The sequence below is a fragment of the Podarcis pityusensis genome (assembly GCF_964106645.2).
Source record: "Podarcis pityusensis genome assembly, chromosome: Z".
In the NCBI taxonomy this organism is placed as follows: domain Eukaryota; kingdom Metazoa; phylum Chordata; class Lepidosauria; order Squamata; family Lacertidae; genus Podarcis; species Podarcis pityusensis.
Genome location: NC_138044.1, coordinates 19063836 through 19123821, shown reverse-complemented (window position 1 = coordinate 19123821; position 59986 = coordinate 19063836). Strand labels below are relative to the sequence as shown.

General features: G+C 46.3%; 1 protein-coding gene and 1 pseudogene across 3 annotated transcripts; one reads left to right on the top strand and one right to left on the bottom strand.

Moving 5' to 3' along the window:
- The first annotated feature begins 5210 nt into the window (after positions 1 to 5210).
- Positions 5211 to 5641, top strand: LOC308467874 (elongin-B pseudogene; annotated as a pseudogene). The gene has a single exon. The product of its transcript is annotated as an elongin-B pseudogene (transcript).
- Positions 5642 to 20718: 15077 nt separating this feature from the next.
- On the bottom strand, positions 20719 to 59475 carry LOC308468221 (gamma-aminobutyric acid receptor subunit gamma-4). Of its 2 annotated transcripts, XM_080990223.1 has the most exons (9): positions 58240 to 58967; positions 44972 to 45123; positions 42935 to 43002; positions 34379 to 34599; positions 33861 to 33943; positions 27595 to 27732; positions 25878 to 26030; positions 22724 to 22926; positions 20719 to 21973 (listed from the first exon to the last, which is right to left on the bottom strand). In XM_080990223.1, exons 1-9 carry the CDS (start codon positions 58452 to 58454, stop codon positions 21665 to 21667), a joined length of 1542 nt encoding a protein of 513 aa, XP_080846349.1. In that variant the 5' UTR covers positions 58455 to 58967; the 3' UTR covers positions 20719 to 21664. The 2 variants fall into 2 exon arrangements, with proteins under 2 accessions (XP_080846349.1, XP_080846350.1); XM_080990224.1 differs by lacking the exon at positions 25878 to 26030 and having other exon boundaries at positions 58240 to 59475.
- Between the last annotated feature and the right edge of the window lie 511 nt (positions 59476 to 59986).

The following is a 59986-nucleotide window of genomic DNA, read 5'->3' as shown; positions in this document are numbered from 1 at the left end:
TAGGGAGGCAGAGGAAGTGGAGGGGGATAGCACGGGGGAATCCAGCATAGACATCAATAAGTCATGCTGAATTTTAGATGTATCCCTCTCATGTGCTCTATCTAAACTCATTTATTTTAAAAAGACCAGGCTCTGCAGCTCTAGCCTGTGCCTATTAATTCCTAATCGCCTTCTTCATGCCACGGGATTTGTGACGGTCTGAATTATTTAATGTAACAGGGATGAACATGGTTGAGAACAGCGGAGAGGAGGCCATTCTGACCCTGATAGCAGTTGTGGAATGGGATGCCCAATGAAACCCAAAGGAGGGGGGAACATAGAGAGGCTATGGCAAGGCTGGGGGAAGCAAGATGGGAGTGATTGGTTCTCCCATTGGCCTATGGGGAGCCCTGCAGGAAGCAGAAATTATTTCCTTACACATAAGCACACATGGTTGTAGTGTGCTTTTGGGCTCAGATCCTGCTTGTGGACTTCCCAATAGACGCACCTGATTGGTCACTGTGAGAACACGTTACCAGATTTTTTTTTTAATGAATCTGAGGACACACTTTATTTTTTTTTTATTTTTTTTTGAAGCTGAGTAGCAACAGAGAGTCAGTAGTGGGGATGGTGAGGGAAAAGACCTTGGGACCAAGCACATATGCATATTGTACAAAGGTGCAAAGCACTTCTTTCGCACCCTGTGAAACATAAATGTGCAGAGTTTTTTTAAAAACTGAGCAACGGTGCACCACCCGCCACGTGACTCCCGAGTCTTCCCCAATCTCCTCCCCCTTCCCCCTTTGTTTTGACAGATCAGGGGAGGCTTGGGAGTCACAGGTGGGCGTCCGTTGCCCAGGAGGGGCCAGCCTGGTAGTGCAGTTGGCTCTGGCTGGCTTCAGGAGCTGCCCGCTGCCGTGGCGCAGGAAAAATGGCAGGTGCCACGGCTGCTGAGGCCGCCACTGCCATGTTTCCCGGGGACAGATTTGCAATTCTGGGGACATTCTGGGGATGGAATTTGTCCGGGGACAGATTTGCAAATCCAGGGACTGACCCCGGGAACCAGGGAGATCTGGTCACCCTAGCTTAGACAAGATGGGTCACTGGTCTGATTTAGCAGGGCTATTATTGTGGTCTGGTGCTCTGGCAAGAGAAAACACAGTGGCTATGCTCTGGAAACCTTTTTGAACATTAACTCATGGAATGAAGTGTTGGGCTCATAATAGCACATGTAGCTGTAAACAGGTTTATAGAAATTCACGAAGGATAGCTCTATTGCTGCCTACTATGGATAATAAACAGGACTAAACCCTCCATAGTTAGTGGCAGTATACCCTGGGTTTCTCAGTGCTGGGGACAAGCAATTGGTGATCAAAGCTTCCCTGGGGTTTCTGGTTCGACTTCCCCAGATGCCAATTGCTTAGCTGGGTGGACACACTCTCTCTCTGTCTCTCTACTGATTCTTTCTCTGTGCTTATATGCAACTGAACACCTAGCAACACACTTAAATTGTGGCATATTTGCTTAGCGGTCTCCTCCAGAACAGGCTGAGGTGAGGCTACTAGTTGTCCAATTTGACCGCATTTGTGTGACTCCTGACCATGTGCATGGCCCCAGAATCCTTTGAGCTGATGAGAGCTGTTAATTAATTGCACCAAATTGGGCAAATAAGCAAGCGAGATTGGCATATTTCAAAGCAATGGTCATGCATGTTAATTTAAACATCTGACTTGGGAAGTTTGGAAGGATGCTTTTTCCAAATGCATGAAAACTATTTTGTGGAGCAATTGGTGCTCTCATTTCCAGTTGCAGCCCCAACTCTCCATGCTGGAAGGGAATGGAGCTTATTGTCTGTATAGCAGGGAAGGGGTGGGTGGGAGGAGATTTCAAGGAAAACATCCCCTCTGTGCCATGCGTTGGTGGTGCTTTGTATCATTCCAAAGCAGTGCACATCTCAGAGCTGGCATCACAGGTTCTGCCTGACGTGCAAGTAGGGAGGGCAGCAGCAGCTTCAGGTGCCTTTGCCAAATTCTGCATTCAGGGACTCAGGATTCAGATGCCAAGCGACTCCTGATTCCATGAGAGAAGAGCAGCCCAGGCAGCTCCTCAGTAGTGCATGGAGCATGCATTTATCCAAATGCTCCTCAGGCTCAGTGGCTGGATAAACGTCACCATCCCTCCCACTCACTCATGATGAGATTTGCTCCCATTTTGACTGCTTACAAAAAAAAATTTAAAAAAATCAGATGTGTGTTTCTTTAATGCACTGCTTAAGGCCTTGCCAAAGGGATTAATTATAGCCTTGGAAAAAGCAGGAGTGGAAGCTGCAGCCCCTCATTAATCCCAAGACAGCATCCTGGAGGGAGGGTTCACTATTGGCAGGATATTATGCCAGTCACTGATGTGACTTGGTTTGTTATAGTGGTCAATGCTCTCTGGGAAATACAGACTGTAGTACAGAGGAAGGGGAGGAGAGGATGATACTACCAGATGTGCTTGAGTCACCCTGTGGTAGAGGCCTCAGGTTATGCCATGACTGGTGTGTGTTTTATGATGCTGGTAAAAGGCTCTCCTAGCTACAGGGGATACTGGGGCCATTAGTGACAAAAATGTATACAAGAGAACCCTCAAACATTGCACATGGTCCTCTGGAGGAGAACAACCCCATCCAGAACAGGTTACTTGCTTACCTATATACCAAACAGGTTACTTGCTTATATCCCAAACAAGGGAACCACCCGCCCAAGGAGCCTCCATCTTCCAAGGATTAAAGCAAATTTTATTGGCCCTCCTCCAGTCCACCACTGCATCCAGACACTGATCCAAAACTTTCACAGCCTCTCCTGATTTGGATATTATGAAGAAGTAGAGCCAAGTGTCAGCAGCATACTGGCAACACCTTGCACCCAAACTCCTGCTGTCCACAATATAAATGGCTTCATATAGATATTAAATAAGCACTAAGGAGAGAATAATGTCCTGTGGAACCCCATAGCACGTGCCAGATGGCCGAGGAACAACCATATGGCATAAGGACACCACAGTCTCTGCTGTGCCTCATTTCCAAATGGAAACACGAAGCCTGATGGAGTGTCTGGAACCTGTGGAACATTGCACTGCTCAGAGATTGGGGTGGGGTGTAACAATATGAACAGAACCATCCCTAGCCTTATCTCTTTGGCCTAACAGCAGATGCAGGCCCTCCAACCCCTCTCCAAGTCAGAACTTAAGAAGAGCCTACTGGATCAGACCAATGGCCCATTTAGCCCACCTTCCTGTTCTTACAGTGACCAGCCAGATGCCTCCATAGGAAATCCACAAGTAGGACTTGATTACAAGAGCAGCACTCCCCCCCCCCCAAGGTTTCCAGCAGCTGGCATTTGGAAGCATTATTTACAGCTCCTCACTGTAGCGGCAGAACATTATCATTATGGCCAGTAGCAACTGATAGCCTCCTCCACCATGAATTTGTCCAATTCTTTTTTAAAGTCATCCAAGTTAGTTGCCATCACTACCTCCTGCAGGAGTGAGTTCCACAGTTTGATTCTGCACTGCATGAAGAAGGACTTTCTTTTATCTGTCCTGAATCTTCCAATACTCAAGTTCATTGGATGTCCTTGAATTTTAGTGTTATGAGAGAGGGAGAAGAACTTTCCCCTCTCCACTTTCTCCAGGCCATACATGGAGGGGTTCACTGATGGTGGGATGGGAACAGCAGCACTTCTTTCTTGCAAACAGTTTAAAAAACAACAACAACAACAACAACAACCCTCTAATACAGAGGTTTTCAACCTTTTTGAGTCCATGGCTCCCTTGACCAACTACATTCTTTCTGCGGCACCCCTGTGAGGCTCAGGAGCCCTGTTATGTCACCGCTTGCCTGCAGAGCTGGCAGCCTCTCACCCTTTTCCCAATACCCTCCCTTGTGGAGTGTTCCCTCAGCCTCCTCTCCTCTCCCCTCTACTTGGGAGTCCTCTGGGCAGCTGCTGCTATTGCCCTGGTCTCTGCACTGCCCCCTCCCCACCCCAGTGAGAGGTGCGTCCCGGAGGCCAGTGGCGGAAGAAGGGTGCAGGGGGTGCGGGCTACCTCAGGTGTCATCACTGAGGGGTGTGACAAAATGACAAAAATATGAGTTTTATATAATAATAATAAAATTAGGCTCATGAAACTTTTTAGTTCAGTCAACAAATGTAACAGAATGCGGCTGGCACTGGGCACTGGGCACTACACCATGGGGGCCAGCACTTACTGCAGAGCCTGCAATGTGCCCGAGCCATGCGTCTCTCCTGGGAGTGACGTGGTAGCTTGGGTGCCTGCAGGCTCTGCGCTGCCTGAAACAGCAGCGGGGGGCTTGCATCTGCCCACCGCCTCTCCCTCAGCCACCCTACAGCTGAGGGGGAGGTGGTGGAGAGGCTCCGTGGGCGGCTCACCCTACCCCTGGCTGCAGGACGCATGTGCCGCACCGGGCACCCAAGCAACTAGCTATGCCACTGCCGGAGGTACCATTCGCCTTCAGAGTTTGTAGCCAGGGCTACTGCAACAAACAGCTGTGGGAAGCAGAGACTTGAGAGGGCAACAAAGGAGGGAGGGAATGAAGGAAAGAAAGAGGGACAGAGGCCAGTGTTTCCTGTGGCACCCCAACTATCATTCAAGGCACCACATGGTGCCACAGCACACTGGCTGAAAACCACTGCTCTATCCAACAGCGAGCAGCATCTTTTCCTGCTTCTCACTCTTCTGTATTATGTTATCTACATGACTCCACTACTAATGCTCAAAGAAAGCCCTGCCCATTTCCAGAGGGATGAAGGATCCAGAACGCTTTTATGTCACCTGCTGGAATTCTATTTTCTATGGTTTGGATGCTCAACATTCCCCATCCATCTCACACGGGAAATGTGGATGTCTGAATTTATATTGGTGTGTCGCTATTCCTTTCTCTCATTGTTTATTGTTTGTTTGTTTTGTATATGGTATTATGTAATACCCTGCTATTGCACAGGTTGTTAATAATGGCAATAAAGTTGTTGTTTTTTAAACCCTTCAGACACCCCCTTTTGTTACACTGATTTGCACTATCAGGGCGGTTTCACCCTATCCCATGTTCAATGTTGTTTGTGCCTGCAAAGTATTCCCTATCTTCTTGTTGAAATTCTGTAATGGTTTTATCCCTCAAATATTCTGGTTTGTTTTCCCCTTGCTTTTCCTTAACTATAGCACCTCTGGGTGCAAGTTGGGATACTGGGGGTTCTGCTGCTACTTCCTCTCTGGGGGGTCTGGGCTGAGGTTGCAGCTGCAGAGATGGATGTCTTTCTAATGATCCTACGTCACAAGACGACCATCTTCACAGATGCCAAGGAGTTCAGTATGGCATATGAGCTTAAAAGAATTGTTGACGGGATTCTTAAGAGACCCCCCAGAAGAACAAAAACTATACTAGGATGACCAGCTATTGGATAACAGCAAAACCCTCGGAGACTGTGGCTTCACCAGCCAGACAGCATGACCTCAGACCCCAGCAACAGTTGGCTTGGCCTTCAGAGCCAGTGAAGATGCCTTTGAGCCCCTCCACACTGATCCCTTCTCCAGACTCCTGGAGCTCCCAGAAGTGATGAAGCCCCAGGACTCTGGCAGCAGCTCCAACAAGCAAGTGATGCAGTGAGAGCTAGAGGGCAATGGAGCGAGCTGCAAAATCCGTGGTGCCCCTTTCCCACCACCCACTCCCTTCCTCAACCCTCCAGTGTGGAGAGAGACATGGCACTGCCCCACCCCTCAAATCCAGGTCTCCCTTCTACTCTGCCCCTCTCTAAACAAGACCACACCTCCTTCCTATCCCCTTCCCACTCATCAAACAGAGCAATGTTTTCATTTTTGGTTTTGGATAAAATAAAAGATCAGCTGTTTAAAAAATAAAATAGAAATAGAAATAGCCCCTTTGGAGAGCAATAATGTGGCAGCGTTAGGGAAGCATTGCAGAGCAACTGATAAGGCAGAATAAATCCACAACTAATGCACTATTATTGTGTAAAGAGCATATGGCAGAGGCACGCTCACTGCAACAAAACACCAGCTTGGAGGGTCCCTTGGACTAAACAAACTTTTGGATTCAAGGGAAGGCTCCAGGCTGAGCAAACTTAGAATTCAGAGTCTGAACCCCAAAATCCCACAAGTATATATTTAAATAATGAGATTGTTCCTCCTTATAGTCACTGCAATTGTGATAAGAATTTAAAACAACAAGTCCAGCATTAGCAACCTCTGCACTGATCCTGGAAGGTTCTGGCAGTCACACTGGCATGGGGCCATTTTAACAGGGAAGACAAAACAGCAGAAGATGCAGCCATCACCATTAAGAGGGTATGTGTGAGAACTGCTTCTGGCACACCACAGACTGGCCAAGTCTTGCATCAAGTAGCACATCAGCCATGGGATTGTCCTGAGGAGGTGTCTTTTGCTTTCCTTGCACCATATACCAGAGCTGCCTTTGGTCTTCCACTGGGATACAGTTTGCTCTCCCTCCTTTATTTTCTCCAGGTCCAGAACCACAGGAGGAAGGCCACAGAATGGTTAGCAAATGTCACCACCACACTGTGATTTGTCTGCTGCAACCCTTGTGGGCACCTGTTGCAATTTAGGACCAAGCCCAGTGATGCTTTCCTGATGGGCAAAGGATGCCCCTTCTACCATCCCAATCACCACCACCACCCAACTCATGCTGAGGTGGAATTATAGAATAGAATTGTAGAGCTGGAAGGAACATCTGGAGGGTCACCTAGTCCAACCCCCTACAATGCTAGAATCTCAGCTAAAGCAGCCATGGCAGATGGCTATACAACTTCTGCTTAACAACCTCCAAGGAAGGAGAGTTCACTACCTTCTGAGGGATTCTGTTCCACTTGTAACCTGATTCTGTTGGTTCGAGGGAGAAAAGCTTGCTCTATCTTCCTTGTGACAGTCCTTCCAATATTTGTAAACAGCTGTCATGTTTTCTCTCAGTCTCCTCTTATGCAGGTGCTGCAAGGGGCATAGTGATGGGCCATGGGATGGTGTGGATTGGAAGCAAGATGCACAGGCAGGATCTGAACAGCAGATGTGACTTTGCTTCCAGCATGTGGACATCATAGAGGTGGTTTGCAAAATGGTTTGCAAAATGCGTCTCCTCCTCCCACATAAGGCATTGGCATGTTCAATGAGCCTAGGAAGAAGAGGGTGGTAAGCAGTGAAAGGAGGCCTTACTCCCTTGGAGTGGTGGTGGTTGGGAAATAATCAGTTCCAGTGTAAGAGCAGGATGCAGCGCAGAGTCTCTGCTCCACACCCAGAAGCAAGCCAGGAAAAGCTCTGTCTGGACAATAAAACCATCACCACAGACGGCAATTAATTATTCATGTGTAGAACATATTGCTGATGTAATAAATCACTACTTGGTAGCAATGAGATTTTGTCTATTCAGATGCAAATGAAACACACACACACACACACCTCCTCTCTCATGTATTCTCCCCAACATCTTCTGTTTTCTCACTAGGACCTGGGGGCTAGTGCTTCAGTTTTATTTCTTACACAGCGGGCTTAGACCAGTTAAAGTTAATCTAACAGCTTTATTTCAGCAATTAAAATTAGATGGTGAAGGGCACAGAGAGGGTCCTCTCTCCTGAAATAACTACTGCCCCCACTTAGACTGTAACCATAAGTGAAGGAGGGATGACAAAGGGCAGCTGAATGATCTAAAATCCAAATCCCTCCTGTACTTTCACCAATGGGATGGAGATTGGGGCAAAGACTTGTCACCCATTTGTTAGAAATAGAAATCAGAAGAGCATGCTTGATCCAAATACCTACCCAGTCTGGGAGCATATCAGGTGGCTGCTTTGTGGTGCTCCAGATCCAAGCTGCTCCCTGTTCCTCCCCAGCCCTCCCCTGGATAACTCCCCCACCCCAACAAAGTCCCTTTAGGTCCTTGGCCAGGTTGTCATCAGCTATTGTGGAGTGGGGAAAAGGGGAGATCCATTTGCCCACCCCACCTCTAGGAAGAACCAGTGCCTTTCTTTCCCAATGCTGAGTGTAAGTGGCCTCCAGAACAACCATTGCTAACTCAATCTCTTTTGATATGGATGGCTGGTTTCCATGTCTGGTTTTATGGGAGCTAATTGCTAGGAAGTTGCTTCTCAAGCCATGTTGAATAGAAAACAATAGTAGCGCTCCATTCTGCTTTGGTCAGACCCCACATAGGGTCCTGTGTCCAGTTCTGGGCACCCCAGTTTGAGGAGGAGATTGGGAATCCAGAAGGTGTGAAGAGCAGAGGAGGGCAGCCAAGATGATGGTCTGGAAACCCAGCCTTATGAAGAACAGTGGAAGGAGTTGGCAATGTTTGCCTGGAGAAGAGAAGACAGAGAGGTTAGATGAGAGCCACCTTCAACTACCTGAAGGTTTGTCACATGAAAGATGGAGAAGGCTGCTGCTCCAGAAGGGAATGCTGGATGGATTTTGATGAGCAGGAGAGGATATTTTATTTAGTATTCATGCTTCCTCTTCCTTACAAATATCTATTATAGCAGAGTGAAAAGAAGCCATGTGCAAGTTATCTCTAGAAGCTATGAACATTACAGATATCCACTGTCCAGTTCAAAATGGAGATTGCTCTCTGAAGGAGAGCAAATAAACACCCTCCCCCACTGCAGGTAGGAAAAAGAGTGTGGAGTGGACAGAAAGAAGTAGATTTAGTTTATATGGTTCCCTTTCCCACCACAAAAGTTTAGATAATACATCATAGAGTCCCCTGACTGTTATGAAATCTGTGATTTGGTTGCAGATCCTCCCACAGAGAGCACCCAAATCAACAGATTCAAATGACAAGGAGATTCCGCCTAAACTCTAGGAAGAACTTTCTTCCTAAAGAGCTGTTCAGCAGTGGACTGGACTCCTTTGGAAGGTGGTGAATTATCCTCTACAGGAGGTTTTCAAACAGAGGTAGGATGGCTTCCTGTCAAAGGATTCTTTAACTATAAATCCTGCATTAAAGGGGTTGGACTAGATGATCCTTGGAATTCCTTCTAACTCTGCAATTCTATTATTCTAATTTCATGAGGTGCCTCCTCAACTTTCTCAACTCCCTATTCGTGAATCCTCTGCTCTCTGTGACCCACTAAGGTTAGTGCCCTGCAGATTTATTTATTTTATGATATTTATTTGGCAAGATTTATATCCTATTTTATTGAGAAAGACCTCTAAGTGGTTCAGATAAAATATTCATTGAACGGTCCCTAGAGGCCAAATCATTGAGCTGGAGTGCTCAGAGTGACACAGACTCTGGGGCGTCCCTCTACATGCTAGGCTGCATTTTCCTTCTGCAGGATGAGGATTCTGCTAATGCCCAAACCTGCCCAACACTTAGCAAGGACAAGGGACAAGTCATGTGCCCCTTTGCAACCACCTGGTACCAGGTCTGATAAAGGCGGCATGAGGAAAGGGGGTTGCCAGCTGCAGCAAGGAAAAACCTCCTCTTGGGCTCTGCTCCTCTTGCTTTCTGGCATTTGCTTCCTCTCTCCCTTCCTCCCCATGAGCCTTCAGTAATTTCTAGGCCAGCTGTCCACAAACGTTAGCCTCATCTCACTCCCCTTTCCTTTTCCTCCCCCCTCCAACCTCTTTCACCACATCCTGGTCTGCTGCTGAGATCTTTCTTCGCCTTTGGAAAAACAGTGAGGAGGTGGCTGCCAACTGTGCCAGAGAGACACCAGCCAGCCTGCACCAGACCATAGCTCCTGGGCCTTGATCCATCAGCCACATATTTTTTGTAGGGGGCAGTGTGCATGTTTGTGTGTAAGACAAATGACTTTAAAAAATGTAATTCTAGGCCTGATCCAGCCCCAGTGGTGTAATGTCTAACCCTAAGCAGATAAGAATATAGGAAGAGACCTGCTGGATCAGGCCCAATAGAGCTCATCTGGTCCAGCATCATGTTCTTGTGGTGGCCATCCAGATGCCTGTATGGAAGCCCACAAACAAGACCAGAGCACAACAACAATACTCTCCCCTCTTGCGGTTTCCTGAAGCTTGTGTACATAAGCATTAATGCTTGCAACCATGGAGGCAGAGCATAGTCACTATCACAGCTAGTAGCCATGGGTGTAATGCACAGATGGTTGGTGGCGGTGGCAGTCTTTCAGTAGGGATGTAACTGGTTCACCAGTTTCCACAGAGTCTTGCAAGTGATTCCTCTCTACCAAGACCTTATTACTTACTCAGATGGTAGCCTAGTTAGAGTAGAGTGATAGATCTTTCTGGAGTTGATCTGTCTGGAGTTGCCATGTTTGTACTTCTTCTTCTTCTTCTTCTTCTTCTTCTTCTTCTTCTTCTTCTTCTTCTTCTTCTTCTTCTTCCTCAGTAGCTTTCCCTGCGAAAACCCACTACCACTGAATCAGAAGAAATGGCAAATAGATATTTCTAGATTTGTCTGGCAGGGCAAGAAGCCTCAAATAAAATTTAAGATATTAACCGATGCTAAAGAAAGAGGTGGATTTGCCCTGCCAGACCTTAAACTTTATTATGAATTGGCCGCGTTTTGCTGGCTGAGAGAATGGCTGCTTCTTGAAAATACTGTTAACAACGTATTTGGGTGGCATGCATATTTGTGGTATGATAAGATTAAAGCACATAAAGCGTTTAAAAACCATATTGTCAGAAAAGCACTGTTTAATGTCTGGATAAGATATAAGGACTTGCTTGAAAATAAAACCCCAAGGTGGCTGTCACCAATGGAAGCGAAGGCTCAGAAAAAGCTCAATATGGAGGCCAATTGGCCTAAATATTGGGAAATTTTGGAACAAGAGGGAGACAGATTAAAATTGCAGAGTTTTGAAAAACTAAAAAATAGAGTGCGAGATTGGCTCCATTATTACCAAATAATGGAGGCGTACAATTTGGACAAAAAAATTGGCTTCCAGGTGGAAAAATCAAAATTGGAAACAGAACTGTTAGATCCCAAAACTAAGAACTTGTCAAGAATGTATAACTTGCTGTTGAAATGGAATACTCAGGATGAAACGATGAAATCAACTATGATTAAATGGGCACAAGATGTAGGACATAATATTATGATGGCTGACTGGGAACAGTTATGGACCACAGGTTTGAAGTTTACGGCATGTAATGCCCTAAGAGAGAATATAATGAAAATGATCTACAGGTGGTACATGACACCAGTCAAGCTTGCAAAAATATATCATTTGCCCGATAATAAATGTTGGAAATGTAAAGAGACTGAAGGCACATTTTTTCACCTTTGGTGGATGTGCCCAAGGATTAAGACATTCTGGGAGATGATTTACAATGAAATGAAAAAGGTATTTAAATATACCTTTCTGAAGAAACCAGAGGCCTTTCTCTTGGGCATGGTCGGCCAATTGGTGCCAAAAAAGGATAGAACTTTTTTTATGTATGCCACAACAGCAGCAAGAATACTCATCGCGAAGTATTGGAAGACACAAGATCTACCCACCCGGGAAGAATGTCAGATGAAGGTGATGGACTACATGGAACTGGCAGAAATGACTGGCAGAATCCGAGACCAGGGAGAAGAGTTGGTGGAAGAAGATTGGAAGAAATTTAAAGTTTATTTACAGAAACACTGTAAAATTAAGGAATGTTAGAAGGATGTTGGAATGAAATAATGCGGTTTTAGCAGCAATGCTATAAAGGATTAAGAAAAAATAGATTGCTAAATGGTGAAGGAGGGAAAGTAAAGTTACATTATATTAAGATAAAATAGAGGACAAAAACTGGAAAAGATGGAAAGGATTTGCTGAAATAGCTAATTGAACTAGAATACAAAAAAAGGGAGGTGTGAGGAGGTCAAGGAAATAAGCAAATGAAAGATAAGTTATGGGAAGATTCATTGCATTTTTTTTCTTTCCCCCCCTTTCTTTTCTTGTTTCTTTTTTTTATTATTGTGATGTGATGTTTTGTATTTCTTAAATATGCTGTTTTTTAATTTTTTCTTTTTGTAACCCTTTAAAATTCAATAAATATTATTTAAAAAAAAAAAGAAATGGCACTCCAAGGAAAACCTGAATTGCTATTTGTTACAAGTCAGCATTAAAGAGCAGGTTTTCCAGGGGAAAGTGAGGGTGGGGGAGGACTCAGACACAGAGCTTTAAAGCACAGACCTGTGCCAATAGCATGGGGCAAAAGCTAAGTGTGGATGAGCCCAAGTCTCGGAGCTCATTGTTTCTGAGCAGGGAATCTGTCCCAGAGGCTTGAGGCTGATGAGTGACAGGGTGGGGGTTCTGGAAAGTGCTTTTAACAAAAGCAGAGGTCCTGAAATCCACTTAGCTGATCAGAACCATCTTGCTTTTTTGAAGCATCAGCATCACACTTTCTGCTCAGGAAAGGTGATGCTGCACAAAGAGGAGAAGGTAAATGCATTTGCAAGATGCATCAGCAGTTCCAGCCTATGGAAGAAGACAGAAGGGGTGCAATTATTCTGCCCCACTTGGCACTCATCAGGTGCCTGGTGTCCCCAGATCACATCCAGATTTAGATAATACACTCAGTGGCACTCAGAAGAAGTTGGGTATCCACAGTGGCCTTGGCCAACAAGCCTGCCCCCCCCCCCCCGCATCATTTCTAGTTTCCTTGGGTGAGGACAGCAGTGTACCCAGGAAATTGTAGACCCTGGACTCAATGGACTCACAGCCCTCTCTCCTTTGAATTATCTCCTATATTATTATTCCAGCTGCAAAGCACAGAATTCTGTCTAATCCATTGGTCCATTCGTCATGTGTAGCAATGACTGACCAGCATCTATAAGAATAAGGAAGCCCCAGCGGGCCCAAGAATGCCCACATTGGGTGGGTGCTGATACAGACCCTGATACAGGTCCTGTTTCCTACCATCCTCCAATGCTCTGTGGGGGTGGGGGGTGGTATGGGGACCATCTGGGGCAGGGGACTCCAAATGTTGGCTCCAAGGTCCAGCCCTCACTACACCACTGTGTGGTACAACTGCGGCTAATTTCCCAGAGCTGCTGTAAGAGTAAAACTAATCTGGGCCTCTGATATTCTTTGGCACCACAATGTTGACAGCGCCATCAAACAGACTTATGAATAAATCAATGTGAAGGGCTCTGATCTGGCACCAACAGAGCCAGTTCAGACTGGGCTGCATCCGTTTCACAACAACTTCAAAGCCTCCAACAGAGCTTTGATTTGGCTTTTGTGAATTAAACACGCAAGTACCCCCCAGACAAATTGGGGAGGAGGAAGGGACAGAGCAGCAACTGCCACATGTGTCTTCCTGTGCAGAAAAGAAGGTCTGGATCTGGCACAAGCAATTGCCAAAGTTCAGAGCTGGGACAAGGCACTCACAACTTCATCTTTTATTCATCATTTATGCCTGAATCATCTTCATTGTCTTTTTCATATATTATAGAATCATAGAACTGTAGAGTTGGAAGGCATCCTGAGGGTCATCTGGTCCAACCCCCTGCAATGCAGGAATCTCCACTAAAGCATGCGTGACAGATGGCCACCCAACATCTCCAAGGGTGGAGAGTCCACCAAGGGAGTTTGTTCCACTGCCACACAGCTCTTGTTGTCAGAAAGTTCTTCCTGAAGTTTAGTTGGAATCTCCTTGCTTTTTGTTTTGTTTGTCTGTTTTGAATTTTTAAAAAAGATTTCCCCATAATACAGTAAAATTACAACTAGAAAAAATACAAATTGAGTAAGTAAAATGCAGAGTCCTCTCTTAAAACTAATTCTTGGCTCTTATCACCAAAGAGGACAGTAGCTCCTCCCAGCTGTCACCTGGAACTTTTCCTTTCTTCTCCCAGCCTCTGGCCCTGGGAAACCAACCTTTTCCTGTCTCTCATCCAGGGTACTGCATCAACCATCAACCACCCCCATGACCATACAATCTCTGGACTTATTAAAGGCCCTTAACATCGGACAAGAAAGAAAGAAAGAAAGAAAGAAAGAAAGAAAGAAAGAAAGAAAGGAAGGAAGGAAGGAAGGAAGGAAGGAAGGAAGGAGAGAGAATAATAAAATAAAAAAGATAAAAGGGGGAAAAGCATTAGAAAAAGAAAACTTCCAGTTTTCCAACTACCAATTACATAAAAAAGAAAATATAATTATTTAAAACATTCAGTCCATGTTAACATCCATCTTCTCCACTTTCTGTTAAACAATATTTCTTTTAAGTCAAGGTGTCTCAGAATCATTTATTTCTTTTTCACATGAAAACTCCAAGAAAGTTTCCCTATTATTACTGATAAATCTTAACTTTTCCCCCCTTGTAACTTTCCCTCCATTAATTCCCACCACCCTTACTCCATATTGAATGATAATAAATTCTTCCATCCATATCCATCTTAAAGTCTCACCACTTTGATCACACATTGAACTAATATTCAATATTTTTACATCATTATATATCCATTAGTTCATGTCCTGTTCAATGTTCAATTCCATTTCCTGTTGAATTTCCATCTCTTGTGTTTACGATAGTATCCTGACCTCCTTCTCTAGGACCTTCCATTTTCTTTTCCCCCAGTTTTTTTTCCAGGCAAAGTACCATAATCTTAATAGTATCATTCTCTGAATTTGTCCCAGATCATATGCAGAATACTTCCTCTTTGCTAGAACTGAAGAAAAGCCAAGACTGAAGTTTCCCCCAAGCATTCTTCCCTCTCAATTCCATCGGTACCACATCCAGTTAATATTCCATCTCACCATTTGTGACTTTATAATCTCTTTTCCCTCCAAATACTTGTCTGGAAGTCATTTCCATTTCAGCAGGTTCGAAAGCGTATCTGCTCAAGTAGATAAATAGGTAGGTAAGGTAAATGGCGTTTCTGTCACGGTGTCCCATTGTGCCAGAAGCAGTTTAGTCATGCTGGCCACATGACCCAGAAAGCTCTCTGTGGACAAACACCAGCTCCCTTGGCCTGAAGAGAAATGAACGCCACACCCCATAGTCTCCTTTGACTGGACTTAACCATCCTGGGGTCCTTTACCTTTACCGTTTTACACAGATATTTCAATGTCACAAATTACTTGGAGCAGCCCTAGAGCCACACTGAGAGCTTGTACACACTTCTGCTTTTTCCTGCTAGAAAGCATGGGCTTGAGTGGTTTTGCCTCTTCCCTGCCTTTGAAAACCACACTTTAGTGCTAAATTGGAGCAAAAGTCAATCTGGAGAAAACATTTGCTTTGATTCAGAGGTAAACAGTAGGTCTTCCCAGGGGCAAGTTGCAGGGCTAGTGGAAATGTGGATGAGCCCTGAGTCACACACACAAAGCAAGTGGCTCCACATGAAGCTGAAGGATGGAAGGTTCAGGACAGACAAAAGACAGTCATTCTTCATGCATGCCTATGGAGCTCACTAACACAGGAGGCAATGATGGCTTCAAAAGAGGATTTGATCTATCAGGAGACCTTGCCAACAAAGGTCCGTATAGTTAAAGCTATGGTTTTCGCAGTAGTGATGCATGGAAGTGAGAGCTAGACCATAAAGAAGGCTGATCACCGAAGAATTATTATTTTTTTATATAAGATATTTATTGAGATTTTCCAAATGTTACAATGTAAAAATGAAAAGAAGAGAAAAAAAGGGGAAAAAAGAAAAAATACAAAATACAAAATAAAAATGATTTAAAAATGATTAAAAACCACTCAATGATTTAAAAATGATTAAAAACCACTCAATTTTTCCATTACTTATTTTTCCTTAGCTTGTTTCCCGGACCTCCTCATACCTCCCTTTTTTGTATTCCAGTTCAATTTGTTGGTTCAGCAAATCCTTACCCTCTTTGTTTATCCTAATCTTTGGTCTTAAAATAGTAACGTTAGATTTTTACCTATTAACAACCCATTTTTCATATTCCCTTAAAGCATTACAGCTGGAAACCACTTGATTTCTATCCAACATCATTCTAACATTCATTAATTTTACAATATATCTGTAGATAGTCTTTGAATTTCTTCCAATCTTCTTCCACTGACTCTTCTCCCTGGTCTTGGATTCTGCCAGTCATTTCTGCCAGTTCCATATAGTCCATCAGCTTCATCGCCGAAGAATTGATGCTTTTGAATTATGGTGCTGGAGGAGACTCTTGAGAGTCCCATGGACTGCAAGAAGATCAAACGTATCCATTCTTAAGGAAACGGATGTGCTCACTGAAGTGCTCACTGGAGTGCTCACTGGAAGGACAGATCCTGAAGCTGAGACTCCAATACTTTGGCCACCTCATGAGAAGAGAAGACTCCCTGGAAAAGACCCTGATGTTGGTGTTACCGGAAAAATCCGAGGGCTCCCTTGGAGAAAAACAAAGACACCAACCAGGATAACTTGGAGCAAAACAGCAGCCTGTAGGCTTGGCCTTTATTGAACTGTTACAACAGGGTGCTCCCCTCACTTGCAGGAGAGAGGAAGGACCCAGAAAAATGGTGTGCAAGACCTTATAAAGACTTTTGAAATTGCCACCCTGTAGATCAAGACCACCCCCAGAAACATCATACATACATCACAGAAGGGGTGTAACCTAAGACCACCCCTCAGATACATACATCACAGAAAGGAGGGGTTGAGTTGTGGTGGTAACCTGAGGTCCTGTCACCTGGCTGGTTCCCCCTTTCCCCCTTCCCATGAGTACTTTCCAGGTGACAGAGGGGAGTTTGCAGTTTCCTGCCCCCAGAGGGAAGAGCTGATTATTGTCCTTTGTTCCAGTCCGAGCTGAATCCACTCCCATATGCAAGTTCTTTGTGATCTTGATGGTCTTCTGACTAGGACCATCAGGGTTGGCATAGCAACTGGGCAGGGCTCCTGTGTATGTACTGGTATGCTCAAGGATTATGGCTGCCCTGTATCAAACCTTCCCCATTTTGTAGTCCTTCCTTCATGGAGTAAAATAAAAGTGGAACAGTGCAAATCCGATGTACAGTTATTTTCTATGAATTTATAACAGAAGCGTAGCGTATGTAGTGTGTGAGTGTGAGTGAAGTTTGTACAAACTGAATGATTGGGGGGGGTTTCCTGCTACATTGGGAAAGATGGGGGGCACAAGGAGAAGGGGACGAGAGAGGACGAGATGGTTGGACAGTGTTCTTGAAGCTACCAGCAAGAGTTTGACCAAACTGCGGGAGGCAGTGGAAGACAGGAGTGCCTGGCGTGCTCTGGTCCATGGGGTCACGAAGAGTCAGACACGACTAAACAACTAAACAACAACACTAGCCATGTAGGCAGTGCTTTGCCTCCACATTCAGAGGCAGCAATGCTACTTAATATCAGTTGTTGGAAACTGTAGGAAGGGAGAGGGCTCTTGTGCCCAGGTCCCGCTTGCTGGTTTCCTCTCATGGGCAACTGGATGGTCACTGTGAGAGCAGGACCAGTTGAACCATTGGCCTGATCGAGCAGGCTCTGTATTTGTTCTTATGGCCAATCATTAATTTACATTGGCTTACTTCCTTCCGCAGTTGATTTCCTCTCAGATCAAAACCATGCATCCTCTCTTGTGGAGCATCAGGAGGATCAAATCCCAGAATAGCAGGAATGGGACACCCCCCACCCCAGGTTTCCCAACATTGCAGAGCTGCCTGGTCTGTGAGTCCCCAACATTCACACCTCATGCTAATGATGTTCTCTTTTCCTTAAATGCAACAAAGACATTGCAAAGAACATCTCCAGCTGAGTGCTCACGAAGGTGCTGGCAGCAACTGAACCAACCCCTAATTTAGGTCACCTTGTGTATCAACCACAGCTAGTTCAGAATATTCCTAAATTTAATTATCAGAGGATAAAAAAGACAGACACAATTTGACATGATTTCCTCTCCCTTACATTCTGCCTCAACGTCTCTGCCCCCACCCTCCCACTCTACACATTGAGCTGCATTTTATTCTACTGGGAACATTGAGGGTCCTCCTAGCAGCCCCACCTTGAAATAAAGCACAAATGCTTATTCTGCTCACATCACTTCATGTTTGCATCACATTTCCCTTTAGTTATTCAATTTACTTTGGTTGCCTCCCCTTGCATTACCCTCCCCCATTTTGGATTCAAGTTGGCCTTTTCATTCTGTGTTTAAACAGCTCTCTTTCACATACACACACCTCAAAGCACAGACAGTCCCAGGCCCATGCCAGGGAGTTCTTGTAGGTCCTTTCCAAGGCTTGCAAGACCTGCTGCTCTGCACTTTAGCAGGGATTTTGTGTTCAACGTGCTAAAAGATTAAAAAGCTGATGGAACCATCTTCAGGCTCATCCCCCTTGTCCTATGCCTAGAAACCACAGGTCTGAGCAGTATCTGTGCTTTCTATGCACGAGTCTGAGTGGTTTCTCCCTTGCCCCACTCCTTTGCCGGGGGAACCCCACTCTTTAGTGCTACATCAGAGCAAAAGTCAATATAGAGACAACCCGTTTGTTCTAATTGAGTGCTAAAGAGACATTTTCCTCGGGGAAAGCAGTGGGGAGAGAGGAAGTATGGATAAGCCCTTATTGAAATATTGCAGTTGGGTGCATGTTTGTGCATGTAGGAAGACAGGGACAAGTTACAAAAAAACAACTTGCTGCTGTCCTCCAACCCTAACCATGGCCATTTCCCCATGACTATTGAGCATGGGCAAATGTTCACAGGCAGGTGTGTGAGAGAGAATGCGCTTCCACCAGAAAGAGGGCTGAAAAGTGAGATGAGCGCCACACCCCAAAGACTTAGCCGTCCAGGGGTCCTTTACCTTTTACCTTTGCTGGAGGGAGGGCCTTCCTTAATCCATCTTCAAGCAGAGCCCTGCTGAGCTGCACACTGTGGGAGCTGAACTATATGACCTCTGAGAATCCTTCCAACTCAGCAGTGCTGTGAAAAGCAGTATCAACACAGTGCTGCCCACCTGCAGCCCACCTGTGACACAGAAACATTCCCTAGCAACAACTTCATGGCTCAAGCACCACCACTGATGGGTTTAGGAAAGCCTTCTGAGCCTCCCTGTGACCACAACAGGCAATACTGGGCTCAGTGAAAAAACTGTTCTGACCTGCATGGAGGTAGCTTTCCATCATAGGAAAGCCAGGGGGTCCACCTCCCCCTTCCCTAATACCTCCTATGGCAACACCTATCCGTCACCGTGCTCTTTATGTCAATCATCTACATGGCAACAGGCCTGTGAATCAATCCTCAATCCTTTGCACAGGAAGCCTTGGTTTGTTTGCAAAGAGAGATTGAGAGGGAGGCAGTTTGCACCTGAAACCCACCCTCCCCAGGCCAGGAGATCCTGGCTTGGCCTACATGGGCAGCAGGTGCCTGTGGGTAACCTCAGAGCCAGCAGTACCTGTCCAGGGGGCAGCACTATGTATGTGGCAGGGGAGGGGAAACCCCCATGCAGGGCCATTGACCCATCCTCCCTTCCCAAAGCCAGAGGCCAAGGACAGGTGTCTCTCCCCATCCCCATCCTGCTAGTCCTCAATGCAGCCACTCAGGCCAAGTAGCTCCTGCCTTGCAGCCTAATCCTGGCTTGGTCTCACCAGGAGCTCCTTCTCCAAATGTTGGGCCTGCTGCAAGGTAGTGAGGTTCACCCTCCCGCTTCCCCAGAGTCCCTGTGAAGCTCGTTTTGTGACTGAATTGAACATGACACATCATTATTCGGATCATATTCCACAGTGTCAGAGCCCATCTCCCAGTCTGCCTGGATTTTCTCTCTGAGAAGAGGGCCTGGCTATCCCTGTCAGCGTCTTTTCCACATCCCACATGATCGCTCCCAGAGACAGCCCTTTAATGTAGCACTCACTCGTAAAGTATGTTCTCTTTAAAACATTTATTTGCAATTTACATCATGAGTAAATATTAATGGGATGAGGCTTTGAGCAAATGGAAACAGATTGTGAGGCTGACAGCAGGGGCAACTGCCTTCCCTGTGGCTTACACCAGTTCAGGATCCTGTTCTTCAGGGAGGTGCTCTGTGCTTTTCACTGAGCTGTGCATTTTCCAGCTCTGGTGAGGACTGCATTGACTGCCCCAATGTCCATTTATTCGACCTGAAAGGGGGGGGGGGATGAAGTAGAAAGGTCCCCTCCGACCACCTCCCCTCATTCTGTTTAGCAGATTTGTGTGAAATGGCCAATGCTGAAAGCACCAACTTTGATGGGAAAGCTGGCTGCTTGCATCCAGCACATTACATTTCCAGCTACCTATAAGAACATAATATTGGGATGTGAATAGATGCTAGGAGAGGATATAAAGGTAAAGGTAAAGGGAACCCTGACCATTAGGTTCAGTCGTGACCGACTCTGGGGTTGCGGCGCTCATCTCGCTTTATTGGCCAAGGGAGCCGGCGTACAGCTTCCAGGTCATGTGGCCAGCATGACCAAGCTGCTTCTGGCGAACCAGAGCACCGCACAGAAACGCCGTTTACCTTCCCACTGGAGCGGTACCTATTTATCTACTTGCACTTTGACGTGCTTTCAAACTGCTAGGTTGGCAGGAGCAGGGACCGAGCAACGGGAGCTCACACTGTCATGGGGATTCGAACTGCTGACCTTCTGATCGGCAAGTCCTAGGAGAGGATATATTTATTAGTTATTATCCCTCCTCCCTCATGTTTGTGAGTTCAGCAGTGCTATCCCATTGCAGCTTAAAAGGGTATCTTAGGCTAATTTTAGCCTTTTCATTCAACTAATTCAGGATGCTTTAAGGCAGACTGGATTTTCCTGGAGTTTCCCCCTTTACTCCCCCTTAAAACAATAACCACACAAACAGTCTTGTAAAAGGTAAAAATAACATTTACTCACTCAGAATACTTTTTGAAGAGTAACAGATACAGCAGCTTTGTTCAGGCAGGCTTAAAATGGTAATTCAGTTACAAAGACATACTTAAGTCTAGCTTAAAATGGCGTCTGAGCTGGAGCTCAGACTTGGCAGGTGTTCTCACATTGCTGGCACAGCAGAAAGAGATGAAAAAGAATAAGGAGAGTCTGCCAAGGCAGGCAGGAGAATATATACATCTACACCCTCCCCCCTGTCAGGGCACAGTGGGAGCATCTCTCGCAAAGTTCTCTAGCAAGTTTACAGGAAAACTCTGTGAGCTTCAGCTCCTATTATGTGCCTATCTAGCAAAACATGAATTGTTGATTTGACAGCCTTTTAAACATCCCACACATAAGATGAGCCCTGCGGAATCAGGCCAATGGCCCATCTTTGTGTAGTATCCTGTTCTCACAGTAGCCAGCCAGATGCCCCAAAAGGGAAGGAGCAGGACCTGAGCACAAGAGCCCTCTCCCCTTTGTGATTTTCAGCAACTGGAATTTAGAGCTGTTTGGTCTCTGGCCATGGAGACAGAGAACAGACATTGTAATAAACTACAAGGGTGGGAGTGGTGATGGAATTCGGAGGATATGCAGTGGGGTGAGTGAGGGGACAGCAATGGCTTTTTCTCAACTGAATATTACAGACAAAAGCATTTTAAATGTGTCAAGCCTACATACTTGATCATAGAAAGCCTCCCTGGCCACGGCAGCAACCCCAAACCACTATATGTCCTAGCCAACATGGGTCAAGAGGGAAGCCTCACAGTCTCCAGGGGCAGCAACTCTTTAGACTGGAGGGGGCTGGTAGCTGCACCCTGCAATCCCAGCTTTGGCAAGTGAGGAGGAGAGGAGAGGCAAACTTCAAAGTCCTCCTTTTGTGCAGACCTTTACTGGAGGAAACTCAGAGATAGAGATAAGCAATCCAGTACACAATGTTGAACAGCAGGAAGGCTGTGGGGAAGAAAACCCGGGAGTAGGAGTCCAGGCGGGAAATGTGGATGCGGATTCTGCCCTCTCGCCAGGTGCCCGTCTGACAGTCCTCAATGCAGCAGAAGAACCGCTGACACTCCTTCCCTTCCAAGCAGGAGGGCTCCAAATCTTCGCTCTCCACCTCTTCACTGTTGCCCTCGACTTCAGGGGGCCAGTGCACCAGGCTGTTGATGTTGATGGCAGTGTAGGAGGGCATCATCAGGTGGGCATGGCTGGCTGCCTGGAGAAGGACAAGGAGCAAATGAGAGAAGCAGAGAAGGGGCACAGGGGCTCCCCCCCTAACCTTGTGGAACTGGCAATCAAGTGCTGGCTTGGAAGGTGGTAGCAGCTCAGGGGTGTCCTTTTCTCCATCCCTCTGGCACAACTTTCAGAGGGGGAATAGACCAGCTTGACCCCCTCCCTAACCAATTAGCCCAACTGCTTTCTGGGACAAGATTTGGGGCCCCCAAAGGATCATCTGGAGTGAGGAGCCCCCCACCTCGCCCCACATCCTTTTTAATGCAAATTCCTGATGAACTTTGCGCTGTTGACGCTTTTGGGGTGGTTGCACACTCCAAAAGCATCAAGAGCACAAAAGAATACTATTTGCAGCTGCAAAAAGCTTCAGGGCTTCACTACCAGTCATCACATCTCCCGTAATTTGCTGCTTGAAACCTCATAACTTTGTTATACTGCAAAACGCTCTGGTTTATTTTTCTCTGGCTTTTCCCTCTGGACAGCAATAATGTGGTAGCATCAGGGTAATACCACAGAGCTACTGATAAGGCAGAATAAATCTACCACTAATGTGCTATTTATTGCATCAAGAGCATGTTGCAGAAAACATACCGGCTACAGCAAAATGCCAGCCTGGATTGGTCCCTCATCACTTTCCTCCCTCTGATGGCTCCTTCCTTTACCTGGATCCTTTGGAGGGTGAGGCATCAAGCTCTGCCAGGCAGTGTCCCCCCCGCCCCGCCATCCCACTCACCAGTCTGGGTTTCCTGCTGCTATGCTGTGTTGGCTTCTTGTTTCCTGCCAGGTAATTGAGGGTGGCATACTCCATGAGGGCTGCAAAGACGAAGATGAAGCACACTGAGACAAAGAGGTCCATGGCAGTGATGTATGAGACCCGGGGCAGGTGCTTGCGGGAGATGGTGCTCAGGGTAGTCATGGTGAGCACGGTGGTGATTCCTGGGAATAGGAGAACACCTGGGTGAAACTGCTGGACGTCTTGTTGAAGGTACAAGTTTAATTGTATATAAAATGTATTTAATTGCATTGTATTCAAGTTGTTGTAAAAGAAGCTCTACGCATATAGCTAGTAATTTTTCCACTTGGTGTGGTAGGCTACCTAGTGACTAAGCCTTGTGACTAGATCAGGAATACAGTGGTACGTCCAGTTACGAACTTAATTCGTTCCGGAGGTCCATTCTTAACCCAAAACTGTTCTTAACCTGAGGTCCGCTTTCACTAATGGGGCCTCCCGCTGCTGCCGCACCCCGGCGCGCGACTTCCGCTCGCATCCCAGGGCAAAGTTTGCAACAAGGGACATCTACTCCCGGGTTAGCGGAACTCGTTACTCGAAGCATTTGTAAGGAGGATGGTACGTAACACGAGGTTTCACTGTATTAGATTTGCTACTCAACAGACAAGCTGTAATTTGAGTGCTTTCATGTATGTGTACAAGTGGTGGCCATTTTAGGCACATTCAACTGACGTGCAATTGCCAATGTGCAGGTCCTTTTGGACCTGGAAGAGGGCAGAATGGAGGAGGAACAGGGTGTAATGCTTATAAGCACTCCACCAATGTGCGTGGGGGCCAGGAACAGAACACCCCCCCCACACACAAAATGGTTGCCACCTGTATATATGTAAATGAGACTGTTTGCAACACAAAGATGCAGGTAGGCTGTTGCCAGCAAGCAGGAGAAGGACAAAAACACAGTATGCTGACTTTAGCAGAAAGCTACATTTTAGTAAAGACATTTAAAACCTTGCCCTAGGATTAGCGTGAGCAAGGTTTGTAAGAATGAAACTCAGTGCTTGGTTTTTTTTTGCAATGTATCTTTTTGTTACTTTGTAATATTTAAAACCATGCTCTGCAAGTAAAGCTTTAAAAGTTTATTTCTTGAGCAGAAGAAAATTTATTTCTACACAAGGGTCAGATCAGATCTTCCTCTAGCACTATATCTAACATGCCTATGGCCACCAAGTGGAGTGAGTGAGCCATGGGAGACCATGGACATTGGGGCTTGGCTTCACAGGCTTCAGGGATGGGGCTGAAAGGGGTCAGCACAGTTGCTGTGGAGGTGTATGAAATCCACGTGGATTGGTTTTTCAATGCTGCTACTAATAAAATCAAATATATATTCTTCCTAATTCTCCTCCCCCCCATCCACACCCATTTTAGATGATGTTTCATTTAGACCCCCACCCCCACCCACCCACCCACCCAAAATATTTGCCATTAAAATACCATGTTTGAAAAGCATCCTTAATTGTCTTAAAAGCCAAACAAGATTCAGGATGCAGAGAATTCTAATGAGATTGAGACAAGGAGTTGCTTTAGGCCGTGGTTGAAATTGATGATGGAGATGGGTTTGTTCCTCCCAAGAAACAAGAAACTTGGCATCCCCCCCCCCCCGTGGGCAAAGAGGGGTTGGTCCAGAGATCCTATCATGCACAATAATTTGGCATGTTGCAGGGCAGGAGGAAGTGCAGAGAGACAGGGGTGCAGAGACAGAGGAAGAACCAACTCTCTGGTAGGAAAAATAGCCTGCCTGGAGCCATGAGCTCTGCGTTTGTTCAAAGAGCCCACACCTCCAGCTCCAGAACTTGTCCTCTGGTCTTCTCCAGCTGTGAGTACCAGTTGCACAGATGCCATGACAGGACTTGGGGCTGGGCCAAAAAGATCCCCATGTACCCTAAACCTGCCCCACAAAAGAGGCTGTGCATGGAACTGGAACATCACCCGCAATCACCAAGTACTGCGGTGCTTATTGTTGCAAAGGTTGCACACAACCCCAATTCTGCCAAGCAGTGCATGAGATCCCAGGGGGTTCCAGATGCTCACCCAGAGATGTGTTTCTGTTGAGAATCAAGACACAGTGGAGGTTCAAGTGTCTTTAAAAAATATGGTTTAATTACACATATTTACACCTGAGTTTATGGAATGTGTGGGGCTTTAGGGGAGGGGTAGTACTTCTGGTTATGCTCCTTCTGGGGATGTTTGTCTACCTTTGGTTCCCACCCTGCACTCAGCTCTCAACTGTGGCTCCTAGAAGCTGTCAGAATGTGACAATGGGGACACCGTGGGAAATGGTTTCAACTGACTGGCTAAACCAGGTGATGGTAGCCAATGGGTCTCAAACCCTTAGTGAGTTAGGGACTTCTCACTGCATGCACTCTATGTTGGATTGAGCGGATGAGACCAATAGTCAGTCCAACGGTCAAGAAGGCAGTTTCTGCACATGCTGTAGAGGGAAGTGAGGAGCAGATTAGGCTCATCAACCTGGGAAGGTAGCCCATCTAAGAAAAGGTAAACTTTGATTCTATACCTCCACTGCCTTGCAGCTTTGCTCATTCATCAGAAAGGCTTCAAGAGTAAACCCTGATGAACAATCCATACCCCCTGCCTTGTGGGTCATATTTGGGAGAAGAAAAGGCTAAGGAGTAAAACCTACACAAACCAGGAGTCCCTAAGGCAGTTGGATAGTGCCTTGTATGCTTCCTTTAGGCAACTCCTGCAGCTGAGTTGGTGCCAAACATATAGCTCTGCTTTCCTTTGGACCACTGGAGAGGTGCTGCTAACACAGCAGTTTCACCCCTAATGATATATTCCATTGTGTCTTGAGACAGATGACTGCCAACAACACCAGTGGTGTTGGACCTATTTGCCTTTGGGCCACAGCCCTCCCCTGCAAGGGTCTTCCCCTCCTCACAAGAGTCACTCTAATTCCCTCAGCTTCCCTCCAGCTTGCTTCATCTCTTCCCTCTCAGTTTTGAGCGAACTAGCCTTCTTGCTCCATCACGCCATGCTGCCTGGTTTAGTCATCCCACTGAGATGGAATAACCACTGTACTTAGCTCCACCTCTTGGGTGCTGCAGGGGTTAACAAGAGCTGAGGGCAATGCCTTCCTTACCCAGAGATGTTCTGGCTGGTGTAGAGTCTCTCTTGATCCAGAAGGAGACCCAGGAAAGGACCACCGTCAGGATGCAGGGGATGTAGGTCTGGATGGCAAAGTACCCCATCCGCCTGCTCAGGTCAAAGGAGACGGTCATGACTATGTACTCCCCTAGAGAAGGCCACAGAGAGGCGGGCAGGTCAGAAGAACAGGCCATTCCGCAAATCACATTGCCACTTCTGCATGCCTTTATTTTATGCTGGGCTGCTGCAGAAGTCACGGCTTCTAGCTTGAGAGGCCATCTAAAGGCACCACACATGGTCTGATACTTGTATTTTCAGTTGAGGTAACACAGGAAATGACCCAATACCTAATCTGACCGTTGGTCCATCCAACTTAGTATTGTCTTTGCCAGGCATGGGCAAACTCGGCCCTCAAGATGTTTTGGTACTACAATTCCCATCATCCCTGACCACTGGTCCTGTTAGTTAGGGATGATGGGAGTTGTAGTCCCAAACCACCTGGAGGGCCAAGTTTGCCCATGACAGGTCTATGCTGACTGGCAGCAATGGCTCCTCAGGGTTTCAGGCAGCGAATGTTTCTTAACACTACCTGGAGATGCCAAGCATGAGATTGAAACTGGGATCTTCTGCATGCCAAGCAGGTGTTCTGCCAGACATAGGCCCTTCCCAAGGGGGAGGCTGTGCTTCTGCAGCAATGCTCAACAATGTCTGGAACTACCTTCACCACTGGAGCTGCACCTGCTCCATTTCCCTCCTTGGCTCCTAAATCCTTTTGCTCACCACTTTGTAGGAAACATGTCTGTGAGAACTCTGGGTGTGGCCGACACGAGGGTCCAGAATAAGAGACCAGGAGGAAGACCAGAGTTCAGTCCTGCCCCCCTACAGTCTGGTCTGTGTGATGATCTATGCGTGCTTACAATGTGCTGTATTTGTGCATATATGAGGAGGGGTACTTGATTGCTTTGTGAAAGGAAGGTCGGGTGGATAATTGCCCCTTGGAGAAAAATTGTTTCCTTGCTTTCTTTTAGCCAAATATTACAACATATTGGACAATGCAGGAGACATTCTGAACATTTTCAGTCACAGAGGTCAGCCTCCAGCAACCAAATTCAACTAGCTGGGAAAATGCATGATTAAGGCAGCCACCTTCCTGGAAGAAGGAACACTTGCCTTTTAGGCCTATCAGAGAGAATGGCTCCAATTAAAACCTTCTTTTTCCAAACAATAAAAAATCCTCATTTGCAGTCTGCCAATCATAAATGGATTAAGAGTATGGATTAATCAATGCATGATTTTAGCATAAATATTTCCTTTTCCAATGTAGCTTGTAGGAGTTTTGAATGTGCTCAGTATGTGGGGCTCAGGAACTGCAAGGGGGCTTCCAGGGAACTGGACGTATTAAAATGAACTCCAGAGAGCCCAAAGAGGTCCTGTGCCAAAGTGGAGGGGAAGCTCTGAAGGAAGGTGTTGTGGTTCCCTAAGGACAGCCTGGTACCTGCTTTTGGGAGCGGGGGAAAGAAAAGGAAGCAGATACAGCTTCTGTGGGCTCTCAGCTAGAACTGGGGGGGCCCAGAGAGAGGCTGCCTCTGCACCCTCCACTCCCGCCTCCTCCTGCCCTCCCAGCCCTCCAGTCTCCAAACTATTCACTTGTTTTTCATGTGAAAAAACCACCACCTACAATGTGCCCAACTCCTGTGGGACAAATGTCTTACCAGCACCTGTCCTGAGCACCTCAGATGTGTTCCTCAGACCTGTGAAGTCAAACTGGTAGAGCCTCCAAGTTCGCTGGTCAGAGACTTCAATAGAGTACCTTCTCCAGCGGTAGATGATCTCCTCTCGTGGGTAGCCATCTGGAAGGAGCAGAGCAGACACAGGCAAGAAGGTCAAGGCCCATGCAAAGTGGATTCTCTTGCAAGCCACCTCACAGCTCCTCCCTCCTGTTAATTTGATCAAAGGGGCTTTACAGCCACTGGGCTGGCTCAGAAGAACTGGTAGCCAAGGAAGATGTGCAAGGACTCTCTTTAACCACTTTAACCACCCTGCCCATCTGTGGAAGGTTCCTGATTGCATCTCCTCACCAGGGAAGTTTCCATATAGCTCAGTGGTAGAGCATCTGCCTTTCATGCAGAAGGCCCCAGGTTCAATCCACAGCAGTATCTCCAGGTAGGTTGCAAAGAACTCCCTTCTTGAAACCCTGGAGTACCATTGCTACCAGTCAGTGTAGACAATACTGAGATAGTTTCCTTTTTTGCTTCACATTATTTTCAGGGCAACAGAGGGGGTCAGGAGGCCATGACCTGCCTGGTGGAAGCTGGCAACCTCCCTTCCTAACAAGGGGCAAAACAGGGCAGCTCTCTACCAGCTCCATCTGGTACACAGGCTGAGACCCTACCTGCCCACAGACTGTCTCGCCAGAGTGGTGCATGCTCTGGTTATCTCTCACTTGGATTACTGCAATGTGGGGCTACCTTTGAAGGTGACCCGGAAATTACAACTAATCCAGAATGTGGCAGCTAGACTGGTGACTGGGAGCGGCCACTGAGACTACATAACACCAGTCTTGAAAGACCTACATTGGCTCCCAGTACATTTCTGAGCACAATTCAAAGTGTTGGTGTTGACCTTTAAAGCCCTAAATGACCTTGGCCCAGTATACCTGGAGCGTCTCTACCCCCATCGTTCTACCCAGACACTGGGGACCAGCGCCGAGGGCCTTCTGGCGGTTCCCTCACTGCGAGAGGCCAGTTACAGGGAACCAGGGAATCAGTAGTAGCACCCGCCCTGTGGAACACCCTCCCACCAGATGTCAAAGAGAACAACAACTACCAGACTTTTAAAACACATCTGAAGGCAGCCCTGTTTAGGGAAGCTTTTAATGTTTGATGGATTACTGTATTTTAATATTTTGTTGGAAGCCGCCCAGAGTGGCTGGGTAGGCCCAGACAGATGGGCAGGGTATAACTAATAAATTATTGTTATTGTTATTGTTATAGATCTAAGGTTGCCATATGTCTGGAATTTCCCGGACACTGTCGGTATTCGGCCCTCGTAAACAGTCACCAGGTGAAAATTGCTGAAATGTCTGGGGAAATCTGAACATGTGGCAGCCCATGTTGGAAGTGTAGATTTTGCCAAATTAAAAATAGCTCAAAGACTCAGCCTTTGTCAGAAGCTGTTTGTGGTCCTGAATGTGATCAGACTGCCTCTCTCAAAAGTATGGCTGTTACCCTCAGACGTCCTTTCACTGGGATCCCTGTGCTTTTTGACTGCTAATGATTTCAGAATATTTTATATTGTTATATTTCATCATACCTATGTTACAATTTTTTATGATTTTTACTGGGTGCATCCATTTGCTAAATAGTAACTTAGCGAACTGTTCACCCCCACATCTTAAATTATTATATAATAATATATAATATTTATATATGTTTATACAACTTAACCCACTTCGATCTGCAGAACTGGCCATGTTACAGGTGCCACACAATACTTATTCTGCATTTGGGAGGAATCAATCTTTTAGTGTGGCAGAACCCACACTTTGGAACTCCCTGCCTATTGACACCAAGCAGGTGCCTTCCCTGTACTCTTTTAAGCACCTGCTGGAAATGTTTTTTTAGGCAAGCCTACACATGTTTACATACGTTTTAATCTATTTTTAGCTTATTACATCTTTTAATTATTATCTGAACATTTAAACAGCTGTTTTCAACTGTTTTTTAACAGATAATTGTTTTATTCTTTTTGTAAACTACTTTGAGGTTTTTCTTTCAATTCACGTGGTGTATAAGTTTTATGAGATAGGTAAATAAATAAGATAAATATTGATAAGATAACAAAAATAAATCACTTGGCTGGGTAATGTTTTATCTTCTTTTTCTCTTAGGATGGTTAAGTGAGCCTTTTTAAAAATAATAAAGTTCCCTGTTGAACTTATGATAAATAAAATTTGCGGACATTGACTGAGGAAATTTGGAACATGGGGATCCTAAGATTCTGCCTTATGCAGCCTGCAAGTGGCCTGGTCAATGTTTTGTATGGGAGACCACCTGGGATTCCCCACCCGTGATGAGGGAAATGAAGTATACAAATGTAAGGAAGTGCCTTACCTTCTGAATCAGGCTCTTGGTTCACCAAGCACAGAGAGAGGCTCCTCTCAGCAGCTCATGGCATCCCAGGGGCTTCTTGGTGGTGATGCTGCCAGGGATTGAACCCAGGACCTTCTGCGTGCCAAGCAGGTGCTGAACCACAGAGCCAAATATGCATACATGCACACACCTCTCCCACTGCTGCTTTGGGTGGTGGTTTCCTCTTTACCATTCCTCCCTGGGCAGATACCCTTGAAAAATGTCCCAGTGACTCCTCCTCAGGGTGCCCCCATTGGGGCATTTGGAGAGTGCCCATGCCCTTAACTGGCCCATGCCCTTATTTGCTTCTGAGGAGGCAGCATAAGTGGTGGCGTACTGGTTAGGGTATTGGACTAGGACCTGGAAGACCAGGGTTCAAGCTAAGTGTGTGGCACTGTCATGTGTGAGTGTGGGAACATCTTTTCATGTCTCCTTAGCTTCCTATCCAGCCACTAGCAGCCTCTAGAAGCCCCCCAGGAACAACAATGGTGGTGGTTGAGGAGGATGGAAGCTGCCAATCCCCAAAGGGCTTGGAGATAAAGCAGCAGGAGGACACAGTGGCTGTTAGCTCCCCACATTTGAAACGGGCAGCATTGTGCAGAGCACTTCGAGTTCTTTCCTCAATCAGTGTTGTCTTTTTCATTTGCAGTGGTACCTCGGGTTACAGATGCTTCAGGTTACAGATGCTTCAGATTACAGACTCCGCTAACCCAGAAATAGTACCTCAGGTTAAGAACTTTGCTTCAGGATGAAAACAGAAATCGTGCAGCAGCAGTGGGAGGCCCCATTAGCTAAAGTGGTACCTCAGGTTAAGAACAGTTTCAGGTTAAGAATAGACCTCCAGAACGAATTAAGTTCGTAACCCGAGGTACTACAGCCCTCCCTCTGCCCAGGGATTGGGGCACAAGCCCCTTCCCTCAGGCTGCAAATGCTTTGGGCGCCTCGCTCAGTTTTGTCTCCAACTGCTGGAGAATAATAACTGCCAGCCATGTTGCTACCCAAGGCCCCTCAACTGGGACACAGACTGTGGGCAAGACATGCAATCTGCCCCTCAGCCATGACAGCCTACCCTCCTCAGCTTGAAAGGACTCGTGACCTGTTCACCCTTGTCAGGCAAGCAAGAGATACAAAGAGCCCCTATATCCTCTGACCAGGAGGCCTTCCCCACCATTCTCTCAGCACCTGGTAAGATCCAAACAGGTCTTATACTGCTGGGATTTATACTTGTTTACTACCAAAAATCTGACACAGATACAAGGGCTGTTCAGAAAGAAGAATGTTGGCGTGATGTGGTCTTTCTCTCAAGGAAGAGAAGGAGGAAGGGAGGGATGGAGGGAAGGAGGGAGAAGGGGAGAGAGAGATGGCTTTGAAGCCATGTTTGCCCTTTCTGGAACATCACTGGCCACAGACAGGTGTTTAGCTGACCCTCTGGCTTGGAATGAAAGGACACGACAGCATCTGGGACTTTGGACCCTGTTTGATCAACAGTGGGCATGCAAAACTTTCCATTGCTAGTCCAAGCTGACACCCTGCTGGCTGTGACAGAGCAAAGACTTTGCAAGCCAATTAGCACATTTTTGGAAGTGTGTCTGACCCATGTGTGCCCTCTAACCTCAACAGACTGCTAGTTGTATTCTGGATGGTCTCAGGGGGCTTGACAGCACAGGTTCTTATAGACAGCATCCATCATTGTTCCACTTGTAATTGTTGGGTGCAGGCTGATTTGGGGATTGATTCAGACAGTTTTCTTACTGCTCATCTTTTGCAAGTGACTCCCTGCCTCATGCACACACACACACACACACACACACACACAACAAACAAGGGTCTGAATCTGAGGGGGTATGGAGCTTCCGCACAGCAGGAGCACAGATGTATTCAGGGAAGAGTCTCAATTTCTGAGTCCCTCCATAGGCATAAATAACATCCCCTCCCCCAGCAGTCTCACCATCAAAGTGGAAATGAGTTTCTATAAGGTTCGAGTCACGCATCAGGGCCACATGAGAAGCTATGAGGTGGGATTAGCATAGGGCCACCACTGGGCCCCATCTGTAGAGTTTCTGCATGTGCAAACCCTCCCCCCCTTCCCGGTACTCCCTGCTTCTCCCTGTGTTTAGGAAGTGAGGATGTGGCAGAGGAGGCAGGCAAAGCAGAAATGGGGACTCCAGCGAGCTGCCAGCTGCAGCTGTCTCTAGCATCCTGGTTTTCCTCTGCAAATTGAAATGTCAAAACTGTTTCAAAGCAGCGATCTTGATGCCTATATATGATAAATCCTCCTGGGGCGGTGGGAGATACCTTGTAGCATAGCTAAACTATGTTTATAATTAATTGCCAGGCATGCGTGGCGTGTACTGTTAATTAGCTAAGATGCAGAGGAGATGGGGACAGGCTGGGAGGGACTGCTCAGAGCCACGTGGGTGGGCAACAGGGAGAGGGAGGAGGCTGTGCACAGGATCTGTAGCAGTGACATGACAGGCGGTGGCAGGCTGAAGGGCTGGTGCAGTCCAGGAAACAGCAGCAGCACCAGCCAGAAAGCAAACAAATGAACAGGCTGAAGGCGGGGAGCGGGAGGGGGTTTGGAAGGCGACTGTCCCATTAAAAGGCAGGGAGGGAGGGAAGGAAGGAAGGAGCAGCATGATGGCGTCCTCTTTGGCTCCCATCCATACTCAGAGCCACTAAATCAGAATCTGAGTCTATGGGCTGAAAGGGGCTTTTTGTGTTTGGAAGCACATGATGGCCACTGTGAGAGAGAAAGAGACAGACAGACAGAGAGAGCTGTCATTGCCTCAATCTACAAAGAAAAGGACTCCATGGGCCATGGCGAGGGAGGGAGGCTGCTGTGAGGACTGCGCCCACACAGAATTTACAGGGATCTGGGGAAGAAGGAAGAACATAAGAAGAGCCTGCTGAGTCAGGCCAAAAGGGGCAACCTAATCATAGAATGGTAGAGTTGGAAGGGATCTTGAGGGTCATCTAGCCCAACCCTCTGCAATGCAGGAATCTCAACTAAAGCATCCATGACAGATGGTCATCTAACCTCTGCTTAAAAACCTCCAAGGAAGGAGAGTTCACCACCTCCTGAGGGAGTTCATTCCCCAGTCAAACAGCTCTTGCTGTCAGAAAGTTCTTCCTGATGGTTGATTGGAATCTCCTTGAATGCATTGGTTTGGCTCCTACCCTCCTGAGTAGGAGAAAACAACCTTACTTCATCTTCCATGGTGGTAGCTCTTTAGATATTTGAAGATGGCTATCATATCTTCTCTCTGTCTCCTCTTATCCAAGCTAAACATACTCAGCTCCCTCAACCATTCCTCATAAGGCTTGGTTTCCAGACCCTTGATCATCTTGGTCACCCTCCTCTGCATACATTCTAGCTTGTCAACATCTTTCTTAAATTGTGGCACCCAGAACTGGATGTGGTCTAGGTGTGGTCTAACCTAGGCAGAACAGAGTGATACTATCATGTCCCTTGACCTGGGCACTAGACTTCTGTTGATGTTGCCTAGAATAGCATTGGCTTTTTTGCTGCTGCATCACACTGTTGACTCATGTGAAGCTTGTGGTCTTCTGGGACCCCCATTTCTTAGACACAACAGCCTCCACTGTATCTTGATTTTCAATGGAAACCCAACCCTGGATGAGCACATGGAACGCCCTGGATTCTCGTGCACTGCTCAGCTAAGATTGGAGGTGGCATGCAACCTCTGCAACAACAACATTTGCTTGGTGATTGACGTGGAGTGTTATAGTTCCATGCACAGCCTCTTTTGTGGGGCAGGTTTAGCATCTTTTTGCCCTACCCTTCAGTCCCATAGCCCTGTCATGACATCTATGCAACCGGTACTCACAGCTGGAGAAGACCAGAGGGCAGGAGTGGGTATCCATTGGGAAGTTCTGCAGCTGGAGGAGGCACTCAGCTTCAATGGTCAACCTGGAGAGGAGATGGGGATGGGGAATACTGGTTGGACAGCTGCTGCAGAAGTACAACTAACCTTGTATGAACATCAATACTTCTGGAGCCTCTCTGTAGCATTTTAGCATCCCCTCAAAAGGTGTTTCAGAAGCCACCTGAGGCCACCAAACCCACATCTAGGCCCATTTCATGATCCATTTATTTCATTCTAAGGCTGGATGTCTCCTTCCCTCTGTGATCCAGTCTGAAAGCAAATGGAACTGGATCCATTCTGTACAAAGAGGCCAGTTGGATGGTCTCTTTGTAGGTGAAAGCCAGGGAGAGACAACCACAAAACCACTTGTGATGTGACCCCCCCCCCAATCGTTCCTGAATTTGCTTATTTTTTGCTGCCCTTCTCTCCCCTGACTCTTTCATCCCTGTTGAATGATTGCCTGGGAGCCAGGGGTTTACCTGAGCGTATAGAGGACTTTCCCATCATTCCAGATCCGGAGCAGCTGGTTGGGGGTGGTGATCCAGTGGGAGTCAGCCCTCTTAGAGTTCCTGAAAAAGGTGTCTGGGATCCAAATCCGGCTCACCATATTGGTGTTGAGGGTGAGAGCTTTGAGGGTGCTGTTGAAGCGAAGGCGCCGGTCATACCACGTTTGGGCGAAGAATATGTCAATGGTGTATTCCTGTGAGAGGCACAAAATAACATTATCCACAGTCTGCATAAAACTGAGACCTGCAGCTCTTCACCCTGATGGGTGGCATTTGGTGGAGATCATTATTAGCATTTGTATTGCAGAGGGTTGGACTAGATGACTCTCAGGGGTCCCTTAAGTGGCTTTTCAGGGTGATGCACATCAAGGAATGATAAAAGGTTCCATTGACTGTACAATCACTTGCTCAGGATCACATGAGTAATGAACCCCCTTAAGGAAAGGAAGCAGTGAAGAGATGAGTTTCCAAGGTCCTTTGCACTGAAGGGCAAGTAACTCAGAAAGGGGCTCCATAACTGTGGGGCTCCTCTCAAGAAGACCCTATCTCTCATACATATTAAACTATTGATTTTACTGGTAGCAGATCCTCTGAAGCACATGTTAGTCGTAGTGTACAGGTAGGGTAACATGGTGGTCCCAAATCTGTGTTATCCAGTCTGAGAGATGATCCAAAATAAACCTATGCAAAGACAGCCTTGAAAGGTGGGAGCACTCACTGAGCAGCAGCAGCAGCTCACTAGCAGTGTAAGCCAGCAGAGGGGGGGCAAGTCTGTCCCTGTGACATCAAAAAAGGGAGATGTAGAGGGGACAGGTTAGGGTTAGGCAAGAAGGAAGCCAGTCAAACCAGCTCCCTCCTTCTGAAATGCTTGAAAGTTTGAATAAGGCAGCAAATTGGTGCCATCTATGGGGAGCTATGGGGGGCAGGACCCCCCAATATTTTCAAGGAGGGCCCTAGTCTCTCCCCCCCCCCAATTCCACTGTGATTCTCAAAGCATGTGGCAGCAGGAAGCGTCTTCACCCTGGTGTGTCCCTTTGAGGATCACCAGAGTGCCTTCTAGAAAAGTGCTCTGGCAAGCTCCCCAAAGGACACACCAGTTGAAAGCATCTTCGTGCTGGCACATCTTCTGCCAGGGATGCAGTGAAGGTAAGGTGGCTGGTGGTCAGGAGGTGGCAGGTGGCAAGCAAAGTCAGCCTGGCTGGGTTGGGGGGCGGAGAGGCACATATGCAACATTATATACACGCGATGGGCCCTTGCAATGTTGGGGGGGCAACTCAGTGTGCCTGGGCGACAGTTTTGGACAAAATGCTTTTAAAAGATAAACCTAATATTACAGTTTGAGAAGTTCAGGGTCTCTTTTCAACCTTTTCTTGGCTTCTTTCTTCAACAGCAATGCAGCTCTCCCACATCACTTTACTTTTTTTGTTCCATTCTGTTGACTGTCTTTCTAAACACCCTATTTTCTAGTTTGACATACAATATTTTCACTCCCTTCCCCTGACAACCTTTCAATCAACCAGAAGGAGAGTACCATCCTCCTTAATTGCCAGGTTCCTGGGCTGAACATTTTGCTCTCCTTTGTAAAAGTAAAACCTTTTCTAACGAACTACTGACACTCCTGTTCTTGTGCAAACTTTCGACCTTTCTGTGAAGGAGAACCAAAGACAAAATGGCTGAAGGTCCTATTCTACCCCACTGCTCCTCACCTCCCATGCCCCAAAGTGGTGCTCATGGGTGTAGCCAATATTTATTTAGGGATGGCAGGCTTTATCTTGGTGGGGGCAGAACTGAGTTATTTGCAATGCAATTGGTCAGTTAGTTATTTTTATTCATTTACAGTGGTACCTCGGGTTAAGTACTTAATTCGTTCCAGAGGTCCGTTCTTAACCTGAAACTGTTCTTAACCTGAAGCACCACTTTAGCTAATGGGGCCTCCTGCTGCTGCCACGCTGCCGGAGCCCAATTTCTGTTCTCATCCTGAAGCAAAGTTCTTAACCCAAGGTAATATTTCTGGGTTAGTGGCGTCTGTAACCTGAAGCGTATGTAACCTGAAGCATGTGTAACCTGAGGTACCATTGTACTTGATTGACCCATGGTGGTGCTGCAGATTCCCTGCCCTCTAGAGCAAATAATGAAGATAAACCTTGCCTGGTTGGGTTGGGTTCCTTCTAGGTGCTCCCTGGTGGGCAGTTGCTAAACTAATCCTCTCAGTCTCGTGCTGGGATGGGTAAAAGGTCCCCATAGTTGCTAAATGTCACATGCTACCTTGTGACAGAAGAATACATCTGTATGGAGGAACCAGAACCCATGTGCTTCTGCCAAGAACCTTGAGGCTAGCACAGACTATACAGGATCAGAGATGAGGTGTCATTGCTGTTTTTGGCTCAGTCACAAGGCACTTTTCCAAAAAGCTAATTTCTTGGTCACCTGAGGAGCAGGAGGCTGATGCACAGGACTGTCCCACAAGGGCAGTTGGAGAGCAAGAGAATCGCCTTAGATTTTGCAAGGTAGGAGGTTTCTGGAAGTGCAACCTAGAGCATATAGCTCAGGATTCCCTTCCCCTGCTATGAGCTTTGAGAGTTCAGTTCAAAGACATGCTGGGAATATTTCCTGCAGGTAGAGGACACACACAGAGAGAATGGAAGCAATGAAGCAACACAGCCCAGAACAAAGGCCACCTCCTTGCAACTTGTAAGCTTCACTGGGACACAAGTTAAAGACATAGGCAACATCCCAATAGTTTAGTGAATATTTCATGTGTTTCATCATTTAATTCATCTGGATGCCCAAGCCTGTCCAGATGCACTCAAGAAATCTGAAGCACATTACTAAATACAGCCCAGTCAAAACACACAGGAAGGATATGTTGCTGCTTTGGTTCAAGGGCAGCTTCTTTTCTGCTCCCCTCCCCATAAAAAATCACAACTGTCCTCCCATGTATGTTCCACTCTAACTTTTATGGGAGGGGGCAGTTGAAAAAAACCTGGAGCAACTTTTGGCCCTGAACAATTGTCCCCCATGCCCTGCTATGTGCAATAAATCAGATATTAGCCCCCTGGAAACATAGTGACTGGAGTGGCCTTTGTTTGGCTTTGATGTGGCTGCCCACACAGCTCTTGAATGCTGCTGAGGTACTGCGCTAGTACTTTCAGCTGGAAGTGGAATTAAAATGCAAGCTCACACATAGATATAGTGCTGTTTGCCCCATCAAACTCAGCACTGCCTGTCTCTATGGGTAAGATCTTATATGCTTCTGTGGGGCTTAAGTCCCATTCCGCTATGGTTCTGTTTCTCACTGTCCCTTTGATAAGCAGTTTCCTCCTTGCTCCTTCCCTTTAAAACACCTAGTTAGTTCCTCTTCCTTTCTAGCCATGTGATTCTTGGGCTGAAAGTTAGTCAGTCAGTTTTGGCTTTCAGTTAATTACTGGTTTCCTCATTCCAGCTAGAACAACTTCCTGTTATTTTATTTGCAATTGCTTTTGTTTCAAAGAAGAAACCAGCAATTAAATTCTCCTTTCTTGCTCCTAAGGATCAGGAACTGACCAAGGATTCCACCAGATGGCCTGTCAATTCAGCCTTCATCCTGATTTGCTTGAACAAAGCTTATGTAGTAGTTAGACTATATCCAGTTTTATTGGCTATTCATTCTGATTTCATTACAGGTTGGGTATGCAATGATGAACAATCATCCTAAATTCATCCTGGTTTGCTTGTGGTGGGTTTACACATATTTCTGTCAATAAGTTGTTCATCCCACGATTTCCCCATAACTTTCCAAACTGTAAAAAGTCATTTTTTAAAAGTAGATTTATTGTGCTGTGGTGACAAGAGTGCTTTAATCCACTGTAAACATGCCAATCAAAAAAGTTACAGTGTGCCCTTGAATCCCTCCCTCAAAATACTGACAGACTGGACACACCATAATTATTTTCACTCAAGAAGGTGACAGAACCAGAAGCAACTAAACAGCTGCTCAAAAAGGAAACTTTCACTTAAAGGCACAGTAACCCTGCCAAGCCTCAGTTGAACTGCACCAGTACACACTGGCTATGCTGGTGTTATGACTGCATTCCTTAAGTGAGGAAAGTGCTTCTGCAGATCAGGTGTAGAAAATGGCACCAGGAAGAGAACCTCAGAACAATGTCATTGGGGTTCAGTGTCAAGAAATAGTGCCTTCCAGTAGCACCTTAGAGACCAACTAAGTTTGTTATTGATATGAGCTTTGTGTGCATGCACACTTCTTCAGATACCTAAAGATATATGAAGAAGTGTGCATGCACATGAAAGCTCATACCAATAACAAACTTAGTTGGTCTCTAAGGTGCTACTAGAGGGACGCGGGTGGCGCTGTGGTCTAAACCACAGAGCCTAGGACTTGCCGATCAGAAGGTCAGCGATTCGAATCCCCGCGACGGGGTGAGCTCCCGTTGCTCGGCCCCTGCTCCTGCCAACCTAGCAGTCTGAAAGCACGTCAAAGTGCAAGTAGATAAATAGATACCACTCCGGCGGGAAGATAAACAGTGTTTCCGTGTGCTGCACTGGTTCGCCAGAAGCGGCTTAGTCATGCTGGCCACATGACCCGGAAGCTGTATGCCGGCTCCCTTGGCCAATAAAGCAAGATGAGCGCGGCAACCCCAGAGTCGGTCACGACTGGACCTAACGGTCAGGGGTCCCCTTTACCTTTACTTAAGGTGCTACTGGAAATAATTTTTTAATTTTGTTTTGACTATGGCAGACCAACAAGGCTACCTACCTGTAACAAGAAATAGTGCCTGCACTAGACCAGCTGGTTGGTGACATGGAAGCAAAACAATTTTCTCATGGAGAATCTGAATTATTTTAGAGCCTGGCCTGGCTCAGATGAGATTCCCCCCAAAATGGCTCAGTTGCTGCTCTCACTTGTCTCCCTTTTCTTCAGAAAGATTGCAGGACAAACATGACAGCTGCTCTTCCTGTTCTCTTTCTTTTACCTGATCAGACCCTGCTCCTGCTCCAGTAATGGTTGCCATATGGCTTGGAAGCAACATCTGCCACAGACTCTCTGAGAAAGGCTGAACAATCAAACTATCCTAGGGCCCCTGCCCCCAACCTACTGGGGGAATTTGGGAAGAAGGGCTAGATATAAATTAAATAAACAAACAAACAGATTATACACATAATGCAGAATTGCTCACCAACAGGCTTCTTCCACCAATTCTAATGCACATTGCAGTTAAGGTGGCCTTTAAGTAACCCAGGTGCAAAGAGTCAACAGGCATCATACAGTGGCTCAAGTCTTAGCCTTGGGGTCAAATGTGGCTTAGCTTTGATTAACTTTCCTCTTTTGGCCTCTGTTCCTCAACTGCCCATTGGGCCTGTAAGGGGACAGAGAGCCTTTCCAGGAAGGTCAGGGCACCCTCTACCGGCTACAGCAATGAGATGTTTGTCTGCTCCTCCCCATGGACCATTTTTACAACACCCCCCCCCCAGACCACATGCAATGAGGCCAGTTATGCTCCTGTAGCACCTCCTGTGGCAACACCACCTCCCAAGCAGGTGCAGCCTGACACTATTAGCAGCAGATCATAATGCCCTAGATGCATATGCTCAGCTCATGACTAGCAGTCCTCACCTAAGAGACCAGGAGAGAACTTGAGCATGACATCAGCCAAGTTCTGCTCAGGATAACACAACATGTCTGTAGTTAAGAAGACAAGGCTTTTGATAGGAAGAAGCTGGAGGCTGTACAGCATAATTATGGGATTGGCGTGTCATCACCACCGCTGGGCCACCTGCTCACTGACCTTCCCCTATTCACAGTACCTTAGCACACTTCCAGTCAAAGTTGAGGAGGGCTGCAGCTGAGCTGGGGTTCTGCCCTCCAACAGGCAAGAAGCGTAGGAGATTTGCAGTCAAAATCTAACAATACATTTTCTTGTAATTAGTAAGTCTAGGGGCTAATTACCACAGAACGAAAATTTCTAGGTGGGCAGACTCAGACAACAGGAATGCAATTGGTGGAGAGAGAGGGCTATATGATGTCATTTCCCCTGTTTCCAGTGGCAGAAAGAAATGAGAGATATAATCCCTTATGCTTCCTGTTGCACACTTTCCCTTTGTTCTTCTGCACCATGTCTTCAATGCAGATGGATATATGTCTATGCTCTCACTGAGTGCAGATTCCATTTTAGAAGTCAGCTATGTATTTTGTAACCTAGAAGTATTTTTACCTGCATTGCTTTTGCTGCTGTTGTTTGCTGAAAATGTGTGCAATACTTTAAGTAAGTAAAGTCTATTTTTAACTTACTTTACAGTGTGGTTTGATTTTTTCACACACACAGTATGGTTTGATTTTTTCACACACACACACAGTGTGGTTTGATTTTTTCACACACACACACACACACACACACACACACACACACCAATTGTGGTAATTATAGAGGGGGGAGTCAGCTTGCTAAATATAATGAGCTGTATCAACCTTTCCTAAGCTTCTAGTTTTCTGCCAAGGGGTGGTAATCTGAAGCTCCGCCCTACTCAGCTTCTAAGTGCAAATGCTAAACTGATTATTCTACGTCTCTCACACATAATGGGGACTGGAAGGATAATTGTAATTAATATATCCTCTCCTACCTACTAAATCCATCCCACAAGAAGAAGATGGGCTATAGTGTCCCTTCCCCTTCTCTGGTCTAGGGGTCATTAGAAAAGGATCTGAAAATAAAAGTGCCAGTATCATAATACCATTATTGAAATCTATGGTGCAACCACATTTATTATAGCGTGTGAAGTTCTGGTCACCTCACCTCAAAAAGGATACTGTGGACTTGGAAAACATTCAGAAAAGGGCAAGCAAAATAGTCCAGCAAGATGCTGGAATGACTCCCCTGTGAGGGAAGATTGCAGCGTTTGGTAATTTTTAGTTTAATGAAAATGGAATGAAAAGGTGGCATGATAGTTTGTAAAATTATGCATGGCACAAAGAAAGTGTATACAGAAAAGTTTTTCTCCCTGTCTTCTGGAGCTCATGGACATCCTACAAAGCTGAGTATTGGGATTCAGGACAGATAAAAGGAAGGACATTTTAGTTAAATTTTGGAGCTTGTCCCCTCAAGAGGCAGCAATGGCCACCAACCTGGATGTCATTAAAAGACAACTGGTCAAATTTGTGGAGGAGAGGGCTATTGATGCCTACTAGCCATAATGACTATGTTCTGCTTCCATAGTCAGAGGAAGGAAAGCTTCTGCAAACCAGTTGCTGGAAACCACAGGAGGGCTCTTGGTCTTGTCTTCTAGGCATAGCATCACCCTCATCAGCGGCAGCCAGCCGGAGCTTCTACTCTTCCTCCTCCTCCTGGTTATCAAATTTGTCGTCCAAGAATTTAATATTTACATTTTTCTGCTGTCTTAAGAATAGAGTGCTGTCCTTGGTCCTGAAGCCTTACAGCACTTTACAGAATATAAAAAGAGCCTCTTAAAATTTGTTAGTTCAAAGGAAGAGTTTTTGCAGCCTTCGTTCCTTCCTGTGAGCAGGCTTTTCACAAATGAAAGCTGCTGCTCCCCTAGCACAGCGCCCTACCTCTCCTTTCTTAATATGCATGGCAGCAGCTTCAGCAAAGAGGCTCGGCATTATAGCTTTAAAAAGGTTCTTATTATTTGCCGAGGAAATGCTGATGGCTTACTGAAAACACATGTTCAGTGGTTTAACAGGGAAAGGGTCTCTTCACCCCTTTGAATAAGCAATTGGCAATGAAAAAGGGATTAGCTCAGCCTGCTCCAGTGGAAGGCTGAGCAACGATGAGGCCAAGGGTGGAGGGGGAGGAATGATTCTGTGGGGCTGGAAGATTCCTAGTCTCAGCCGACCATATAAGAAAGAGGACAGGGCATGGGCAACTTCAATCCCAGCTGACTTCAGGGGGACTTTGCAGCTAGTAATTCTGGCAGCACTAAATCCCTAACATATTGGTGGTGGGTGGGTGGGGGGTCGTCTCCATGTGTATATTCTCTGGTGAGTATACAGATGAGATAAGAAGATAACAACATAAGAATAGTCCTGCTGGATCAGGCCAGTGTCCCACCTAGCCGAGCATCCTGTTATCACAGTGGCCCACTAGATGCCTCAGTGGGAAACCCTCAAGGAGGATTCAAGCACAAGAGCACCCTTCCCTTCTGTGGTTTCCAGAAACTAGGATTCAGAAGCATCACAGCCTCCAACCATGGAGGCAGAACATAGCCATTTTGGATAGTAGCCACTGATATTCTTCACCTCTTCCAGTAATTTGGAGGATCCTCTGTTAAAGCCATCCAAGTTGGTTGTTATCATTGCCTCCTGTGGAAGCAAGTTCCATAGTTGAACAATGCACTGTATGTAGGATTTAATTTTTTAAATCTATCCTGAATCTTCTAACATTGAGCTTCACTGGATGCCCACAAGTCACTTTCTTTCTTTCCTTCTCTCCTTTCCCCTCCCCAACCCACTTATACACATATCCGCCACTCCACATTTCTTCCAGTTTCCACTGTTCTCCCAAAGGGTTCAGCACTCACCATGTGGATCACAGAGACAGGCCCAATGCTGTTTACATAGATGTCCACATCAATGAAAGTGGGCTTGACTGTAAAAGAGACCACAAAAGAGAAGACAGGTCAGCCATGGGAGAGGGTTATATGCCAAGGGCAGCCACGAGGATAGGTGAGCTCAATGATTTATGTGTTCCCAAAAGTGCACCCAAAAGTGGCTCTGAAAACAATACAACAATGCAATCCAATGAAATTCAATGAAAATGTGCAGACAGCAAACTTAACAGCAGTAAGAGAAATACAATAATTAAAACTTTAAAAAAATAAATGCCCATGAACACAAATCAGTTTTCTGTGTCTACTTAAAAGTTAGCCATGAAGGGGCCTGGGGCGTCTCTCATTGGGAGGCTGATCCATAATTTTGGTGCCACCCACAGTCAAAAAGTCCACACCTGCTATGCCTGTGCCCAGAACAAGGTTGCCCCAATGATGAGGCATGGAGAAGCAGCCACCTCAGATGGCAAAAGATCCCAAGGCGGTACTTTCATGGGCACCCCACCTACCCTGCCTGTGCCACCTGCTTCTGCTGCCACTGGAGAAGTAGCACTGGTGACAATTTCCTCCAAGATCTCATAGTGGAGGCGATAGGGCAGGCAGTGCAATAGTGGTGTAGCTTGGGAGGGTCTGAGGGGGCTGTCACCCTGGGCACAGTTGGGGGGACCACGTGCCCTGCCCCATCATGATCTGCTGTGTACTCAGCACCCTGAAGCCTAAGGGCACTATGAGAAGGACATAACGAATCATGGTGTCCTCCCTGTGAGCCAAACAACACTCGTAAAAGCAGTGCTGTGCTCCCAGGGCCCAGGGTGCACACCTGCTCACAGCATGTTTTTGTGAATCTTGCAAAGTGAGACTGGGCCTGTGGGGGCACCATGAGTGCACCCTGCTTTACAGCAGTGGGCAAGGCTCACTCCGGTAGCACGCCCTGCCCATGGCCCTGCCCCTTGGAGCACCCTCCGCATGCCCATGCACCCACCCACCCTGAGGGCATGCCACTCCTGGGTGAAGCTTTGCAAGGGATCCTCCTTAAGAAGCTCTTACAAAACCTCATTGCTGAGCAGGAAAGGGGGAGATTCAGCAAAGACTTCTCTTTAAGGAAAGGCTCTTCTTGAATCTCCCCACCTCGCTGGTGGGGGTGGCATGGCTTTGCAAGGACTGCTCCTTGAGGGGAAGCCCTTGCAGAGCCTAACAGCTGCCCATCATGAGGCCAACAGTGGGACAGTTTGCTGCTGGTGCCAAAACACCTCAGGCTGCCCCTGGCCCAGAGGAGAGCACCCTTAAGAGAAGTTCTTGAAAAGGTTCCTTTGGAAGTGGGCAGTTCCTTGCAGCTGAAGCAGCCGAAGCCACTGCCTCAAATTGAACCCAGAAACATTTTAGACTCCAATGCATAATACAATCTGCTCTGCTGCTCCCAGAAAACTCTCTGTCAGCTAAAGTTTCTGGGCTCTCTTGGAAGGGCAGCCTAAGGAGCAAACTAATGCAACTTGTGGCTAACATGTTTTTTTAAGTAGCCACAATAAAAAAAGAAGCAGAAGCAGCAGGTGCGGAGCCCTGATCCAGAAAGTGTTTTCGATCTGGATCAGGAGCATGTGCTAGTTTTTCTGCTGAAAATTGTCCCCTATCTAGCAGTTGGGTAGGGAAAATTTTCCAGTAGAAAACTGGCCTGGGACCCCTCTATGGCTGCTTTTCCTCAAAAGTAAAAATGGCCAGATTAGCTGCACCCAGTGTACACCCACCTGCCCACCCAGACTGACTGTAAGTAAGCAAGTGGTAGACTGAGACTGGGGCTGCACCCCTTTTGCTCTCATTGCCCACCCTCTACTACTTTTGCCCTCTGCCTCTACACCCCAGTGGTGCTGGAATTGGGAACCCGGTGCTCAGCATACAAAACATCAGTGCCAGCAATCAATCATGTTCCACGTACTCCCCCTTTCTTTGCAACCTGCACCCCTCAGTCAAGGGTGCCTTCCAGCTGAGGTCTCCCTTGGGAGGAGGAAAACTTACTGCTGATATCGGGGCGCAGCTTGTTGTCATAGTTCTGGAGGAGGGAATTGAGGATCTGTGTGGCATCCGTCTCCTGGGCTTTGGGGGTCAGGACCCAGGTTTTGTTGGTGTTGCTGAGGTAATCGTAGTCATATTCCTCTGTGCTCTCTGCCCTGCAAGAGAAACAGGAAGTCCATGGAGGAGCGGGCAATGGGAAAAGCATATCTCGATCTCAGACCCTGGAGAGTTGCTGGCAGTCAAAGGATCTACTCAGGGGCAGGTGGGGGCAGCAGGGGACATTTCTGCCCACCAACACCATCGCAACATTTTGGAGAGGAGGTACCGTATTTTTTGCTCTATAGGACGCACCCGACCATAGGATGCACCTTGTTTTAGAGGGGGAGAACAAGAAAAAAAATTCTCCCCCTCTCTGCGCAGCCCCCCTTCAGCGAAGCGGCAGGAGAAACAGAGCCCCTTCCATTTCTCCTGCCGCTTCGCTGAAGGGGCGCTGTGCAGAGAGGGGGAGAATTTTTTTTCTTGTTCTCCCCCTCTAAAACAAGGTGTGTTCAGTGCGTTCAAGGTGCATTCAGTCACCTTCAGTGAAGGCAACCCGAAGCCTCTGGAGCGCAGCGGGAACTTTCAGCCTGCTCTTCCTGTTCCTTTTGACCTGCTCTTTGGGGCTAGCGGTGGGGGGAAGCACGCTTCCCCCCACCGCCAGCCTCAAAGAGCAGGTTGGGGCTGGCGGGGGAAGCCCGGGTTGCCCCCCCCCCAGTCCCGTGGACCACACATTTGCTCCATAAGAATGCACAGACATTTCCCCTTAGATTTTAAGAGGAAAAGGTGCGTCTTATGGAGCGAAAAATACGGTAAATAATACAACAGGCATATGTGAACCTCAATACAAGTTGATGTGCTATAGCAGTACAAATCAATATAGGACTATCTGTGTTCCTGGTACTTTACATAGCACAAGAGGAGAACTCCATGTCCCAAGGAGCATACAATCAAAATTCAGCACAGGGAAAAGCAGGAGCAGTTTGGGTGAAAATGACCATCAGGGGGTAAAGCAAGAAGCAGTATGCAACTGCGACAGTTCCCCCTGCTTAGGCTTACTCTCAGGGTAAGGAATCATAGGGCATGCGATCCAGGGGGTGCTCATTTGAATAAATGCTGTTCAAGTCACTGAAGCAGAGTCCAAATTGTGGGGAAATAAATATACGGATCCCTGTGACCCGTGTGTGGGGGGTAAATAACAAAAGAATCAGCTGGGTGCCTGGATTCAACATGTGGGGCTAAACTCACTTTCTTTTTTTCTTTCTTTTTAATTTTCTTTTTATTGAGTTTCTCTTCAAAAAAAACCAAAAGAAAAAAAACAAATCAACAAATTCAAAAGAAATATCCATACATAGCACAAAAATAACACCCATTACAATTCTTTGTCTTCTTCCTTGAATCTTTATATCTTTAGATATTTAAACCTTTCCTCTATGCACCTATTGACCTCCTTCCCACCCGATTTTGGACTTCTTAATAAAGATTCTTTCTTTTTTCTGCAGCTATTAATTGTTGGGGCTAAACTCACTTTCTAGTAGGAGAGAGCACTCAGTAGCAGAGTTCAAACTCACAAAAGTTTAGCAGCAGTATAACATGGGAAAATAGGTTCTTAGACCCCTTATCCTGTTTGGTAGTATAAAGAGCTCCCCTCTTTCTATCTCTCCTGCAATGAACAGACCACACACTGTTAAGTACATTTAAAATGCTTTGCTTAAAGGTGTGTGGTCTCTTCATTGCAAGAGAGGTAAAAAGAGAGTAGCTTGTTCAAAAGATCAGATTAATCCGTTTATCCAAACAGCAGCAAGAAGAACACAGGCAGAATACTGGGGGGGGGGGGGGGGGCGGAATACGAAAAGATAGTTTCAAACACATGGTCTACACTTGGAGTGAAGATTAGACACGTACCTCCTGATAGGATACATGGTGAAAAGGGTGATAAGAGGAAGAGAATGCTCCACTTCCTTACTCATTGGAGAATGTGTGTGTGTGTGTGTGTGTGTGTGTGTGTGTGTGTGTGTGAACTAGTTGAGTCTAGGAATCCAACTCTGTGGTTTTAACCCCTTTTCACACTAACTAGCACTCATGCATAGTTATGTTTTGCTGCAATTTCCCCCACACATGACATGCTCATGCAGAGATAACTCCTGACAAAAGTGAAGGCTGCAAAGAACCAGGGCTGTAAAGAACTGGAGGCTTGAGTGGCAGGTGCTCTGCTACACTAAATCTGTACAGTTCTGGCTATCTCATCTCAAAAAGGAGATTGAAGAGCTGGAAAAGTTTCAGAAAAGGGCAACAATAATGATCAATTAGATGAAGCAACTCCCCTATGTGGAAAGATTGCAGCATTTGGAGCTTTTTAATTTAGAGAAAAGGCAAGTAAGAGGCAACGTGATAGAAGTTTATTAAATCATGCATGGCATGGAGAAAGTGGACAGAGAAAACTAACCCCCCCCCCCAGAAACACTAGAATTTGTGGGCGTCAAATGAAGCTGAATGTTGGAAGATTCAGGACAGATAACATGAAGTCCTTTATGCAGCACAAAGTTAAACTATGGAACTCCCTTCCTCAAGAAGCAGTCATGGCCACCAACTTGGATGTTCTTTATAGAGGATTAGACAAATTCATAGAGAAAGCTATCCATGGCTACTTCTTCCTCTGCAGGCAGTAATGCTTTGCAACGGCAGCTGCTGGAAACCAGAGGAAGGGAAAGTGCTCTTTTGCTCAGGTCCTGATTGTGGGCTTCTATTTTGAGCATCTGCTTGGCCACTGCAAGAACAGGATGCTGGACTAAATGGGCCCCCTTTGGCCTGATACATCAGGGCTCATCTTATGTTCTTATGCTCTTTTGAATCCCAGGCAGGAAAACTGAGAGATCATTTCAATATGTGCCATGGCTAAGTTGGCTGCTGTGATGTGCCCCAGCACACGTGCACGCACGCACACACACCCCGTAATACAATAAGGCACTGGATTTAAAGACGTGTGCCTCGAGATGCCCCTTCCTCTGCCTGCTTATTGATTCAATTTTAGTGAGAAGTTTACAATCTCCCCTCCCAGCTTCCACTTCCCAGTAATAAGCAGGGGAAGCTCTTCCATCTCCCAGGTGTAATAAGTGATGGCAAGGCTCCTGCAGGCACCAAGCAATTAGGGAGGTGCAGGGGACATGCCTTGTGCCTGTTAATGGAAATGTCACACGCAGCAAACATTTTGCAATCAAGAGCTGAGCAGGCTGGAGGAGATGTTGTGTCAAGACACAGCAATTCAATCTGGCAACTTGTGAAAGGTACAGCCCAGCTCTTGTCTTGCTCAGACAGAATCAAGAGGAAAAGGTATTCATGCCTGACATACTGTAAAACCTGCTTGTCAAAACAAGCACCTCTCTTGACCAGGCAATTCATGAAAAGGCAGCTCAGGTGGGAGAGACCTACTGGAGCACTATCATCCTGTGTGCGTGTGTGTGCGCGTGCACACACGCACGCGCACACACACGCACACACATTTTATGGTGGGTGTGCATGATGGGCTGTGGTGGGCAGGCAAGCTAAGGGACAGCTTTGCTCTCTGGCCAGGGATGTGTCAGCCATATTAATTAACAGATTCAGAAGAGAAAGATGGGTTTTGACATCCCCTCCTTGGGTCATGCTTGACATTATCCCAAAATCAAGCCATGTCAGCAGAGGCCAAGCACACTTGGTTAAAGAAAGAGCACCCAGACCTCAGCTACTGTAGTCAGCTCAGAAGGGGGCAACAAAAACACACCAGATTGGCAGATTCAGAGATTAGTTTCCAGATCTGAATTGTGCTGTTTTTCTGGTCCAGACACTTCTGAGGAGGTGTGTAAGCTCATCAACTCTGATTGGCAGTCCATGTGGGAAACAATAGTTCAGCCAAAATAAAATTTCATGTGTTGCTAGATAAGCAAAGGCACATGGGGCTCCCCTGTATATTCGTAGAGAGAGCACTCTGTGAGGTCACATCCTCTGCTTATCTTCACAGGGAAAGGTAACCAAAAGAAGAAGAATCCTTACTACTTATGTCCTGCTCAGAGCTCAGTCTTCTTCCCCATGTAACAAAAGAGAGAGGATGCTTGTCTGTTCTCTCCTGAGCACAGACTCCATTTTGATCTCAACCATATATTTTGTAATGTACAAGTAGATTCTGCCTGTCTTGTTTTTTACTGCTGCTTACTGCTCAATCAAATCTGAAGCTTTATGTAAGTAAACAAAAAAAAAATTCTTGCATTACAGACTTCTCTGTGTTTATTTTGTTTAGAGGGATAAAAAGGGGAACATACAATCTGCTGAAGCATCCTGGATATTAATATTAAGGTAAAGCAACCCTTTGTCTCAGGAGTTTCCACATTTTATAATGCAAAGAAATGTCAATTTTAAACTCTGCTTACTAGACATTAAGCTCATACAAGTAAGAGGAGGGATAAATAAGAATATCCTATCCTACACTCCAAATCCATCCAAATCCATCCAACATCCCACAGGCTTACTTTTGTTCAGTCACCCATAATTAGTGGTTGCCACCAGTCTCTTCCCCCCTGGTAGGTACAGAGAACAGGGTCGCCTCTCATTTGCAGGGGGTGTCAAGATGAAGGGCTCGGGGTAGGCTTGGGAGTCACAGGCAGGTGGCACGCTGAATGTCACCACCCCTCAGTGATAACACCCAAGGTGGGCCAACCCCACTGCTCCCCTTCCTCCGCCCCTGTATGAGGGAAGGCATACAGTGGAGTTGGGGTTGGAAAGGGAGGATTAGCTTGCAGAAATGGAGGCAGAGAACAAGGTGACCTGATAGTTGATTGATAAAACTGTGGGGAGTGGAGGAGATTCTCTCAAAGCAGTAATCACTTGAGGACCTCTGATGAAACTTGTTGCCAGTAAGAATGCCCAATAAGATGCCCGTAATGGGAAACCCACCAGCAGGACCCAGGCACAACAGTGACTTTCCCCTCCTGTAGCTTCTAGCAACTGGTCATCTGAAACATCCTTTGACTGTGGAGGCAGAGTAGAGCCATTGTGACAGAAGGTTTAGACTCCAGTTTTTGGGATAAGATTTGTTAGTTTTAAGGTGTTACAAGACTCTTCCTTGCTACTAGAGCAACAAATCTTGGCCTCTACCCTTGAAATGGCTGTCAGCAGAGAGCAGATGGAAGGAGAACATCTTCATAATTCACAGACATGGTCCATTGCTGAGATATTGGGATGGCCTGTCATACAGATGATTTTAAAACTCAGAGGTGAACAGCCTAACTTCAGTCATCAGGGCAGCCACCAATCCCCCCATGTAGCAGAACAGCCTGCTGCTCAACACCAATTGTGGTAGAATACTGGGCTACATGGACCTTGGCTGACTCAGAAAGGTTATGCTTATATTCCGGTGCAAGCCCCTCCCCCCCCCAACTTTGGGGCCTGCTGGCACATATGGAATTCTGAGAGGCTATCGTTTTGGGCACCACTCACAAAATTGCTTTTTCAGGGCAAGGAAAAGGAGGAATATAGAAGCTGGATAGAATCCTCTTTAATTGGCCTGATTTTACATGGGGTTTCCCCAAGCCACCATCCCCATGTGACAGCTGATTCTGAAGTCATATCTAGCCTGCCATAGTTTGGTTGCTCCTTGGGATGTTTGCAAAGCGAGAGGACCATAGTTGATTGACATACTTTGCATGAAGAAGGTCACAGTTCCATGGATCTCACAGCCTGCAGCCTGTTTGGCTGGATGGACAAGAGTTGCCATATATCAAAAAGTAAAATTCCTGACATCTGCAAAATTGACAAACCCCAAAATTGTTGAGCATTTTTTGCGAACAAACCCAAATTGTTTAGCTCTTTCCCCCAACAGTAATTTTTAAGGTTTTGGAACTGTTTCCACTGCTTTTTCCATGTTGCCATACATCTGGGTTTTCCCTGACATTTTGCTGCTTCAGCAAATCCCCCCTCCCCCGGGCCCATTTTTACACCCCAAAACCAAGACATGTCAGGAATTTTCCTTATGTGTCGCAAGCCTAGGATGGACTGAAGGCAGCTCCATCTGTTCATGAGAGGGATCAATCACTGGCCCCCTGCCTGCATTCTGGCAAAAGAGGGATGTAGGAGAAGGGCATTATTTGTGACAAGGAGGCTTGGCAGCAAGGAAGTGATCAAGGTCTCAGTTTACCATCTTCACTCTTCTCTCAAAGTGCCCTCTAACAGCATGTAGTAATTTGCATGGATAAACTGGTTCCTCACTTAAAGCCTGCTGTGGATTTCCCATCACATTTTCAAAGAAGTCCTGTGAGACGATGGTTGATCTGCTGACAGCATTGTTGCCAACACAACAATATACGCCTCAGCTCCAGTTTCAAATGATTTTCTAAGCAAGGACTGGGTCTTTCTCTCCTCCCGGGAGAATATCTGTCATGGTCATGCTATCTTCTAAATAGTGTATGCACTGAAATTTGGGGGAGGATTTCTTCAAACTAGTCAATTAATCACCTGACATATTTAACGAATTAATTATCTCAGACCGTATCTGTATTGGATTTGAAATCCTTTTTTATATATATGAAATTGTTTTATATGTGTTTTATTTGCTAAATTGCTTAAAGGTGTTTCAAAGGAAGTGATCTGTAAAAGAAATTAATTAATCATCTGATGTAAACTAAAGGCTTAGGATACCTCTCAGTCCAAGTTGAAAGCTCAGCTTTTGGTTTAGTTTCAAAATCAAAACTAGTTCAGGTGTTGTTGTTGTTTTAAGGTGAAGAAGGAATAGGAGGAGGAGCATGGCAGCTGAGGGCTACAGGGGCTGGCAGTGGGCTCTGTGCAGGGGTGGTGAGGGTTAGGATCTGGCCCTTGGGAAATGCCTCCCTTTGACCTGGGGGTTGCGGCTGCACAAACCTACTGAAAGGGAGCACTAATGGGTCTATTCAGGATTTAGAGACAACAGCCAAAGGAATAGCCACAGATATCCGGGATGCAGATTGAGCTGGGCCTCATCAGTGGGCTCTGTCCCAGAACCTGTTAGAACATCATCCAGAGGAGAGTTGTTCTTTACCTGTCTGTCCCCCATCACTGGATAACTGCATCTGGGACCAACCTTTCAAACTGCGGGCCCAGGCTTCTTAGTCTGTGTTTATGGATCCAGCCCTAGGACTTTTCTCTTGAGGTCATCATCACAGCAAACCCCCCCATCTTTCCCTCCCCCCCCCCTTGGAAAAGCATCATGGCCTCAGGGTGCCCTGGACAGGGCTCAGCTTGCCTCCTTGCCTCTCGTGTTGTTGTCTGCTGCCTCTAGCCTTTGCACAACTGCCCTCAAAAGGACACTGTGACCGCTTGGGGTGACAGGTGAGAGGCTCTGCACTGCAATGGGACCAAAGACCCCTCTGGCTTATGAGCAGACTATCTCTTTGTCAGTGAAGTTTTTCATTTTGAATTTTAAGTTTTATTTTTGAATTTGGCACATTTTTCTCAATTTTTCAATTTTGTGATCTCCCCCAATTTTTTAATATTTGAGATTGCTAGTGAGAATTTTATCGTTGAGGCAAACTTTAAGCTGTCCAAACTTACAGAGGACAACTATATCTGCTGGAGAATAATAATAATAATAATAATAATAATAATAATAATAATTTCCCCAGACACTCTAGGCGGCTCCCAACAGAATATTAAAAACATGATAAAACATCAAACATTAAAAACTTCCCTAAACAGAAACCAGATTTAAAATGAAATGCATTTTGCCATGCATTGAGCTAGAATGGATCAGAGGAGGGAGCCAAGAAGCCGTAACAGCAAAGGGGAAATGGGATTAAGAGAGTGATATAGCAGCATCACTCCTCTTTGACAATATTTCAGCTTCTGAAATGATTCACACAGCGAAAGACGAAACTGCTGCTCAGATGCTTGATAATCTAGAGGCTGCATCTGCATATACAAGCAAGACCTAAGGGTTTTAGAAGACCACAAGCTAAACATGAGTCAACAATGTGATACAGCAGCAAAAACACACACCCTAATGCTCTTCTAGGCTGCATCAATAGAAGTATAGTGTCCAGATCAAGGGAAATAAGTAAGTACTGCTCTATTCTGCCTGGGTCAGACTACACCTAGAATACTGAATCCAGTTCTTGGTGCCACATTTAAGAAAGATATTGACAAGCTGGAACATGTACAGAGGAGGGCAACTAAGATGATCAAGGGTTTGAAAACCAAGCCTTATAAGAAACAGTTGAGGGAGTTATTGAGGTTATTAATACTGCACATTTGGAAGCAGTTGGTTGATTAAAGACTGATTCTTCTTTGAAATAAAAATTCTCCAGTGCAAAAATATGGTTCAGAATCTTTACTTCCAGAACTTTAACTCCAAACATAACACTAAAAGTTACATTCAGTTAGATGCTTGATTTCTTACACTGTTCCCATCATAAGGCATAATATGTCTTAGATCAAAAATATCTTGCATGCTGAGTTAAAAATCAAAGCTCTGACTCTTCTCCATTCCAGCCTCCATTATCCCGAGGCTGTTTACTGGAAACAGAATCAACACATCCTTTCTCTTCAGTAGCTTGAAAAACAAAAGAGCACCCCCACCTAAGATGCATGTCTACAGATTAGCATATGCATAGACCTGTAACACAATCCTTTTTCATGAGATTTAAACATCTTGTGACTGGGCCACAAAGATACAGCCCCACTTAATGATTAACCAGTTAGGCTCTCTTCAGCTTCAATGGAAATTTCCAGTCATGTTTCATAGTATAATGCAGGCAGATTATATATTTATTTTCCATTCCAATACAGTGGTACCTCGGGTTAAGTACTTAATTTGTTCTGGAGGTCCATTCTTAACCTGAAACTGTTCTTAACCTGAAGCACCACTTTAGCTAATGGGGCCTCCTGCTGCTGCCATGCCGCCGGAGCATGATTCCTGTTCTCATCCTGAAGCAAAGTTCTTAACCCGAGGTACTATTTCTGTGTTAGCGGAACCTGTAACCTGAAGCGTCTGTAACCTGAAGCATATGTAACCCGAGGTACCACTGTATATTTTAAACAGTTAACAAGAGTTTAGCTTAGAAAATAAGAGATTAGTATGAGATATGATCGCCATCTTCAAAAATCCAAAGGGCTAACACATGGAAGATAGAGCAAGCTTGTTTTCCTCTGCTCTGGAGGGTACAACCCAAACCAATGACCAAGTTACAAGAAAGGAGATTATGACTAAACACCAGGAAGAGATTTCTAACAGTAAGAGGTGCTAAGATAGTGCAACAAACTCACTTGGAAGGTGGCGCACTTTTCTTCCTTGAAGGTTTCTACACAGAGATTGGATGGCTATTTGTCCTGGATGCTTTAGTTGAGATTCCTGCATTGCAGGGGGTTGGGCTAGATAATGCTCTGGATCTGTTCCAACTCTACAATTCTATGATTCTGTAGGTTCAGGTACACTAAGTGGCAACTGAAGTGAAAAAGAACCCCTTGCAGTGAGTTCTGTATGTTCCAGAACTGAACTGCAACACAATGAATGTGTCCACTTTGGGCAGAAAAGGTTTCAGTGTATTGTTTCAGAAAACCCTCAACCCTCGTCACAGATAATGGCAAAGAGTATTGTTCAAATGGCATGACAAGCCTTCTGGAAGGGGAGTGTTCCCTACACCCCACAACAGAGTGCAGCTGCAGAGAGAAAGATCTAGTGCGGAAGTGGCAAGATGCATGCAAATCTTCCCAAACGTATGTGGAGAGACACAGTAGCCACTGTGGAATATCTCCAAAACAGACTACCAACTAAGGGAACTATATACACACCTTTTTAACTTTCACACCCAACTTGTTACACATACATGTTTTTGGCAGCATTGTCCATAGCTACATATTCAAAGAGAATAGGCACAAGCTGGACTCCAGAACAGAAAAAACGAATTCTACTTAGTTACTCTTCTGGAGGAGAATGCTACAGAATTATGGGCTTAAAGACAGGAAATGTCAGCTCAAGACATGTAGTTTATTTTGATGAGCACAGCAAAGCTGACAAAAGAGGAACTGTTGTAAATTTCTCTGAGCAACCACAGGAAGAAACACAAGACGTCATGTACTTCCCACAACTAATATAACAGTCCAGATCTGCAGCCTACTGTAACAGCACTCTTGTACAGGGGATGAACAGAAAGAAGTCACAGAGGACTAGACGACCAGCAGTAGCAGCAGAAGTGATGAGGAACAGTCTAATGGGGAGATGCCTGAACTTGAAGAAAGTGATGAGGGAACTGAGGCAATTCCAGAACCAGAGGTCAGACACTCAGCAATATCAAACAGAGGTATTCTGCCACTAAGACCGTCCTACATTGTGAGGTTGGTACAACCCCTAGAACCTTTCACCAGGGAAGAGATAGAAGGCATGCTAGACACTGAAGCTTGCCTCTGGATGAATCCTGCACAGGAAAAAATAGGTGCACTGCACCAGAACAAAATCTGGTCTCTTACCAAGCTTCCTCAGAAGAAGGGGATTGGAAGTAAGTGGGTGATCAAGGTAAAGCAGGGTATAGATAATTCAGTGCTATAAAGTGAGCTTGGTAACCTGTGGCTCCTCTCAGAAATATGAAGAAGACTATGATGGAACATTTGATCCTGTTGTAAGATATACTACTATTAGAATGCTTTTAAGCATAGCAGCATATAAGCAAATGGAAGTGAGACACATAGACATTAAAGCAGCAATCTTGCACAGCAAAATTTCAGACGACAAGATTTACATGAAGTAACCCAAAGTTTTTATCTAACCAAATTAAGCACATTTAGTGTGTAAACTTCAGAAGTGACTATATGGCCTCAAGCAAGCTGCAGGCAGGGGTCAGCAAACTTTTTCAGCAGCGGGCGGGTCTACTGTCCCTCAGACCTTGTGGGGGGCCAGACTTTTTTGGGGGGGGGACAAAAAACCGAACAAATTCCTATGCCCCACAAATAACCCAGAGATGCATTTAAAATAAAAGCACACATTCTACTCATGTAAAAACACCAGGCAGGACCCACAAATAAGCCAGAGATGTATTTTAAATAAAAGGACACATTCTACTCATGTAAAAAAACATTCCCAGACCATCCACGGGCTGGATTTAGAAGGTCCCAACCCCCGGACCTTAGTTTGCCAACCCATGTGCTAGAGCATGGAATAAAAAGTTACATAGCATGCTCATACAACTAGAGTACAAACAAGGCTACACAGAAAAGTATTTGTACACTAAATGCAAAAATGGACTATTTTGGACATTATGGACATTATGTTTTGGCATTTGCTGATAATCTTTTTATTGCAACTGAAAATGGCCAGGACTACACACAAGCGGTACAGCATCTAAGCAAGGATGTGGAGGTTAAAGAAATAGGAAAAGCTCACTACTATTTAGGTTTTCAAACAGAGAAGAAGATTAATAATTTCTTCTAAGTCAAAAGCAGAATGTCACTGAACTGCTTGACAATCTGGAGATGCAAGAAGCACACCCAGTTGCAACACCTATGAACGCTGGCTTTTTAAAGAGCCAAGAACACTCAAGACTATTGCCTGACAACAATCAGTACAGGTCAGCAAAAGGAAAACTTTTGTACCTGACCACCACCACTAGGCCAGATATTGGCAACACAGCTGGAATTCTGAGCAAAAAAGTAGGATCACCCACTGAACTGTAAACTTAAGTTGCCAGCTGACAGTTACCCTGAACTCATAGGTTAAATGGACATTGACTAGGCTGGGGACTCTAAAGAGTTTAAATCCACAGGTGTTTATTTTTCCTCATGTTTGCAAAGGCTCCCATTTCTTCGGGCAATTATAAACAGAATGGTGTACATTTATCTTCCACAGTCTGAACATGCAGCTGCCTGCTACAGAGGTGTGCAGAGAGTTAGCCTGGCTCGATGAACTGACCAAAGACTTTGGGTTAGTGCAGGAGAGGACCTTTTGACTGATAGAGGACAACCAGAGTTGTCTGAAGCTGTCATGGAGTGAGAATTTTCACTCAAGAACCAAGCATATTGGGGGAATTTATCACCTTGCGCGTGAGGCAATTCAAGATGTACTTGTAGAACTGGCTTATTGCCAGACAAAATAAATAACTGCTGATCTTCTCACCAAACCTCTACTGAGAGACAGTTTCCAGAATCTTCGAGTCAAGATGGGACTCAGGGTGGTTAACAAAATGTGCATGAAATTGTTATATATGCCTGAGAAGGGGGTTGTGGAGAAATGATGCTCCAGTCAAAATGTAAAATTCCATGTTTGCTGGATGAACAAAGGCTGAAGACACAAGGCATCCCCTGTAAATTCCTAGAGGGCACTCCATGAGGTCACACCCTCTGCTTGGAGGGGCAGGAAAGGTAACAGTAGGAATATAATTCTTATTACCTCCTTCCTGCTCAGAGAACACCCTCTTTCTCACCATGCAGCTGTAGGATAGGATGTGGTGTCTGTGTGGTCCTGATCTAAATAATGTATTTTGTAATCTAGAAATGTACTTTGCCTGACTTATTTCACTGCTATTTTCTACTTGATTCGAGTCTGCAACTATGTAAGAAAACAATATTTTTATGTCCTTACATTACCGACTCCTGTGTTGTTATTTTATTTAGAGGAATAAATAAAGGAGAAGATCCAGTCTGCCAAAGGCACCCTGGATAACTATAACTAAGCTACACAGCTTAGTTCCTAGTTTCCTTGTCAAGGCTGTGAAGGATGGTATATTTTTAACTCTGATAACTACATGTGAATCTCACTCAAGTGAATAAAAAGAAAGATAGTTAATAAATAATATATCCTATCCCACCTTCCAAATCTATCCCAGCAGCTGCCTCTCTCCCCCTCTTGGTTCTGAACCATTCTAACTTGAGTCTTAAAGAAGGTCAGAGAAGCCTCCCAGCCAGGGGACATGATGCTGCTCCACTAAGCGCTTGCAAAGAGCCTGGAATCCCCCCTCCACACATACATCCCCATTTTACAGGCGCGAAGGGTGAGGCCAAGCAGGCAGTTCCCCTTCCACCTTTCTCCGCGGGACACGACTCTGAGTGCCTGCGCTCAGACTAAAAGGTCCCCAGAGATCTCCCGCTCTCCTCAGTCAGCATGCAGGGAACAAGTGTAGCATTCTCAAACAAGTTGTTGGGGCTGGGGTATGCCAGAGCGCGGCGGCGGTGGCGACGTGTCCGTGGCCGACTTGTCGTAGGTCCCAGAGAGAGTATGGGGCATGCTGGAGGGCAGGGCGCTTGCTCACCTCGTTTGGGAGGCTGGACCGAGGACCAGGCACATCAGGAGAACTTTCCCAGCGCTCATCCTCAGGAGGGCGCTGCCCGAGCCCCGCCGCAGGCGCCTGGAGGTACTCCTCCACCTTCGCGGAGGCAGGCAGGCAGGCAGGCAGCCGGACCACCGGACGAGAAAGGCGTCGGCGTCGGCAGGAATCCCGTCCTCCTGGTCCGGACAGTAGCGCATCAGCCGTGGGGACGGCCTCTGCGGGGACGGGACGCGGGACTACAAGGTCTGGGCTCCGGGAGCGCAAACACTTGTGGCTGCCGCCGCCGCTACCAGCGAGCAAGGAAGAAGGAATCGGTGGAGAAGTGGCGGCGGCGGCAGCGAAGGGACCGGCATTCCCTCAGGAGGGTGCTTCGACGTGCTGGCAGCAACGAGCACAGCCGAGCGCAATCCGATCCGAACCCCAAGCCTGGAGGGCGCGTGAGTGGGGGAGTCGCGCCAAACCTCCGCCGAAGCGCGACTAGGCGCTGCCGCCCGTCGGGCGAGATCGACACGTCCACAGCCTCTCAGCCCAGCCCTCTCCTCGCTCTCTTGCTTGGGCTACCGACTCCTGGCTCCCCCTTATCCTTCGGGAGAGAAGGGTAAAAGTTTAGCATCGCGCCGCCTAGCCGCCCTCCGCTGTTTTGGCCCAGCAAGCGAAGTGTGTGCGTGAGACGCAACCGGGCCGGGCTGGCGGGCGTGCAGGAGAGCGGCTCCCATCCTACTGGGTCCTAACGCCCCATCGTCTGGTCTTGGGTGGAGGAAGGAGCCGGCGACATTGGCAAAGAGCAGCGTCCCCAGGCCCCCAAAGGCAGTGTCCCTCGATATGCCAGAGGGCTACTCCCGGGGGAAGGAGGGTCTGGACGAGCCGAAGGAAGCTAGAAGGGGCTGAGCGGGAAATGCTGGAAGGTCTTCACCCGCTGTTAGAAGGAGAGCAAGGAGGGAGCCAGTTTAACTTCTCTAGAGAGGGAATTCCAAATTTGCTTGTGAGCAGCTACCACTGAGAAGGCCTCTCCCATTCAGTGGACCTGTCAAGTCATGAGGCTCTCACAAATTTCTAACTACTTTGGGGGATATCATACACACAAGTGGCTACCAGCCATGATGGTTATGCTCTGTTTCCACAGTCAGAGGGAATAATGCTTTTTTCTACTAGTTGTTGGGAACTGCAGGGTAAGAGCAGAGCGCTCTTGTGATTGGGTTCTGCTTGTGGACTTTTTCTGAGAGGAGACACGATAGCCATTTTCAAATATATATAAAGCACTGTCAAATGGAAGATGGTGCAAGCTTGTTTTCTCAACCAGCTACAAATCCACCTAACTGTTACCTCGTCCAGCCAACATTTTACCAAATTTTCTGCAAGAATATCAAGATACACTACATCCACAGAATTCCCCTGATCTACCAAGCTTGTAACTCTATCAAAAAGAAAGAGATTTGTCTGGCATGACTTGCTTTTGAGCAACTCATGCTGGGTCTTAGTAATCACAGCATCCTTTTGTATGTGCTCACAGATTGATTGTTTAATTACCTGTTTAATTAGGACCTTTCCTGTTATCACTGTAAAGCTCACTGGACAGTAGTTACTGGGTCTTCTCCCCTCCCCCTTTGAAGACGGAGACAACATTTACCTGCCTCCAGTTTGCAGGGACTTCACCTGTTCTCCAAGAATTCTCAAGGATTATAGACAAAAGCTCCAAGATTACATCCACAAGCTCCTTGGCTTCAGCTCA

Coding starts and splice junctions, on each gene's coding strand:
- LOC308468221 (XM_080990223.1), bottom strand. CDS start 58,454: ATGCGCTACTGTCCGGACCAGGAGGACGGGATTCCTGCCGACGCCGAC. Junction 45,124..58,239: donor GGTCCAGCCTCCCAAACGAG/GTGAGCAAGCGC, acceptor TTTCTCTTGCAG/GGCAGAGAGCACAGAGGAAT. Junction 27,733..33,860: donor CCCTCTGGTCTTCTCCAGCT/GTGAGTACCGGT, acceptor TGCTCCTTCCAG/ATGGCTACCCACGAGAGGAG.